Source organism: Bidens hawaiensis, unplaced genomic scaffold (genome assembly GCF_021521415.1).
Source record: "Bidens hawaiensis isolate Kalapana, Puna unplaced genomic scaffold, B.hawaiensis_p1.1 tig00006251_1, whole genome shotgun sequence".
Taxonomy (NCBI): domain Eukaryota; kingdom Viridiplantae; phylum Streptophyta; class Magnoliopsida; order Asterales; family Asteraceae; genus Bidens; species Bidens hawaiensis.
Window position 1 is genome coordinate 190,599 of NW_027491414.1, and position 71,377 is coordinate 261,975.

The 71,377-nt window shown below is 37.3% G+C and overlaps 5 protein-coding genes, 1 long non-coding RNA gene and 2 pseudogenes across 7 annotated transcripts; 4 read left to right on the forward strand and 4 right to left on the reverse strand.

Annotated features, from left to right (window-relative positions):
- Positions 1 to 3,710: 3,710 nt before the first annotated feature.
- LOC143631753 (uncharacterized) lies at positions 3,711 to 4,987 on the reverse strand. Its single transcript, XM_077100409.1, has 4 exons — positions 4,895 to 4,987; positions 4,559 to 4,808; positions 4,254 to 4,473; positions 3,711 to 4,179 (listed from the first exon to the last, which is right to left on the reverse strand). Exons 1-4 carry the CDS (start codon positions 4,985 to 4,987, stop codon positions 3,711 to 3,713), a joined length of 1,032 nt encoding a protein of 343 aa, XP_076956524.1.
- Positions 4,988 to 22,031: 17,044 nt separating this feature from the next.
- LOC143631754 (uncharacterized) lies at positions 22,032 to 26,426 on the forward strand (annotated as a pseudogene). The gene is made up of 19 exons (XR_013153427.1): positions 22,032 to 22,155; positions 22,328 to 22,388; positions 22,474 to 22,576; positions 22,647 to 22,754; positions 22,824 to 23,005; positions 23,099 to 23,294; positions 23,380 to 23,619; positions 23,721 to 23,867; positions 23,951 to 24,029; positions 24,149 to 24,262; positions 24,373 to 24,545; positions 24,627 to 24,745; positions 24,893 to 25,016; positions 25,096 to 25,161; positions 25,241 to 25,367; positions 25,448 to 25,562; positions 25,639 to 25,823; positions 25,909 to 26,021; positions 26,095 to 26,426. The product of XR_013153427.1 is annotated as an uncharacterized LOC143631754 (transcript).
- LOC143631763 (chlorophyll a-b binding protein CP26, chloroplastic-like) lies at positions 26,426 to 27,750 on the reverse strand. Its single transcript, XM_077100416.1, has 6 exons — positions 27,543 to 27,750; positions 27,354 to 27,438; positions 27,209 to 27,259; positions 27,002 to 27,122; positions 26,791 to 26,925; positions 26,426 to 26,709 (listed from the first exon to the last, which is right to left on the reverse strand). Exons 1-6 carry the CDS (start codon positions 27,748 to 27,750, stop codon positions 26,449 to 26,451), a joined length of 861 nt encoding a protein of 286 aa, XP_076956531.1. The 3' UTR covers positions 26,426 to 26,448.
- Positions 27,751 to 28,938: 1,188 nt separating this feature from the next.
- On the reverse strand, positions 28,939 to 30,866 carry LOC143631743 (chlorophyll a-b binding protein CP26, chloroplastic-like). Its single transcript, XM_077100403.1, has 6 exons — positions 30,659 to 30,866; positions 30,212 to 30,296; positions 30,069 to 30,119; positions 29,512 to 29,632; positions 29,291 to 29,425; positions 28,939 to 29,205 (listed from the first exon to the last, which is right to left on the reverse strand). Exons 1-6 carry the CDS (start codon positions 30,861 to 30,863, stop codon positions 28,945 to 28,947), a joined length of 858 nt encoding a protein of 285 aa, XP_076956518.1. The 5' UTR covers positions 30,864 to 30,866; the 3' UTR covers positions 28,939 to 28,944.
- A 2,012-nt stretch (positions 30,867 to 32,878) lies between these two features.
- On the forward strand, positions 32,879 to 34,133 carry LOC143631744 (uncharacterized). The gene is made up of 2 exons (XR_013153423.1): positions 32,879 to 33,004; positions 33,820 to 34,133. It is a non-coding gene; the product is annotated as an uncharacterized LOC143631744 (long non-coding RNA).
- A 2,799-nt stretch (positions 34,134 to 36,932) lies between these two features.
- On the forward strand, positions 36,933 to 40,337 carry LOC143631765 (putative fructokinase-5). Its single transcript, XM_077100417.1, has 5 exons — positions 36,933 to 37,142; positions 39,070 to 39,480; positions 39,567 to 39,701; positions 39,790 to 39,906; positions 39,988 to 40,337. Exons 1-5 carry the CDS (start codon positions 36,966 to 36,968, stop codon positions 40,117 to 40,119), a joined length of 972 nt encoding a protein of 323 aa, XP_076956532.1. The 5' UTR covers positions 36,933 to 36,965; the 3' UTR covers positions 40,120 to 40,337.
- Positions 40,338 to 41,839: 1,502 nt separating this feature from the next.
- On the forward strand, positions 41,840 to 43,984 carry LOC143631755 (uncharacterized). The gene is made up of 6 exons (XM_077100410.1): positions 41,840 to 42,189; positions 42,877 to 42,988; positions 43,077 to 43,170; positions 43,241 to 43,418; positions 43,494 to 43,563; positions 43,636 to 43,984. The coding sequence occupies exons 1-6, from the start codon at positions 41,840 to 41,842 to the stop codon at positions 43,942 to 43,944; spliced, it is 1,113 nt and encodes a 370-aa protein (XP_076956525.1). The 3' UTR covers positions 43,945 to 43,984.
- Positions 43,985 to 44,249: 265 nt separating this feature from the next.
- LOC143631764 (histone acetyltransferase HAC1-like) lies at positions 44,250 to 50,186 on the reverse strand (annotated as a pseudogene).
- Between the last annotated feature and the right edge of the window lie 21,191 nt (positions 50,187 to 71,377).

Here is a 71,377-nt window from a genome sequence, read left to right on the forward strand (position 1 = left end):
AGAGCGTTGATACACTTTGAGACATAAAGTTACTAATGTTTGTGCACGCGTAATGACAGATCTGGTTTTAATAAATTTATATCAAAACGTAGATAGAAATAAGAAAATATTTATACAAAATTAAGTTGTCGTGAAAAAAGCATAAAAAAATATATAATATTTAACCATTTGCTTTAGTCGTGCATTGCTTGAGCTCGGTATTGAATAAAATTTTTATTGAGGCGTACGTAGAAACATTAACGTTTGTATTCGAAATTTAGAGTAGCATTACTACATGAAAAAATAAATAAAAATATATTATCTTTAACCCAGATTAGTTTCGAATGAAATTTATACTGAAACGTAAATATAAATAGTCACGTCACAATTGTGTATACAGAATTTAAGAAACATAATATTTTTAAAAATTAAATATGTCAAATGTTAATTATATAAGTCTAATTTTGCAAATGCATTAAATATTAAAATTAGAAAATAATATTATAAATCAAACTTCAAAATAACTACCTAAAGTGATTTGTAGCAACATGATTGGCTTATTTTTCATGAATAGTAAATTTTGTGAGTTAATCACCATATGGTTTTAATATATGTATGTATATATATATATATATATATATATAAAATAGATCAAAATAATTCAATTATACCTTATTATTATATTAGCTAGGTAATTGTTGATGGACCATATTACTCTTTCTTGCTAATCAAGTGTTTCCCCTTAGGTGTATATAAATATATGGAGAAACTTATTAACATCAGATGAAAAACCTTAAACCTCACATAAGAATTTCGTGACTCCTTTTCTCCCCATATTTTCGCTTTCTCAAGAACCCTAATCTCATCACTAATATACATCCTAAAGGGGAACTCGAACAAGCTGACAATCATGTCATCTGGATCATTCTCATCAATTCGTGGCTTCTCTCTCTGCTGTAACAGGTATGTTTTAGTTATAGATTTATCATAATATTCATGTTTTTCATTACTAACGTGAAGAACTAATCAACATATACTTGTGTAGCTACTTTGTAGACAGAAACACAAATTTTGTCCTTTAAATATACATGATTTACGGATCAAGTCCTTTAAAATGTTTCACTACAGGCGGTGTCCTTTACATGCTATGTTTATTTGATTTTCGTCCTTTAAGTTAACTGCATCCAATTCCTCCGTTAAGTTTATGCACGTGGGTAACACGTAAGGGTTTTTTGGTCTTTTAACAAGTCACTTTTCCCTCCTCTCTCTCTTAAACCACGATACACCAGAAACCCTTTCATCCTATTTCTTATCATACATCCAAAATTAGGGCTCAATTCATATATCCAAAATTAGGGCTTGATGCAAAGATAAAAAATTAGGGCTTAATCAAGGATGATGTATTGTGCTTGTGGTAAGCAAGCTGTCGTTCGAACGTCATGGACCGACAGAAATCCTGGTCGGAGATTCTTTTCTTGTCCGGACATGGTAACACCTTAATTTTTTCAGATTTCTTTGATTAATGTAATTTTCATCTTCCTCCTATTTTCCAGTCATCAGATTGTCCGTTTCTTGGATGGCGTGATCCTCCAATGTGTGAAAGGGCAATGGAGATTATCCCTGGTTTGCTGAAGTCTAAGAACAAAGCTGAAGAAAATGTAGAGAAAAGTAAAGCAAAAGCAAGAAAAATGAAGATGTGTTTGGTCATGAGATGGATCCTTTTCAGTGAAATTGTAATTGCAATGAAAATGATATAGGGCCATGTTGTTTAGAATGTAGTTTGGATGAAAATGATATAAGGCCATGTTGTTTAGAATGTAGTTTGGATGAAAATGATATAAGGCCATGTTGTTTAGAATGTAGTTTGGATGAAAATGATATAGGGCCATGTTGTTTAGAATGTAGTTTGGATGAAAATGATACAGGGCCATGTTGTTTAGAATGAAAATGAAAATGATCTTCTTAGGTTGTAATATTGAATGTTTAGAATGCAGTTTGGCTGATCGTCTTAGGTTGTAATATTGAATGTTTATGTAATGTTGTTCTGTTGACTATAATCATCACAATGGAATGTATTTTGGTTGTTAGTTAGGAAATTTTTTGAATGTTAGCTTTGACTTTTGAATGGTGAAACACCATATTCATTTGATGTTAAAAAATAATCTGGTTATTTCCAAACCGGTTTCAAAACAACCCGTTTCGACCCGAACCCATATTGACTCAATACGCAGCCGTCCTGACCCAGCTCACCCGTCGTCGGTTTGGGTTCGTGGTTGATTAATCTGGAAAGTATGTAAACAGGTTATGATTAATAGTCGTGTTGGTGAAGTCGTGCGAACCTATCGACCCGGTTACATCTTCTCTAATGATCTTCAATATTCGAGACGAGTGATCAACGCTTAAAACATTTTAAGTCACGTTGTTCATGTTAATAGTAGGCGAGTTATTGTCGTTGCAGCCGAGTTGGAACCCGGGATACCCACAGTTTTCGGGATCTTCGTTTCTCTCGAAACGGATGTTGGATCCCGAAGATGGTCCCACACGAGAACGACGTGGCGCAGCTTTTATGGGATTCATATAGGCTGCTTATACCTTGTGGAAGTGCAGCCACAGCTAGCTTCTGTTACACATTTAGTGATTCAAGGAACTTTTGTATATTTGTTGTATTTTTGTGATTTGTTAATTTCAAATTTAATTATTTATGAACCTTGTGGAACTGCAACCACACAATTGAACTGCATTTTATATGATAATTAATTTTGTTTCATATTAAAATGACATTCATGCAGCCACATCTTTTAAGCAACATAGTTTGAATCATGGCAAACGAGACCACAGCAAAATAATGCACTAGCATTTGCTCAGGTATGCATATTATCAATCTTATTTGTTTAATGTCAGGCCTTAGTTAATGCCAGGCCTTATTTGTTTGGGCCAATTTTTTGTCGGTCCAGTGCTATAGTTTTTTGGCTCAGATGGGAAAACCAAAGACAAGAACCCGAAAAAACAAAAACGGAACGGTTTTTAAAAATTGAAAACCAAAGTTTCGGTTTTGGCCCAAAGGGGTACAAAACAGTGAAAAAAGGTGTACGAAAAGAGAGTGCAGCTATCAATCTAAACAAACATAAAGAAATAATAACAGTGCAGCTAACTTCATTCCAAATGCTCCGATTAACAGTGCAGCTAACTTCATTCCACAGTGCAGCTAACGGTGCAGCCAACTTCGGTTCTAACCAAGTAGTACCACGACCGGACCAAAAAAGTCAACGCTGACCAAATAAATCAACGCTGACCAAATAAGTCAACGCTGACCAAAAAAGTCAACTATAATCCAAATGCTCCGATTGACCAGCTGCATCAGAAATTAAATGGTTGTCCAAATAACAAAAATACCGTTGGTAGCCCAACATATCAACAACCAATAATTTACTAAATGCATTCAAATATATTAATAACCAACAATTTCAAGAACCATATATTGACAAAATAAACATCAACCATTCATTAATATTAAACAAATTATAATTGTTCCATTGACAACCTAAAAACAGTCAATACATATTACAAACCAAAAGACAACCCAAAATATTGTTCCATGGAATGAACAGTCAATACCCCAAAAACATTACATCCCAAAATATTAATTTTACACTGCAGAAGGGCATGATCTTATGTTGTGACCTTTTTGGTGGCATCCCCCACAAGCATTGGATCCTGGTGGCCTGGCCTTCCTAACTGTTTTTTGCTTTCTTAGAAGGACCTTGTACTTCAACTTCCACAGATTTTCCCGTTGCCTTCTTCCCCTTCTTACCTGTAGTAGCTTCTTCCTTTTCCACATGTGACTTTTTCCTAGATTTCTTTGGCCTCCCAATAGGCTTATGATACTTTGGTGCTGTGATTAGTGTTGGCACATGTGACTTGGGCCACATAGACAGTCCATTAATAGGATAAACTTTGTAACTGTAAACATCCTTCCACCTCTCCATTGTGTGTATTGGATTGACAAATGATTCTGGTTTGCCAACATTAGGGTCATGAGCAGCTTTCACCCAAATACTTGCCACAACATGCCTGCATGGTATCCCAGTGACTTCCCATCTCCTACATGCACAAGTATTTGTTCTCATGTTCACCACACATTGATCACCATTTGGTCCAGTCACCTGATAATGTTCCTCACCATTCCAATGCAGAGTGTACCTATCATTTGAATGCGTTAAAACAGTGTATATTCCAATTTTGTTTAAAAGACACGTGAAAGGATTAGAACTAACCTATTAGCTTCCTTCTTCACTGACTCCATAATGTTAGTAGCATATGGTGTTAGCAAGCCTGATGACTTATCAATTACCTTCAAAACATTCACTATTTTCCTCATAAGATACTCCCTTATGTATTCCAACAACGTGATCATTGGTTTGTCCCTTCCATCTACTAGCTTTGAATGGAAAACTTCACACATGTTATTGATCAAGACATCTGAGAGCGCTCTTCCTATTATAACAAAATAACTAATAGTATTATACACTTTAAATGAACACTCAAGCTAACATCTAAGAAAGGTAAAAGAAAATATTACCAGTAAAGTGTGATCTTGACCAATGCTCGGGTGGGATTTTAGACACCCAAAGATGTGCCCTTTTGCTTAACCTTTTTAATATATGCATTTCTCTTTCATAATGAGCAGCAGTTGTACATGTGGCTAGTTTCCAGATGGCATCCCTATAAATCTTGCCTTTGAATATTTGTTTCACATTTTCAGTAATGTGTCTAACACAATATCTATGCTCTGCACAAGGAAACACCCTTTCCACTGCTTGGATAAGGCCCTGTACATTCAAGGAACAATTACATCTTTGATATGACATGATAAGATAAATATCAAATTGTTGAATGAAAAGGAATGTATACTAACCTTTTGCCTATCACTCATAAAGGTAAATTTTGATCTACTATCCATGTCCAAGTCATCACCAAGACATTGCAAAAACCATTGCCAAGAGAGCATTGTTTAAGCTTCAACAACCGTATATGCTAAGGGGTAATATCCATTGTTTGGATCTAGACCAACTGTAGTGAGCAATTGACCAGGCCATTCAGTTTTGAGGAAAGCCCCATCCAGACCCAAAAGATCTCTCCCAATAGCTTTAAAACCTTTTTTCAAAGACCCCAAGCATACATAGATTCTTTTAAAAGTTCTTGTCTCAGATGTGGGGTCAGTGCATGTTTTTACTTCAAGGTGAACAGTTGTACCTGGATTAGTATTCTTCAACTCTTCAATGTAATCCCTAAGCAGCCCATATTGAGATCTGAAATTTCCATTGATATGTTCCTTGGCCATAGTCTTTGCCCTATATGCTTTCATGTCAGAAACACCAACCTCATACTTCTTCTGGAACTTTTCTTTGATGGCTTTAATTGGCATCTTGGGGTTATCTTGTAGTTCCTCAATTAAGTGATGAGATAGGAAGCTAGCTGTGCAAGCATAAATCTGCCTTGTTTGAAGGCATTTATGGTCCGTCACCAACTTTGTTATTTTCCAAGATCTTGTTTTGTTTTGGTAAGAAAGGAACATAACCCAAGGGCATTTATTCACAAGTGAGTCTTTCCTTTTTCCCCTACCCCCAACATGTTTCTCTGTTGATCCTTTATCTTTCTCACAACTACTAGATCCAACCCCCAAATTTTTTTTCAAATGGGACCCATCTTCCATATCACCTTCACACACTGCCCGAACCCTTAAAAGATCATCTTTTCGAATCCTAATTTGTCTTCTTGTTTCAATAGCATGTGATCTAATAATTTTCTTCACCTCTTCTTTTGTACCAAACACTTGACCCTTATAGAAAAGGGAATCTATGTCTCTCTCATTCGCTTCTTCTCCATAAAATTTATCATTATCCAACATTACTTCTTCCATTTCCATTTCCATTTCCAAACTGTCTAAACCACCAATGGTACCTTGGTGATCAACATCAATATCAGTATGCAATCTAAAATCCCTCATATCTGCTTCCACATCATTTGCTATGTCACCATCTTCTAACATGAAATCACTATCTTCCTCATCAGTATCATCACCCCCCTCATCATGAGAATCTTCCTCATCATCCCCACCCGACTCATCTCCCCCATAACAGTTATCAAATTCACTGCTATCATCTCCATTATTATCATATCCAGTCATCTCCACAAAATTAACAATAATAAGTCAGTAACTACCATAATTTAAGCTAAATAGGACTGGAACATTGATATTGTAAACCCTAGAAAGTTGAACTTACCATAGAATCCTTCAACTTCTGGTTGATGGAGAGCTTCACGGATGTAGAATCGAGGCTCCATGATTCTTTCAATCGTTCATCTAAAGGTGCTTGGTTAGGGCTTTAGGGTTCAAATTGGCAAATTTTGGATGTATGATATGAAAGGTGAAAGAAATAGGATGAAAAGGTTTCTGGTGTATCGTGGTTTAATAGAGAGGGAAGGGAAAAGACTCTTGTTAAAAGACCAAAAAACCCTCACGTGTTACTCACGTGCATAAACTTAACGAAGGAATTGGATGCAGTTAACTTAAAGGACGAACATCAAATAAACATAGCACGTAAAGGACACCGCCTGTAATGAAACATTTTAAAGGACTTGATCCGTAAATCATGTATGTTTAAAGAACAAAATTTGTATTTCTATCCTACTTTGTAACTAAATAAACAATTTGCAATATTGCTTACAATATTCTTCACATTTAATTTTAAATGGCTTATTTTGACTTGTACTCATTATTTGTCGAAATTTGTTCCAACTCAAACCACATGACTATTTTCTAAAGCGACACGTTTTTACATAGACTCTTCTGGCCCGTTACCCTACATGGCCCGACTGCCTGATTTGTTAGTTATAGTGTTGCATGAAAAATGTCTATAAGAAAACAACATTCTGGAATCACAAATTAATTTAATATAACTTGTAGTGATGCAAGCAAAGATGGTGATTCTACTATTCTGCACAGAAATGGTAATTGTTGCATCAATAAATGTCTGGTTCATGGCGGACAGTTGGAGAAAATTTACTCGAAGAAAATCCAACGGCCACCGAGAATCAGGGAAACTAGATTGCAGATTTGACTTGTGGATTTAGATCACTTCACCCTTGCTTTTGGACCCTCTGGAATGTTACTGTTGTGCTTTTTGTGGACCAACAAATAGCATTTGAACATACGTAACTATGTAAAGCAAAGTTATGTTTTTGTAATTTATATATAATAAAATAAATTATGTTTTTTAATTCGACCAAAATTTATATTATTTTATTATCTTTTAACGCAAGTGATTGGCTATATATAAGCCTTTTTAATTGGCTATAACAAATCGAAAATAACTATCAACTCAACTTTTTTTTGTTGTTGCATTATGTTCATTGTTAAATGTATAACAAACCTATCTTGAAGTACAGAAATACATAAATCATATAATATTTTATTTATTATAGTTAGTTATGTAATTAGGCAACCATAAATTTGTCCTTGTTTCTTCCTCCTTTTATAATGGCTCCGGTTATTCATACACCTTTGACTTATCCACACACCTTTTTAAATGGGGTTCCATACGATCGTATAACCCTTATACGATCGTATGTAGGGTGTGTGAGTTTTGAGAGGGTATACGAATATCATATCCTTTTATAATTGGTGAGCACCGGGTACAAGTGTTTTTATATATAGTCTATGCGATTATTTACTTTAAACTGATTTTGTAAAATTAAACTTTATCCGTAACATGTCACAAATGATAATCAAATCATTAGCATGTTAAATAGTAGCAAGCTGTTGATAACGTACGATGATAAAAATACAAAAGATTATTTAATTTTTAGTAAAAAATACCTTAGGACTAAGAATAGTATACGAGTATGCATCATATTATACTAGTCTAAATTATTAGAATTCTTAAAAAAGACTTGTATGTTATAAACTGTTAAATATTTATAGTATAGTAGTACCAGATTACATCAATTTTGTTGCAATTGTAATATATGAAGATATTTTTTCTATTGAATTTACTGAAATAATAACTTTTTCAGTTTTATAAAGAATATTTTTTCTATTAATAATTTTCTTATTAATACATTCAGTATAAACCAATTCTGATATATAATATAAAATTTATCTAATTTTAATATTCTTATTATTGTACATGTCTTGTTAAATCTATCTATTCTAATAAAGTAAAATAATTGTAAACACTTGTCATCTTTTGGTTAATTTTCATAATTTTTTTCCTTCAAAACTAAAATCTTAATTGGCACTAGATCAATAATTATTCACTTTTCTTTTACACCTATATTATATTTATACATTTTTATAAAAAAAAATATTAACATATTATTTTACTATATATTCCAAAATACTTAGTGAAATCCAAAAATCAACAACAACCCATGTTTGTCAAAAATTGAAAAGAATATAATTTCAAATGCTATCATTAACATATTTACAATGTATATTGTAGAAGATTGTAAAGAAAAACAAAACTCGAATATACTTTCATTTTCCAACGTAATTTTTTAATCATTAAATTATAAATATATGCTTAAAAGTCGATCCATTTTTTTAAAATCAATCCATTTATCTATTATTATTATTATTGTAAATTGTCATATAAATTTATAAATTATAAATATATGCTTATATCTATCCATTTACTTTTCGATAAATTTAGTAAACTATATATTGCTAAAATGTAAGGATAATACATATCAGACATAACAAAGTTTATCATATTTAATTTCTTAGTTTTTTTTTATCAAATGTTGTTTCGGGTTTTTTGTGGAATCTAAATTTGATTTTTATGGGTCAAAAGTTGGTAAATAGATTGTTTGGTACAAGTTAACTACATTTAGATCAAAATTTGTTACGGGTCAAAAATAAGTAATCTTAGTATTTTTAAAAGTTTGAGAATGCAAATAGATTTATCGTCAAATTTGTTACATGTTCAAAGTATTGACTTGAAAATGTCAAACGAATGAAAGTTAGAATTTTAAATATGATTCGGGTTTCAAATTTATTTCAAAGGCATTTTTATAAATAATCAAAAGGTTCGGGATTTGACAAATTGATTATTTTTCCCTCAACTATAAAAATTTAAGAAAAGATTGCGAGCACTTTCAACATGCTACCTCCGGACCTATCAATGCTTCTAACTTTTATCAAATTTAAAATATTTGTGTAAGCATTAACTTTTCCTTCAATGGTGATCAGAACGTTATATGAGAATCATGTCATGAAAACTATGCTCAAATTAAGCAAAATATTCACAAATTTGAATGGGTTAACATGTTATTTTTTATGTTGCCATTATGACAAAGTCGAAAAGCCCTATGAAACTTATCAAAATCCTTTTCATAGTGTAGCTCAGAAAAATATATTTCTTGAAGAGCATCTGTCGTTACAATTTAATGTTCTCATTTCCTTCGATATGTGGTAAATTGATAAATATATCAATAAAGGTAAAGCTACTTATGTATTTAGGCTGAGTGATTAAAATTGCTATTGTATGAGAAGTCTTATTTCCGAAATTGGTTGATAACCAAAATTCTTTCAATTATACATATGACACTGAGAATTAAATTTTCAATAGAAATAGTGTCTCGGGATATGTTTCTGCACATGCATTTTTTATTAAGTTCATTTAAAAAAAATTCCGATATAAATAAAATCAATTTATGTACAGATACTACAGATACAAACATAGACGTAATACCGTTTTTCATATATGTTATGTAATTATTTGCTTTACTTGTAATTTGATAATTTGAATCATCCTGTATGTGACACGAGCTCTAAAACTAGTAACTGTATACAACTAATTCTTTTTCACTTAATAAGTAACCAGTATGTGCGTGCGTAGGTTTAGGATCACATACAAATAGGATTTAATGAAGTAAAGAGAAAAAAATTCGTGGTGGCAAGAGACATAAACTCTATATTTTCTTATTATTTTTCATTATATTGTACTTTTTTCTGAATAATTTAAGAGCAAACATGGTTGATTGGTTGAACCTTTTAAATTCTTATTATATATAAAGTTCTTAAGCGGGATCTATCCCCATGTACTTTGCATGCAAGAGATCTAAACCCCATAGAGTCCATAATTAACATATTATCGTCATGTCAAAATATATTTAATTTCAACAGGTGTTTGCTTGGGTATATTTATCACATCATAAAGGTTTCAAAAGGTATTTAGAAAAAGAAAACTTTTTGGACTAAATTAGTGATATATTGTTTTAATTTTGAACTTGAAAAGTAGATAAACTCAACCCTAATCTTGAATTGTGATAATATAATTTTATATCTAAATTATAAAGTTTATAAAATTTTTATATAAATGGTAATTATATGTAATGGACTTTACCTTATTATGTAAAAAAGAAGTGCATTATCCAAAATGTACTACATTTACATGTGACTTCAATTCCTTAACCCTTTCTAACTAATTCATCTCTACCTCTCCATCCAAGTATCCAACACCTCGATCTTCAACCAACCGCGACTGTACCATCTACTCACTTTGTCATTCAAATCAGCCAGAAATCCAGAACCACTCTTCGAAGTCAAAGTTCAAACCACGACATATCTTGGGGAAGGGGTGCTCGTGGGCAGTGATTTTTTGTTGATGAAGCGGTACATAAGAAGATAATTTTTAAACAAATTTCATAGAATCACTTTTCATCTAATCTGGTAGGGTGGATACCCACATGTATAAAAATGAAACAAAATCTAAAATATGAGAGTTTACATGTATAGCATGCATGTATCACACCAGAGTATTTATAAAATAATGAAACCATCCTATAAATTTAATCCAATAAAAGGATGGTGGAATTATAGCCGTCCAATTTACAGTGATCATAGTGCTTCAACAAAATGAGTGGATGGATAAAGCGTTTCAAGTGTTGGGAGACACCAGCGGCCCATGTTCCCCCTAATCACCCACCTAATATCAATGTGTTAATTCACATGATTCACCTTTTATTTGGTTTTTCATTTCATTTATGGTAAGAAATTACAAGTATGTTGATTCCATTTTGAAAATTAATTAATAGGCTCAGCTAAACTAGATATTGTATGGGAAATTTAAAAAGAAAGAATATGTTTAGAGGCTTATTGAGATTATTTATTTTACCTTCTTATAACTTTTCATTAAGTTAATAAGTTAGAGCATTCTCATCCCACCCTCTATCTCAAAATAAAAAATTACACTAAAACTCACTTTATTTTCTCTCTCTATTTTAATTAAATAATACTTTTTATATCTTTTATCATTATCTTTTCTCTTTCCTTCACTCACAACCACTTTCAAAAAATATTAAAAAATTATAGGGAGTGAACAATGGTTTTTCAAATTTACAGAAAAATCACTACTTTTTCTAAAATATAAAAACTCTTCACTCACAACACCCTAAATCACTCTCTAAATTATAAAAACACCACTCCCATAAAATAGGGGGTTGGATGAGAATGCTCTAACATTGTAATTTATGAAGTTTTTCCTCTCACAATATAAACAATCACAAACACCTTATTACTTTTCAAAAAGTTAATAAGTTATAAGTTGATGAAAATAAGCAATCCCACACACCCCCTTAATAACCCTGGGTAATTTAAAAAGAAAGAGCATGCTTAATAGTATTAACATGTACAATTTTTTTACGGGAAACACACGCCACCTTAAATCTACTAACATGAACCATATATTTTTCACTTTGCATGTGGTCTTGAACATGTATCAATGTGGTAGGATAATCTAGGATTAAACACCATGTGCCACTAGGCCAGAAGATCATGGCCCATTGACTATTAATATGTTCAATAAGTATAAAAGTTACATCCCAAGTTTTTTGTTTCCGATAAAAATGATAACAGAATTATTATTTATCTTGTTCTTAAATTTTTTATTAAAGTGCAAGGGGTTAAGTGGAACTACTGTGAAGGGGTGTATCCCGGAGCGCCACACGGCCGGAGAACCCTTGGCCGTCGCGCGCCGCCGTGGACCTCCTGTGCAAATCGTTTTCGTTTTTAGTTGTTTCCTGGTTCGTTTTTAGCTCGAAATCGTTTATTTTAAGACATAATTGAGTGAATTAAGGTCCAAGAAAACTAATATAACTAAAATGCATGTCCATATACATAACCCCTTGATCAAGAACGAAATTTACTGGTTATAATATTGATTTAATCATTAAAGGCCCATTCGGTTTCTTAAACGAGTAAGTTACCATATTTAATTCAATTTAGTGTATCCTATATAAACATATCATATATTCTCTGCCATAAATCATCCCTAAACCCTAAATATTCATCTCCCAGCCGTCATCATCCTCTGGGCTTCATCGTCTTGCTCGGTTTTTGCTTATTTGTTGAAGATTCATTCATAAACGGTTGACTTTGCTTGCTTATGGACTTTTGACTCATCGTATATGTTGATTCTTTCACTTTCCGGGTAAGTTGTAAACTGTAAAATCATTCATATATATTACCTAGTCAATAACCTTCAATCAATTTCAATGGTTGAAGGGTCTTGACTGGTCAAATCGTTTAAAACTCGTTAAAGGGCAAAATAGTCAACTAGTTTGAATTTCCGTTTTCTCATACTTCTAGTCGGATTCAACGTTCGGTCCAGAATACTTTTATTCTCGTTACGTAATTTTAAGGCTACTGACCAAAACCTGACTTCCGACTTACTGTTCGGATTCTGGTCAATATCAGCTCGCTTAAATCTTAAAACTAACATAACTTGAATTCTAAACGTCTGTTTGGATTGATTCCAGCGGCAACAAGTTCGTTTTTACTTATATTATCATATCCTAAAATATCAGATTCTGAATTATTCATAACATTTGACGTGTAGTGGATGACTCGCTTATTCGTAGCTAGTTAATCGCATTTATTAATCGCTTGTCATTAATCTAAGGTGAGTTTGATTATTCCCCTTTTCATACACTGCTTTTAAACATTCTGGGGACATATGCGTACTTACTCATATTTTCTATCCTATATATACACAAACTCGCAATCATAATCATTGTGCGAATATCAGTTGAATGTTATTTGCTAATTGTTACATGTTTAATTGTTTACTTGACAACATTTGGAGAGGTCCAACATATCCCCTTTGTATAGGGCTGTGACATTTGAGCCAAAACAAGGTACACCTCAGTACGTATTTACCGATTAAGCAAATAAACGCCTTTTGCGTAACAAACGAACGATTAACCGAACGGGTCGGGTTATGACCCAGATATCTCGGGGGGCCATCTATAAGTGACATACGATCTATACAAGCTAAAATATCAGTAATATGGCCTTAGTTCTATAGCAAACAAGTTAAACAAAAACATGTTCGTTTAACTACCCGCTATAGATTTAAACGCGAAAGATAGTTACAAACCAAGCATTGTATCATCCGTTAAGCCGAAAAAGACTTACCAAACACTTATTTGAAATATTTTAAGCGATCCGTGAAAATTTTTTTGATTTTTACAAACATATAGTATGTTTTTATAATTTTACACAAAACTAGCCGAAAAACACTCGTTTTCGCGCTGTTTAACGCACCCGATAAGTTTTTCGCGCCAAAAACCGAACCCGAACTAAATTTGGACTGGGATTTTCGTTTTTGAGCCTTTAGAATCAGAAACTCGGGCCAAAATGGGCCCAAAATGGGTCCATAAGCCTTCCAATCGGACCAGCCACACCCCACCCCTATTTTTTTATAAAACTTATTCCACAAGCTTGTTTATTCATTCTAATTTATAAGAAGTTGAGGTCCAAGAAGCTCTAAACCTGATTTTTCATAATCCTTCAAACCCTAAGGTAAGGAGCTTAAATAAGTAACTTTTGTACTTGTTTAACCTTAATTAATACCATAAAAACATATCTTGATTACTAAAAATCATTCCTAACCATGTAAAAATCCCAAAAATGGTCCATAAACATGTTTTGATCATACACATGGTAAGGAACCTGTTTTGATAGTTTTTTTGGCCATAAACACGGATTAAAGGGTTGAAACGGCGTTTTTACGGTTCAAAAGTTTATTTTTGTGCACTAGCCGAAACCCTAAGTTAAAGGGCTGTTCTATTGATGAAACCTGCTTGGTTTGTGATATAGGACCTGTACCTAGCCTACATAGTAGCACAAGAGTTCGAAAAGTTGATTAGAAAGTCGGAAACAAGCCAAACCCGCTAAGGTAATGCCGAAACACTCTCTTACGGGCTGTTTAGGTTATGGTTGTGATGTGCATATTTTTAGGCCTTGAAAATTTTCAGGGACATCAGGGAACATGTCAATGAGTCCCTGTTTAAATTTGGTAATTTTTCGACCATCCAAGAATATTTGGCGAATTTAGTACCGAATTGGGACGTTTATTTGGGAAAAATAGCTAAAATACTTCAAAAATTATGAAATTTTTTTGGGAACTTATATTTGATTTATTTTGATCACATATAAATTTTGGGATCATTTGGAGAAGTCTAAATGTGTTTTTTGTATATGCGTTCGTGTGAATTTTTATAGCCAAATTTGGGCCGAGAATAATATCTCACGAGCTTTTTACATTATGAAATTGACACAGGTTGTTTTGGGAAATGATTTGAGTATTCAAGAAATTTTGTGGAATTTTTGAAAATTGTTTGGGGTAAACGGATGATTTTCAGGCGAAATATAGCTGATAAAATGAATTTTTATAAATTAATAAATCAGTAAATAATTCCAGAAATGTTTTTATGAAAATCTAAATATTTTAATTGATAAGTGGCTAAATTTTCATAATTTAATGATTAACGGTTAATTAATTATGCTAATTTGAATATTAAACAAATTCTGTTTTTATAAAAACCGGCAAGTTCGCGATTAATGAACCTGCGGGAATATCAAAACACCAAGAGTAATCAAAAATCATATTTTTGGACTAATTAAGTAAAAATGAACTTTTCTATGAGAAACCTGGACAATCCGGATGGATTTTGCGCGTTTCTTCTTAAATCAAACTGAATAAACGGAAACAGGCCCCGTGGCTAATCCAGGACCCCAGTATGTGATCCTTCTTTATAACTTAATCATTTTATTAACCAATACATTTACCCAAGCTTATTTTCCCATAACTGTTTTCTGAACGCGTAAACGAACAACTTGGCCCAGCTGGGAAAATGGGAATCTAAGCCAAGTTCAATTTTAAGTATTAGACATTGAACAACATCACAACCTAAGCCTATTGCCACTTTCTGGGCGTTCCAGCTATACCCAGATTAGTTATACAGCGCAGATTAGTATTGAGATTATAATAATATTAAAATATTAATATTATTATAATATTGATTATAGGAACTATTGATAGCGGACCGAACAAACCACGAGCTGATACAGTACTGATTATCTACTAAACCGTGAGTTTCATGACCCCACTTCTAAACTGTTTTACAACTTTTGGGGTGAAAATCATGTTTGATTATATATACATACCTGAAACATGTATTGATGTGAATTATCTAAGTGCTAACACACGAAAGTCCCCACGATCACAGTGATTAACTTCGAGCCGGTGGCTTGTGAATAGTACTATTGGTTTGACAAACCCAAACGGAGGCGGCATGTATTGCTGAGACTTTACCCCGTTTGCACAGACCATAATTATACAACACGCTATGTAGTGTTAGACATAGCTACTTGGGGCATATTGTGGGCGGAAAGGGGCCACAGTGGTTGATTAAGCGTGGGAAATGGATGCACGCAGCACATACAGTCAAGGCTTCACTGTAACTTAGCATAATTACATCATTTACATACATACATACTTATTTTATGATTACAAGTGTTAACTTGTGAATACTCATTATTGTTTTCTCTAAACTCGTGAAACTCACCAACTCTAGTAGTTGACCCGTTTTAAACTGCTTTTCAGGTGCACCTAAATCGGAATGATTTGGTGATCTGTTACTTGCCCAAAGGTGTGTGGTTGATGCTATGTGAATAGAAGCAAGGATACTAGTAGTAAGATTGTATAGTTAATGAACTAGTTTGGTTTGTAACACCTAGACTGTAAAACAATAATAGAACAATGAAAGGTAATATAATGTAAATTAGTTTGTAATGTTTCTTTATACACAATGTTGTTGAAACCAGAGGTGTCTGTTACATTCCCGTTTTACGCTTCCGCATTGTGCTAGTCGGGGTGTGACAAGGGTTCTCATTAGTATGATCATACGACCGTCTTAGTAACTGGAGTCCGATTCGCTTGGCAAAGGTAAAGCGAAAATTTTAGTCATTGTAATCAATGCCCGATTTGCTTGGCAACGATTCATTGGCACACTAGCACGATTTGGTTATGTTCATGGTTGATATATGTTTTGTTATGATTTGATTGATACTATCACATGGTTGGTTTGCGCATTTATTACTTATCATTTATCAATTATCTAATATATATATATATATATTATTTGTTGTCTCAAAATTGGTGATCATCTCACTCAACATGTGTTGTTGACAAACTCCATTTTCTACGTATATGCAGGTTGTTTGATTGAAGATAGAAGTTGGATATGTAGACAAGACCTTAGGATATAATCAAGATAATCATAATTTGAGCTTATATTTATATATTTAAATTGTTTGTTGTATTTAGATAATGTGTGTATTCTTGAATAAAATAATTAATTAGATATTGTCATTTATATTATGATAGTATATTTGAGCTGTGAGCAATCGGATCACGCCCCGGCATTTCCACCTTAGGTTGGGGTGTGACACATGGTGGAATTCATTGGTAAAGTGGTCAAGGTAATTTCTTGAAATCGTACTATACCCATGAAACAAAAATTGTTTCGTTGGTTAATGCATAATAGTTAGGGTTTAGAGAGTAACATATCGTAGCAAACATCTTGGTCGAAATCAACATCAGGGGGTCGAATATCCCACATTTCCATGATTGCTCAATAAATCGATACACTAGATCGCATGTGTGTTCTTCAAATCGTGGTGTTGTTCTTGAATTCTTCAATCGACAACAACTCTAGGGTTGAATTCGACGAATTCAAGAACAATTCCACGATTTGAAGAACACACATGTGATTTAGTGCATCGATTTCTTGACAAAACATGGAAATGCGGGATATTCGACCTCCTGATGTTGATTTCGACCTAGATGTTTGCTACAACATGTTAATCTCTAAACCCTAACTATTATGCATTAATCAAAGAAACGATTTTAGTTTTTTCAGTATAGTTCGGTTTTAGGGAATTACCCTGACCATTTTACCAATGAATTCCATCATGGACTGAAGTAGCAAAAAAAAAAAAACTTAATTAAATTAAACATAAAATTGACAAAATTTCAAACTTTGGACTGAAGTAGCAAAAGTATCAAACCACATGAACGAAAATGACCATTAACTAAAAATAAACAGGAGAAAGACAAAAACACCCCTTAAACTAACGGCATAGTTGGATGTCGTTAGACAGGGGGCGTAATTGGCTAATGTTTAAAACTCTATGGACTAAATTGACAAAATTTTAAACTTTGGACTGACGTGGCGAAAATAGCAAACCACAAGGACGAAAATGGTCATTAACTCTAAGTGTTATAGTTGATTCTTAAGACATCAAATTGTACTACTAAAAAATTTAGTATATAATGTACTGGAAAAAATATACTTATTTTCATGTGCGAGTACTTAATCATGATACTTATAGTTAAAATTTAGAAGGAATGCATGCATCTTAGGAGTTATTTTGATTATTTTCTAGATATTAGATTAGTTTTAGGGGAAACTAAATCTAGAATAACTCTATTTGATAGCATGAATTTATTAATTATCATAAGAGACATTATGTTTGACTCATCTCATTTATCATGCTCTAGGTTTCTTCTTTATTACTATTATTAGAAGGAGCAATATGATGGTCATGTCTTGACGGATATTAAAAAAATGAGAAGAGCTAAAAATTAACGAAACTTTTTTTTATGAAGCAAAACATATTGGGTTCGAGATTAGAGTGGATGATTTGAATGAGAGTAATTTCTAAGAAGAAAATTATAGTGAATAATGTAATGGATATTAAAGTAAGACAGATTAAATTTTATGATCATTAGATTAGTGAAGAATCATTAATGTGAGGATCATTATATTTTATTAAAGATGTGATATGTTTATTATTAACATCAAACTAATAGACTATATTAATTAAAAGTTCTACTTAAATAAAAAAATAAATCACCTTTGGGCAGAATTAAATTTTATTTAAGTATATGTGCAAAACAATTGTAACACATCACCTTTGAGCATTTAATTATACACGAGTTAGTTTTTACTTGATTTAAATATAACACGTCACATTTGGGCAAAAGCGATACATTTAAATCATGTTAGGCTAAACTAACACGGCTTGTATTAAGACTTGAATGATATGTTGGATGTAATGCATCACCTTTGGGCAGAAGTTTACATCAACAATTTATTCAAGTTTAAGCCTTTCTATGTTCTGTAAAATCTATTCATATTATTAAAGCAACATAATTTTTCCACACGTCATTCAATTAGACCATTCACATATGCTCCAAGTATACAAGTTTCCATTTTTACAATTTTACCTTCATAAATGATAAAATGAAAAATATATTGTTTGTGGGAATTGAACTCACTACCTTGCTTTTAAAATTTTTATGGCTTGTCAACTCAACTAAAATGAATTGATGTTAGTTTTCTCTTTTTCTTAATCGGTATAGATTCACAATATTCCATTTTATTACTTTTGAAATACAAATACAAATTTTTCTTACTAATCTCTGTATTTTATGAGATTATTTATATTTTATAAATTCATAAGACATTTTAATATGTATATTATTAACTTTTTTTATTTTAATTTTTAACCACCCGTGTATCACACGGGCTCTATCATAGTTAATTAATATATATTTATATTTTAAGTGTCTTACAAAATGTTAATTAATTAATAGCAAACCAACTATTACCGCGGTTAACACTTGAGATCTCGAAAATTATGAGTTCTCGGTTAACACTTGAGTTTTCATTTTTTTTATTAGGTTTTCGGTTTTTAATGAGATTTCGGTTTTAGGAGATCTTGGTTTGACCAAGATTTCGGTGGGCACTCAAATCCAAATTATTTTGGGTAATAATAATATTTTGGTTCAAATTCTTAGAGATTAATTTTATCTTCAAGATTTGTTTAATTTTGAAATTTATATTCTCAATAATTATTCAAAATTTAAAAATCTTTGAAGATTTGTTTAATTAATTATTTTAGGAAAAACACAATCATAATCTGAATTTTAACAAAAACATGTGAAATTTTCGAAAAACCCATGATGATCACGAAGAACACCACTGAAAAAACATAAAGTTTTTAACAGGTTTTTTATGTGAAATTGGTTATAAGATTTTTAAACAGTTTATATACAACCAGATTTCAATAAGTTCCAAATTTAATGATAATAAAAGGCAGAATTAGGGTTTATCAGATTTTAGTTCATGTCTTCAGCTTTAAATCCAAACATAAAGAACTGATTAATCAACATCGCTCTGATACCACATGTTGATCAGTTCTTCACGTTGGTAATGGAAAACATGAATATTATGAAAAACCTATAACTAAAACATACCTGTTACAGCAGAGAGAGAAGCCACGACTGATGAGAATGATCCAGACGACATGATTGTCAGCTTGGTCGAGTTCCCCTTTAGGATGTATATTAGTGATGTGGATTAGGGTTCTTGAGAAATCGAAAATATGGAGAGAAAAGGAGTCACGAAATTCTTATGTTAGGTTTAAGGTTTTTCATCTGATGTTAATAAGTTTATCCATATATTTATATACACCCAAGGGGAAACCCTTAATTAGCAAGAAAGGGTAATATGGTTCATCAACAATTACCTAGCTAATATAATAATAAGGTATAATTTAATTATTTTGATCTATTATTATATAAATAATAATGATGACCATATATAAATATACATATCCATATATTTATTCTTACAGTATAACTTTGTGTAATTGTAAAGCATCAATACAGGTTCAATATAAACGAACAAGAAAATAAATTATCATGAAAATGACTTGCTTAAGCTTTTTCCAGACATCAAGATGTGTAAAGTAAAGACCAAAATCAAAGTGATTACTTTGTTCCTCAAGCTTAAGCTTTACCGCGGATCTGGGACAATCGCAAACGACAAGACCTTTCTATCAAATGGGAAGCGAAAGTTTTTCTCCCAACTTAACATGTCATATTGCCATTTATAGATTTTCACCAAATTTGTGAAGTTTGATTGCCATCTAAGCAAGCTTGTCGAGTTCACTGGCAAGAGTAGCGAGCTATCTAGAACTCTAGCGGTACAAAACTTTTAAAAATAAGAGTAGTTGTACTTATGCATGTATGTAAATAAATTTAGTTTGTTTTCTCAATCTTACAAAGAGACCTAGGATAAGGTCGATGGAGGAAGATGAGCGGTATCAAGAACGAATTGAGCAACAAACGCGAGTTTCTGGAAGACAACGAGCTGTTACAAATGCATTCATAACACATTCACGAAGATTGATTTGAAGAACTCCAAAAAGTTGTCAGAACTTGCATGAGTTCATTTATAGTTAGGAGTAACGGTACAAGAACTTATTAAAAAAAAAGTCTAATAATCCAAATAATTGTTGGTATGCGTTTAATACTTATTGCTAATTATATGTCTAACTTCAATACAAGAAGATGAATGGGTGATTTGTTATAGAGAAACTCGTTCAAGGTTAGGGGAACAAAGAATTGTACTCACGGTCGCTGGTTCTGAGTCGGTTACACCCTAGTTATAGAGATGTACATAAACCGGCTTGGGACTGGTTCACTACAAACCGACCCGAACCGGTTTGACAACAAAAGCGGTTTCACTCAAACCGACCCAGCCCACTGATTTGACCGGTTCCCCCTTTTGAACTACTAAAATGGTTTTAAAACCAACCCGGTTTGAGGAAAAACCGGTTCAAAACCAAACCGAATCGACCTGGACCCGTTCGACCTGTTCTTGCTCCTAAATCAGTTTGAGTCAAACCTGTTTGCGCCATGATTTGACCAAAGCGGTTCAGTTTGGAAAAAAAAAAAGCCAGTTTTGAAAACCTCTACCGGATGGGTTTTGTGCCCAAGCCTAGGCCCAATCCATCTACTAGACCTAAGAAAACAAAATGCTAAACTTGTTATTATTTGGCGCAAGTTCGAAACTGAGCATCGTCTGCCATCGTACCAGGTTTCGGCTTCAACTCTTTCTTGTCCTTTCTTCATTGCCGCTTCAGTCCTCTTTAATTGGGTGTTTGAATATCATACTTTGATGTTTTTCTGTGTCCCTTGCTAGTTCTAGTATCTGAGATTGATGATAATTTCTGCTCGATCTTGTTCACTAGTTTCTAATTAATTCTTAACTCGGTTAAAAAAAACAGCACGGTGGATGTCGGTTATGTTCACTAGGGTAACGGCAATAGACCAAAAAATAAATTAGTAAACGCCTAGAATAGTATTGACAATCGTGTAACTTATGATAAAAAAACATATATAAAATGAAGTGTAGCCGGTTGTTAAAACCAGTGCGGTGTGGCTGCGCGTTGATGCAAATTTGGTTGGTATTGGGTTAAGGCACCGGGATTAAACAAAAAAATAAATCTGTCCACGCCAAAATACAAAGAATAACATATTTATAAAAAAACCCGTGTGCGTTACTGTGTCGAACTGACGCGAATACGGATAGTTTGACGGTACCGGCACTAAATCGTAAACATAAGTTAGTAAGCCTAAAAACATATTTTTTAAAAGAAAATAACATATTTTTATTAAAAAAAGGCATATTTATAACAAAACAAAAAGAAAACTGAATGACGCGGCAAATCACAGCCAGCCACGTGGTCCAATCAATCTTTGATAGAGCTTTCGTGGCACCTGCATCTCAACTTAAACTGTTATATAATTTGCCAGGTTTACTATAAACCAACTTACTGCAGACTAGCAATGGTTGAGAAGGAAACTAGTGATGATGGAATGAATATAGATGATCTTCACAGCAATCAAAAAGATATTAATGCAACAGAGGATGAAAACATGGGGTGCTCTCAAGAGAATCAAACAGAAGACAGTAATTCTGAGGAAGAAGAAGAATATGATGCTGCTTCTGATGATGATGAAGACGAAGACGAAGACGAAGAAGATAATGATGCATACACATTAAGAGTTGAAGGAGATATAAATCCATTGGCTCTAATAGAGGTTGATTCTAATGGAGTTCATCTTTTATCAGCATTTTGAAGGCATGAGATACGAAGATTTGGCTAAGAAAAAGCGTAAAGCAATCCTCGATTACAATGAAGGGTAATTATTAGCATTGCTATTATCATCAGCATTTTCTTGTTCACAATTTCTTTTTCTTTTAATCTAACTTTAAAGTTTGAGTCAGAATGCCACCAGAAAAGAAGTCGAGAACAGAAGATATCCATCGAGCAACATTTGATAAGATGCAAGAGGAAATGACACGTGGAACGAGAAGAAAGTCGAAGAAGGTATCACATTGTTTCCTATTATCTTTTTATCTGTTTTAGTCAACCTTTTGACTGATATAATTTATGGCAGAATAAGAAAAGAGGCAGGAGAAAAGGATCAAAGAGTAAAATTAGCCCCGAGATTACACGAAAATTAGGTGATGCTACACTATACTATGCACATGGCCAATATGAAAAGGTACTAGTTAATTGCTATGATATGTTTGATCTTTAATGCATTCATAATGTTTATTGTTTTGAACTTTAGGCCATACCTTTATTGAACGAAATCATTCGGATTTCACCAAATCTGCCTGAGGCTTACCATACACTTGGCATTACATACAATGCTATGAGAGATAAAAAGAAAGCTTTAGGGTGTTATATGGCTGCTGCACATGTGGCTCCTAAGGATGTATCTCTCTGGAAGCTTCTTGTTACATGGTCTTTGTAAGTTTTCCTTTTTTAAATAATAGCTTACTTATTGCAAGATAATAAATTATTAGTGAATTATGTGTCATCATTTATTTATATGCGGTGCAGGGAACAAGGAAATCGTGATCAAGCCGGTCATTGTTTTAATCGAGCAATAAAAGCAGATCCTGAAGATATGGAAGTCAGATATAATCAGGCCTTATTCTTTCTTGACCTTGGAGAACATCAAATGGCTGCTGAATCATATTACCGAATCTGGAGAAGTCGTCCTAAGAATCTTGAAGCACTCAAGAAAGCAGCAAGGGTTTGGGACCACCATTCTATAATTTTGTTTTATAGAGCTAATTGTGTACCAAAATGATTTTTTTAAACTTTTTGGTTATTTCTAGTTGTACCAAAAATGTGGTCAGCAAGAGCACGGTATCAACATCCTTGAAGATTATTTGGAAAAGACCCCAAAAGATGCTGATGTGGGTGTGATTGACTTATTGGCTTCGTTTCTTATGTCTGAAAGTGCACATGAAAAAGCTCTTCAACATATCCAGTCTGCTGTTAAAGAATTACCTGTTGAATTGTTAGTAAAAGCGGGAATATGTCATATTCATCTTGGAAATTTGGAAAAAGCCGAGGTTTTTTATAACGTTTTTACACGATTCCTTATTTATATCCCTTCTTTTTCTACATTGTTATTTGAAGCTAACATTTTTTTCTATTTTGAAATGACATGTAGGATTGTTTCGGTGTGCTCACACAAAAGAATGTAGATGATTGTGGTAACTTAGTTAATAAAGTTGCAGACTCGTTTATGAGTGTTAAGAATCATGAAGTTGCGTTGAAGTACTACCTGATGTTAGAAGGGAATTCTGGTGGCGACAAAGTAAGTACATAGCTCGTTTAACATAATGAAGTATTTTCTATTGCATTTAATTGTTCACATTTTTTTCTATTAATTCTCTAAAGGGCCTTCTAAATTTGAATATCGGGCGTTGTTACTATTTCTTACATGCAAGAACACAAGCAATTGACTACATGTACAAAGGTATGGTGCAAATTTAATTTCATCTATATGTATATGAACTTGAGCCTCTCTCTTTAAACTGATTTTAGTTGCATTAAAATTAAATTTATTAGCCACAAAGTCAATTTTTTTTTTGACAGCCTTACAGGAACTTGACTATGACATTGATGCTAGGTTAGATCTAGTGTCATATCTTTTAGAAGAAAATAAAGAAGATGAAGCCATCGCTCTACTTTTGCCTCCTCTTGATTCAGGTTTACCAGATTTTGCATTTAAGAATTATTTTTAAAATTTTTTTAACAGCTTGTTACTAGTCACAGAAGTTTATGATTTGTTCTTATCTTGTTAACTTTAACATTTTCAGAATCTAGAGTTGATCTACCCTCTGATAAGGGAAAACTATGGTGGATTGATGGAAGAATAAAGTTAAAGCTATGTAACATTTATAAATCCCAAGGTGTTACCGAGGCCTTTGTTGAGACAATATTTCCATTAGTTCGTGAAACATTGTCTCTTGAAACTACTCAGCGAAAAAAGGTTATTGTGCATATTTCTCTTCAAGAAAAAAGGTTTTGTCATTCATATTAAATTTTTATATGTTATTTGTCTTTGTTCAAGGCTAAAACAAAGAAAAGGTTAACAAGCAGTGAGCATCAAAAGAGACTTCAAGTGCTGGATGAAACTCAACGTGACAACTTATTTCAAGGATTCCGTCCCGTTGTTTCATCTTCAGATCTGTAAGTGTTCCTTGTATGTTTTTATTTATATATTTAAATTTGGGACATAAAATAAGGTAACATGATATAAATTACATGTGAAACACAATACCAGTACATATACTTTTTGCCTACTAAAAATAAGTTCATGAATTTAATGGTCAACAGGGCTAAAGCTGCACGAGCAAAGAAGGCGCTTCAGCAAAAAGAAGCAAAAAGAAAAGAAAAACAAGCTGCAGCATTGGCTGCTGGAATTTAGTTGCAAAGTGATGAATCGGATGATGAATCTTCGGTAAGTATAAATAAGTATATGCTTAGCATCGTAGTTGACCAGCTTTTCGTTTACTTAATTAAGTTGTTTCACATGAAAGGCATACAGAGAACCTCCCCTGCCTAATCTCCTAAAGGATGAGGATCAACTTACACTTATCGTAGATGTGAGTAATACTTATTTTATTTGCATGTGAAATTTTATCTTTTTTAAATGTGTTTTCTCAATTAATGTGTCATTTTCAGTTATGCAAAGGATTAGTATCGTTGAAAAAATATTCAGAAGCACTTGAAATTATCACACCGAGTCTCAAATTGACAAAATCCATTCTATCAACCGAGAAGCAAGAGGAGCTTCGAGTGCTTGGAGCAAGTAAGTCTCCAAGATCACAGAACAAAATGTCATAAATTTATTTTTTCAAAATTTATGAATATAATTGAATTTCTGTACAGAGATGGCATATAATATTGACGGTCCCACAAACAGATGGGATTGTGCTCGATACATCGTTAAACAAAATCCCTACAGCTTCGCAGCATGGAATTGCTACTATAAAATTATGTTAAGGTACATACTCTGTTTATTTTGTCACCCAACATTTTACATCTGTACGTTATTGTTGAAAATTTTAAACATTTGTTAGATCGAGGGTGGATAAGCATAAAAATTTCTTGCATGATAAGATTTTGAAACACGAAGATTGTGTCCCGGTTCTTTTAATTAAAGGCCATCAATGGACAATGGGTAGCCGGCATCAAGCAGCAGCGAGCTATTACTTGAAAGCCTATAAGTTAATGCCTGAAAACGCTTTGGTCAATCTATGTGTTGGTATAATTTTCTCTCAGCCAATTTTTTCCATATTATAAGTAGTTAATATTTGCTAATTTCTTTCTTTTTTTAAAAAAAAATTTAGGGACGGCCCTAATCAATCTAGCTCTTGGACTTCGACTTCATAACAAGCATCAATGTGTTTTGCAAGGTTTAGCTTTTCTCTACAACAATCTTCGTCTTTCAGAAAACAGCCAGGTTAATAAATTGTTTTTTACATTTTATTTTATAATTCAGAAAACAGCCAGGTGAATTAATGCTTATGCTACAGGAAGCTTTATACAACCTGGCCTGAGCCCATCATCATGTCGGTTTAGTTTCGGTTGCAGCTGCATATTATGAAAAAGTGCTTGCGGTTCATCAAAAAGATCACTCGATACGAAAGCTGCCAAATGACGGTCCAGAAACTACTAATGAGCTGAAACCTGGATATTGTGACCTTAAAAGAGAAGCGGCTTATAATTTACACCTAATTTATAGAAGTAGTGGATCTGTAGATCTTGCAAGACAGGTACTTAAAGATTATTGCAGTATTAAATAACATTATTAGCAATAATAATATTATGACTTTTGGAATGATTGAGTTGCTTCTCATGAAATCAAAAACAAAAGAGTACAAACGAGTTTACAGGGTTGGGGCCCGCTCGATATTTCCTGATATCACGGTTAACAGATTGTTTCCAAAGGGATCGCTTAAGTGAGAGGCGAGATTCTCGACCGGACCCTGTCCAGTCACGTATGCCTGGATGAAAAATGCAAACATGGAGAACATTGCTAGTCTGCCATTTTTGATCTCCTTAACTTTCAATAGAGCAAACTGGTCTGGGTCGTTAGCCAAACCCAACGGGTCAAACGGTCCGCCCGGGTGCAGCTTGTCTTCCAAATCCTGCATATATAAAACTAGTTAGTTAAACCGGTCCAATGCTGCATTAGGTGTTAGATTCAATGCATTTACATTATTACATACCAAGCCGTTGATGATTCTGTAGTATTCTGCACCACCAACAAGAACGACCTCAGCCACGACGGCTAGGACCAGATTAATGGGGATGTTCTTCCGGAAGTAGTTCAATGTGTTGCCATCGAGTAGTAGGGCCCCGGTCTGCAAATATCCAAATGAATTTATAAGATTTGAACCATAAAGTTTTGAGCTTTATTTTGATTCATGTGATCCAAACCTTGAACCAGACTGCTTCAGGGCCACAGTTAGCGCCGCATTTGTTAAAGGCTTCAGGAATAATGCAACCTGCTGCACCCAACATCGCCCATCGTGCATGAATCAGCTCGTAGGCTTGGTATCTGCGTACCAAATAAAACCAATTGATTACAACCGAGTTATATGGACCATCAGAATCAATTTACTCATGAGTTGAATGTAAACTTACTTGGCAAAGTTTTCTGGTTTCTTGCCAAGTCCGAAAGGATCATAACCGTAACTACATATATAATAATAATGCAAATCATATGTCAATTTAAGTTTAACTATATGTCGTGTATATAACTAACTATATGTATGCTGTTTTTATTTACTCTCCTGCGACTTCTCCGTTGAGGTACTCTGGGATCTCCGATCGGTCCAAAAGACCTTCGGGCAAGAAGATTCTCCTCTCAGGACCTGTAAAACAATTGCAGATTGTTAAACACAAGTTAAGCTAACGAACTGAAGCATTTAAGATGGCTTTATGAACTGTAAACTAGTAGTTGTAATATTATACTCACAGTACCACTTGGCTAGCTCATCCGAAGCCGGGGTAACGGCTGCTGGTTTAGCCTTGGGTGCTGCAGCCTTCTTCTTTTGGAAAAGAGCCACTGTCTTAAATGTGACAAGACTGGAAGCCGAAGGAGCCGCCCTGGTGGCACCGGATAAGTTGAGTTTGTTTCCAAGCATTTCGGACACGCCGAGGGAGGCTGCCGCTAAAGAAGCCATTTTTTGAGTGAATGTGTCGCTAATAGGTAGATGGTTTGTTATGTAATTGTAATGTATGATGTGTGATGAGGTTGAGAAAGAAGGGTGTGCTAAATGGAAGCATTGATGGATGTGGGTTGCCATGTGGGATGGGTGTGATTGGTGGCAGGAGGGAGATGGAATCTGATGCAGCTATCCTATTGGATAATAAGTCTGACATGGTGAATTATGATGTTTGTATTTGTGGGAATCACACCCTGCTAGCTGTAGTTGAAGTTGTGGAACAAGTCCGGATAACTTGACATCTCACCACCTCAAAGTAGTAAATGATACAAAACATTTAATCTTTTTTTATAATAACTGAACTCCTAATAACATAATTGTTTTATTCAGTCTATTAATCAACCCTCATAATCCTATTAATTTGATTGCCTTGAGTCCTATATAACCATGTGGATATTCAGGGACTATAGGCATGTACACCATGGCTACATGTTCGTATGTAAGGTCTATATGGCCATCTACCAAATCGATATGTACGTCAATATGCTAGATGGCCTGATGTGATAAGGGAAGAGATACATTAAGCAAACACCCCTAGGAAAGGTTGTATGTAATACCATCACCATTCATAAATGATCTAGGCTTAAAAGGAGAAGCCTGTAATGGTTTAAGACAGTCAAATATTCAATAGTATTACATGTTTTTCTTAAGGAGTCGAGGTTCTCTTTTATATTTCTCGGCTTGGATTATATATCCATATAATCCAATGAGGTTCGCTCTCGGCCATTCCACACACTACCTAGCATGTTTCTGTTTTACATCAATTTGATGTCCTAAATTATTTAAGCTTAATTACGTGCTCAAAAATATGATTGGCGTGCATGTTTGGTATGGTGTTTCTGCTTCTTAACTTTTGGTTTCTTCAGTAAACATGAATGATAACATCGTGAAATTAGATACATTTTATTGAACATCTTCACAGCACTTTTAAGTGAAAACTTATGGTGGTTAACAAATCAAAGTTCATGTCTATGTAAGCAAGCAAATCATAAAGTCAAAAAGGCTAGAGAATAACAATGATTTTCTTTCTAAAATATAGAATCTACTACTTCAACAATTATTGTTACAGCCCTCTGTTCACAGAACAACTGATCAATAACAAATATATATAAAATACAAGATAACCCAATGTTCATCATTTAGATATATTGTTTACAGGGTTGGGGCGCGCTCAATATTTCCAGAAATCACAGTTAGCAAGTTGTTTCCAAAGGGGTCGCTCAAGTGAGATGCAAGGTTTTCTACCGGGCCCTGTCCAGTCACGTATGCTTGGATGAAGAACGCAAACATGGAGAACATTGCTAGTCTACCGTTCTTGATCTCCTTAACCTTCAACAGTGCAAACTGGTCTGGATCGTTAGCCAAGCCCAATGGGTCGAACGGACCACCAGGGTGCAGCTTGTCCTCCAAATCCTGCACGCATAAAACTAGTTACTTAAACCAGTTCAATGTGTCATTAGGTATCACGTTCGATGCAAACGTGGAGAACATTACGTACCAAACCGTTGATGATTCTGTAGTATTCGGCACCACCAACAAGAACAACCTCAGTGACGACTGCCAGGACAAGGTTAATGGGGATGTTCTTTCCAAAGTAGTTCAATGTGTTGCCATCGAGTAGTAGAGCTCCGGTCTGCAAATACCCGAATGAATTTATAAGATTTGGACCATAAAGTTTTGGGCTTTATTTAGTTAGAGCATTATTTATATGTTACAAACCTTGAACCATACGGCTTCAGGGCCACAGTTAGCACCGTATTTGTTAAAGGCCTCAGGAATAATGCAGCCGGCTGCACCCAACATAGCCCATCGTGCGTGAATCAGCTCGTAGGCTTGGTATCTGTGCGTCATACAAATTTTGTAAGTAACTCAACTATTGCTCTTTAATCTCAAATTAGTTGATTAATTACATAAACATCGGTGTGTTTTCGAAAGATAATAAGCCATGAAGGATATGTGTAAGATGTAATTTGTCATGGTATATTGGAATTCAATGAATGATACCTTTTAAGTTGTATTAAACTGATTATGTTGTTTATCATTATTTACTTTGTTTTCTTTAAACCGACCCGTTCTAGATCCGGCACTGATAATCATTATGGGTCATTGGGGTTGACTTGGTCAACTGTATGTGTATGTGTATGTGTATGTGTATGTGTATGTGTATGTGTATGTGTATGTGTATGTGTATGTGTATGTGTATGTGTATGTGTATGTGTATGTGTATGTGTATGTGTATGTGTAAGTGTGTTTTCTTGAGTTGGAAATGAACTTACTTAGCGAAGTTTTCGGGTTTCTTTCCAAGACCAAAAGGGTCATAACCATAACTGTATTAAAAAAAAGTAAAAACAATGAAAATGGTCAGTTTACTTGACTATTGTGTGTAGATGCACGCATAGTTTGCATATCTTTGACTTACTCTCCGGCAACTTCTCCGTTAAGGTACTCTGGGATCTCCGATCGGTCCAAAAGACCTTCTGGCAAGAAGATTCTTCTCTCGGGACCTGAAAACGAGTGCAAATTGCTTTTAATCAAGGCCCAAGTTTGTATTGTGGCCCGGGGTGGCCTGTTTTTTGCTCTCTGTAAATTTAAGTGTTTTTGTCTAAAAATTTTGAGCCCGGCCACCCCGGTTTATGAAAATTTTCTATGCATATTAAGTCTAGCCACTTGGCGTTTCCGTCCAAACTTGGCGACTGGTAAATAAAAAAGATGGTTGTAAAACTTAGTGGTATTTAAAAGATTGTTGTTTAAATATTGACCTCATGACTCGGTTTATCTCTATATATTGAATGAAATACAAACAATATTATATCATCTTACATGGTATCAGACTAGTGGTGAGGGTGATAATAATATTAATACTTACCGTACCACTTGGCGAGCTCATCGGAAGCCGGAACCGCAACGGGTTTAGCCTTGGGTGGAGGGGCCTTCTTCTTTTGGAAAAGAGCAACTGTCTTAGAAGTTGCCGGACTAGAAACTGTCCTGGAAGCAGCTGTGGAGATGTTGAGTTTGCTGCCAAGCATTTCGGACACTCCAAGGGATGTTGAAGCTGCTGCTAAAGAGGCCATTGTTTCTTTCGGGTGATGATGGATGAGAAGTGAGAAGCAGAGGTTGAAGCTAAATGGAGGGTCTGGTGGATGTGGACTTGCCACCTAGGATGGCTGTGATTGGCGAGAAGAGGGAGATGAAATCTGATTCTGTTATCACATAGGATTATGATTTCATGACGTGGAGGATCGTGATTCTTGTGTGTCGGCCCACACTGGGTTGTGGATCACATTCGTGGATTATGATATTTATATTTGTGTGTAACAAAATAAGTTTTTTTATAAGTTTTTTATTAGTATAATATACGGTTATCCATTAACCATTAACTAAATTTACTAATATACCAAAAAGTACTCAATTGTAAATAGATTTTACTTAAATATAAGGTGTTAGTACTTTTAAAATAGTTAGTACTTTCTAATATGATGTAATGGTAAGAAAAATGAGTTTATTAATAGAGATCAGAGTTTGATTTTCACTGACAATACTTTAGGGAGGACGCGGGTGGCTCAATGAAAGAAGACCGGGATCTTTGTAATCTCCGGTTTGATCCTGATGGCGTCCAGGTTTTAGCACCAGTTGGCCTTCAGACGGGTGGGTTTTTCCCAGAACGGGTGATAACTTTGAGGCACTAAGGGCTCTGTATGGCTGGGTTAGACCAGTTGGCGGTGGCCTTTTGCCATTGTATCACCGCGTACGAAGTATTTAGACAATTCTCTGTTTACTATTGAATATGGTCAATAGAAAGCGTTCTTGCAAAATCCGAGACTGTCCTGAGGGCACTCAACATATAGCAGTTACGATTGAACGAAAGCTACAACTAGCGTGTAGTTGTTGTTAAGGACATAGTTACAATCAACGCAAGTTACCAGTGATGCTAAAGATACATTAAGTTCATATTGATTGACATTTCCACTTATATTCAACATACTTCTTATATTAGTTGTCACTAATGAAAAAGTTTCCACTGGCACGTCACTTTCAAGGCTTTTAATAGAATGTTATATGAGATAACGTCATCGATTATCACTAGAGATTGTCATGTGTATTTTGACAATATAGCTTGTAGATAGTGTGTAATTAGAGGTGCAATTGGGAGAGAATTCTCCACTTATACAACGTGAGTGTACTAAGATTATATCAGAAAATATCAATCTTAACTTGTAATTTACTTCATTGATTTAATTGATGAATGAGAATGAATTAAACTTCGTGAAAACCATCGTGTTCTTAGTCTATTTTCAAAATGACCATATAACCTTAACCATAATCTGCTATTGTTCTTCCGTTTCAATATCATTTGATATCATTCCAAACAACTATGGCTATATGTTAGTGTTCAAATCAAACTTTATCGATCCTAACATCTACGCGTTTAATTAAATAAGATTTTTACATATTTCCCCTTTCTAGCCTTTGAAATTACATATTTCCCTAAAATACAAGTTTTTAATGCAAAATATACAATGCTCTTTAAGCATGGTTTAGAGAAATATGTAATTTCAAAATTTAGGAAGGGGAATATAGATATATTCAAACCATTAATCTAGCAAATTACACCATAGTTTTATCAAAATTACACTCATATTAACATACGCTAAAACAACTCATTATAACTTCATCAAAATTACACTCATTTTTAACATATGCTAAAACTACTTATCCTATTTTCACCAGTCATATTTGTTCTATACTCATTAAAAACATATACGTGTATAACAAACTTGTATAGCTTAACACTATGTAACCTAAGTATTGTATCCAACCAAAGGAAGGAAGCATAATGATAAGATTTCAGTGGCTAGAATTAGCAAACAAAAGATATATTGGTGCACAAATTTAAAAATCCTATTGACAATTGTTCATTGTTTGTTTCAAAACAACATGTCGTGCCTCACTTTCCATAGTACCATTCAATCACCCAAATTAGTCTCTATTCCCGGTTATAACAACTCTAATCCCGCAACCAAACACTCCTTATCTTTACCTTCTGCTTCTTCTTCTTTCTGTAAATCCACAACTAAGGTTTGGGTTTATTATAACACTCGCCGGTTACAGGGAATCATCAAAGCTTCTTCAGAAACAATGACCACTACAGAGAAATTGGGAATCAAGATCGTCAAAAACCCTCCGGAATCAAACCTCACAGATCTTGGCCCAAGTAATTACTCTTTTACTTCACTTTCTTTCTTGATTTCACTTGCAATTGGAAACCCGGAATCGAAACTGACCCGAAACCGGAACCGGTTAATAACCATAGGTTACCCTAGCATAGGTTAATGAGGTCAGTTGCAATAAGGTTAATTTCAATAGGTTTATCGATCAAAATCAGGTGGTAACCGAAATTTAGAGGTGTAAACAAGCCAAGCCGAGCCCGAGCTCATATAGGCTCGTTTTGACTTACAAGGGCTCGAGCTCGGGTCGTTTCGAGTTTCTTTTTTGAAGCTCGAGCTTGGCTTGTAAGTTGTTTTTCAAGCTCGAGCTTGGCTCGGTTTATTTTTATTAGTTAATTTATATATGTTTTAATTATTTTTATGTATTTTGAGAAATACCTTAAACGAGCCTAAGCTCGGATCGAGCTTGGCTGTGCAGTGTGAAATTCATACACAAAAGTCCAAAATTGGTTGAGCTTAAAAATACACAACGCTCATTATGGTTCAACGAGCCTAAATGAGCTTCCCATACAAGGCTCGAGCTCCAGCTCGATAACTAAACAAGCTTTTTATCGATCCGAGCTCGAGTTATTCGTGAGTGGCTTGGCTCGTTTGCACCCTAGGCAAAATTAGTTATTGAGATTAACCGGTTTTTGACCATTCGACCAAAAACTAATTCGGTTAATAACTGATAGTTGCTAAACTGGTTGACTAGTATTTGCACCAATTGTCGTTTTCTGTTTGAAATTTGAAACCCTAGAACTCGAATTTGAACAGATTTGTTAAGGAAGACTGATATCGAAAGCGTGTGTGTGTATAATAGGTGCGGATGTGATCCGAGCAAATTTCCATGGACGTATTCAGCGAAAGAGACATGCTACCTTCTGAAAGGAAAGGCGAAGGTTTACCCCGAAGGCTCCGATGAGGCTGTGGAGATCGGCGCTGGTGACTTGGTGGTGTTCCCTAAGGGTATGAGTTGCACTTGGGATGTTTCAGAAACCGTCGACAAGCATTACAAGTTCGAGTGATCAGTCGGGTTCAGCTTTTTATGTGTTAAAACTGTTCGCTGAACTCGTTTAATCTTTGATTTAGTGTTGAATCTGGTTTCTAATATTATATGATCGGTATACCTAATCACTTTGGATGTTATCTTGCTAAATGGTCAAACTAATAATAATACTGTTGTGTCATGTGTGAAGTCTCTCTGAAAGCAACCTTTCTATCCCTTGGGATGGAGGTACGGTTTGCCTATATCCCACCCTTTCCGAACCTTGCTAACAATTTTGCTATTGATGGGATTTATACTAGGTATTGTTGTTGTTGTTGTGTCATGTGTGAAGTTAGTTGCCTGTCTTTAGTTTTTCCAGTGTACATAATTGTCGTCCAAGGTAATCATATAAATAGGAAAACATTTGTTCCACGAGAATCAAACCCATCAACTCTATACATTTATTGTCGTCTATATAACCTAGATTTAATTGTCATTTGATTTAACCTTAAGCTGTAATAGGGGTGAGCAGAAATCCGAAAAAACCGAACTGAAGTATTAACCGACGGTTAATTTTTTGTTTTTTTGAAAACCGAATTTTCGATTTAGGTTCGGTTTTTCATTTTAAAAAAACCGAAAAACCAAACTGAACCGATTAATGGTGATAAAGATAATGAAGACTAAGATTAAACTTTGAAGATGAGCAAGATGATGAATGAAGATTCGGAAGCATTTTAAAAAGCCGAAAAAAACCGAACCGAACCAATTAATTAAGAAGCCTGTTTCTACATTGGAGATAGCCTAAAAATAAAAAATAAAATAAAATAAAATCTACTCCTTCCTTCTAGGGGTGTTCTTCGGGTTTGTTTTTCGGGTTTCAGGTTTCAGGTTTTTCGGATCGGGTTTTAAAGTTTTAAATCTTAACCCGAAACCCAACCCAAATCTCTCACAGGTTTTTCGGGTTCGGGTAATGCGGGTTCGGGTTTTTTCGGGTTGGGCTAATCGGGATTTGAGTATCCTAGAAAATAATACAAAAAAATTTAAAAAACTTCAATCATAAAATTAAAACAACATATTCTTATTTGCTCGTCGCAAGTAATTAAATAATAAATCAACATAACTTGATAAAGTCATAAAACAACTCAAAAGAAAAGTAAAACCAAGTAACTAACTCGAACCATAATTGTCTTCAATCAGACGTGATTTGGTTGTTTAATTGCGGTTGCTATTAGTAATAAACAGAAAACATAAATTAACAATGAACAATCGATCCATAATAATTGGAATGAGAATAGTCGATTAGGTTCAAATTCTGATAACTTTAGTAACTAAGACTCATCCTATTATACCTAAAAATATAGTTAATTTCAAAACAAAAAGTTTATTCGAGTTTTTCAGGTTGACCCAAAATTTATAAATCAAACCCGAAAACCAACCCGCATTACTTCGGTTCAGGTTCGGGTTAGTCTTTTCTCGGGTTCGGGTTTTTCGGGTCGGGTTAGTTCGGGTTTTTCGGGTCGGGTTAGTTCGGGTTCGGGTGGAGGTTTTTTCGGGTTGGGTTTCGGGTAAAAATGTCAGCCCTACTTCCTTCACGTAATATTTTCCTATTTCTAACCTTATAATCTTATACCCGGTCATAGAGTTAGGTTATAACAGGAAATATAGTTTTTGTAGTAATGATAAGAAGTAATCTTATCCATTGATTTTGAATATGGAGGGTTGAGATTAGTTTAAGGGGAAATTCAGTGTGAAAGAAGGGAGGGGGGGGGGGTGGACATAAAAGGAATAACACATTTGTTGTCTTTCTCTCTCCACATGCAAAGCACATGCCAAATTCCTTCGTCATTTTAAAACGTCCATAACTTTTCTTTACTACGTTTTTATTGAAAAACAAATTCACCATAATAACGAGTGTCTTTTTAACTTTAATATGAGTACCATATTGTAACATAAAAATTAAAAAAAAAAATTAGTGGGTTTTTACAAATTGTGTTATACAATAGTATTTTTCATTGTGTTTTTTACATTGTCATACAATTGTGTTTTTTATTGTTTTTATCATAGTGTTTTTTTTTTCATAGTGTTTTTTTCCATTGTGTTTTTTCGGACTATTCCGGCGAGGTGGTGGCGGTGGGTGACGGGTGTGGTGGCGGTGGACGGTGGAGTGGTGGTGGATGTAGGAGATGAGTGAAGATGTAATTGGGTTTTCTGTAAGTGGGTTTTTGAAATTAATGTAAGTGGGTTTTGAGATTAAAGTAAGTGGGTTTTGATATAAAAATGTTAAGACAAAAATACCCTCCTTTCTAGCCTTCTTAGGAAAATCAAACTTCTAATTTGAACCTAACCCCCGGTAATATACATAATTACTAATTACCAACATTCATTAAAATGGATGTCTAAAAAAAGAAAGTTGGTGTGTTGCAAGTTGCAACCACATTGACGCATTCTCCTTTTAGGTGGGGGATTTGGATCCTAAAATTCACAAATTTTTAATTAAAGAGATTAAAAATAAGAACAGCAACAATTAATAATTATGAAAAGTAAAAAGTGAATAAACTTTGTTTGTAAGATAGAACAACCGTTGGTTGGATGTTTTTAGGATAATGTTGTTCCACAAAGCCAATCTGTTTGAACTTTAAACGGATATATAATAATAATCTTGTTTTATACCAATCCATTAAAAGTTATACTAAAATTCTATCGGTAATATATAAATGTATTTAAAATCTCATGTTCCCATAATTACAACCATAAAGCAAATATAGAGAAATGAATAAATAAATAAAGCATAAATAAAGAGTCAAATTTACGTTTCAATAATCATTCCGAAAATCCTTCAACAAACATGATTTCTCCATCTCACCCACATATATTCCCATTAAAACTCTAATTTCTCTCACTTCTTGTATATATATAATTATACACATTCAACATCACCATATTCATAATATTATTATTCATTCATCCTCCCATTGTGAAAAATGGCAGCTTCTTCAACCATAGTATGTTTTGGAGAGATGTTGATCGATTTCGTGCCCGACACCGCCAGGGTCTCCTTGGCTGAGTCTCAAGGATTCCTCAAAGCCCCGGGTGGTGCACCCGCTAACGTTGCGTGTTCCATAGCTAAACTCGGTGGATCGGCTGCCTTCATTGGCAAGGTAACGAGAGAGTTGATTATATATAGATGGTACATTATTTTTCTTGAATTTTATTTTCGTAATGATTTGTTATAGATCTTACGTTGAATTATTTTGATTTATTTTATGTTTAATCATTAATGTATGTGCATTGTGAATGTGGTCATTTAAATGAATCATAGTTGTTCTTGGATAATGTTTGTTATTTATTTATTTAATGGTTCGATTGTTTTATGGAATGATTATTCTTTTTTATCTTATGATTTGTTTTATCTAGTGTTGGTATTTATCTTTTATGCGTAATATACTGACCAAATTTATATATAAAAAATCCATAAAAAAAGGTATTCTTAGATCGAACCCTATAATTGTTAATAGACATTTAGGTCCTTTTCTAAGGAATTGGATTTTAAATCCCATGAATTGATATGTTCGTTTCATTAAATGAAAGAATGAGAATAGAAACTAAATCCCATCAAATCCCACATTTCATGGGATTTTAAAATCCCACCTATTTTAAAGGATTGTTATGGATTTTTTTATTAACAATAAACCCCCCCCCCCCAAAAAAAAAAATTCAAAAAAATTAATAAAAAATTCATAACTTAAAATACAAATAAAAAACGAAAAACGTAAAAAAAAAAAAAACTAAAACGTTTCCGCCTTTGCCCTTGTTCTTAAAAAAAACACAACCCCGAGAAATGAACCGAAACTGAAAGTCAACGAAAACGAAACACAAGCCAAAACTGAACCGAATTGATGGAAACTGAAAAAATCGATCAAAACGAAACAAAAAAACTGCACCGAATTGATGGAAACCAAAAAAATCGATCAAAACAAAACAAAAAACTGAAACCGAACAGAAATGAAACTAAAAAAACCGAACACAACGAAACAAAAGGCCAAAAACGAATCCATAACCAACCAAAAACAAACAAAAGAAACCGAAACCCGACCCGTCCAGTGCTCCGAAACCGACCAAAAAGAAACAAAGGAAACCGAAACTCAACCCGTCCAGTGCTCCGAAACCGACCAAAAAGAAACAAAGGAAACCAAAACCCAACCCGTCCAGTGTGAAAACTCGTGTCAGCTCGAAACCAATTCCAATTCTAATACATATTAACCAACTAAACACCTGATATGGATTCTCGAATATTCCATTCCAGTTCCAATTCTAAATCCTTTAAACAAAGTCTGTGAAACGAACGCGCCCTTACGGATCTATGTAATCTAGGGGTGTGCGTAGTACGGTTCGGTGTGGTTTTGGGCTAAAATCAAACCGAAAACCAAAATTTCGGTTTTTGGACTTTTGAAACCGTTTGGTTTGTTTTGGTTTCGATTCCGTTTCGGTTTTTCCGGTTTTGCCATTTGAGCTTGAAAATTTTAAGCCAAAAGAAAAGCTGGCCGAAAATAATGAATTTAGGTATAAATAAGTTTGATAATTGTTAACTAATAAAATATTATACATTTGGCCAAAAGTATATGAGTTACATAGTTATTAGTTACTTATAAATTACTTAAAATAAAAAATAAATAAAAATCTAGAAAATCGGTTCGGTTTTTTCGGTTTTTATTACATGAACCAAACCACTAGTACGGTTTTTACAAAAACATAAACCAAACCGTTGATTTTTATTTCCATTCTGTTTTTTTCAGTTTTGGATTTTTCGGTTTTGAATCTGTTTTTTCGATTTTTACGCACCCCTAATGTTTTCCTAGATGATTTATTCATCTTTTTATGGTTGTCGATCTAGTTTTACACCTAACAAAAACTTTTAAATTTTAGCATACAAATAAAAGATTTTTTCTTCTAAATTTGGCATTTTAATCAATTAATTAATTAATTTTATATCAAATTCCTAGCTTCATTGATGCATCTATGTTATATACAACATAAACTTATATTGTTCAATTTATGATTTATGTTCTAGTTGATTGATGTGAGTAGGTAGGGAAAGATGAATTCGGGTACATGTTGGCTGACATTCTAAAGAAGAACGGAGTGAATGCCGAAGGCGTGTTATTCGATGAGCATGCTAGGACGGCTCTAGCATTCGTGACACTGAAGAAAGATGGTGAAAGAGAATTTATGTTTTATAGGAATCCGAGTGCTGACATGCTTCTAAAAGAGTCTGAGCTCAATATGGACTTGATCAAGAAAGCCAAGATCTTTCACTATGGCTCAATCAGTCTCATCACTGAGCCATGTAGATCTGCTCACATGGCCGCCATGAAGGCCGCCAAGCAAGCTGGGGTCTTGCTATCTTATGACCCCAACGTTCGCCTTCCATTATGGCCTTCAGCAGAGGCCGCCAGGCAAGGCATCAAGAGCATTTGGAACGAAGCTGATTTCATCAAGGTATTGTATGCTAGCTGTTAAATATTACAATTTTGATGGGTTATTTTTTTTCAATGTGAAAAGGCAAAAATGCCCTTTTCATATAGGTGAGCGATGATGAGGTGGAATTCTTGACACAAAAGAGTCCTGATAATGAGGATGCGGTCAAGTCATTGTGGCATGATGGTTTGAAGCTTATGGTTGTTACCGATGGTGAGAAGGGTTGTCGTTATTACACAAAGGTATTGCTACCTTTTGATTTATAATATTTCACACGTAAATGACATTATATCTCAAATGTATGATGGAAACTTATCTTGATGAGTGTAGAACTTTAAGGGAAAGGTGCCCGGTTACTCAGTGAAGGCCATTGACACAACCGGAGCCGGAGACTCTTTTGTTGGCTCGCTGTTGGTTTCCATGTCGAAAGACTCTTCTATTTTTACGGTAAGCCTTCTTGTTACTTATATCCAAACATTTAAGACGCCGAAAGGTTCTTGTTTTTAATAATTTTTATTGTAAATATAGGATGAAGCGAAGTTAAAGCAGGCACTAGCCTTTTCTAATGCGTGTGGAGCTATATGCACAACAAAGAAAGGAGCCATCCCGGCACTACCATCTGTATGTGACGCCCAATCTCTCATGTCTGGTTCCAAGTAGATCGAAAATAGATCCATGGGTCATCTTTTGTTTTTGCGAGAATTTTGAAGCCAATTGTTTTATAAACATGTTTGAAACTTGTTTTTGCTTGGACGATTCAAACCGTAAAATAAGGATATCTTGATCACCTTGATTTTGATCAAAGATGTTTTTTGTGTTTGGATGTGTAATTGCTGGTGGCATATCAAAATGAGATTTGACAACAAAAATTTTAAAGATAGTTAAGACTTAAGAGCTAAGAATGAGCATTAAATCATCCCCTCACGGCCCACCCTGGCCCCAAAACCATCGGAACAAAACTGATACAACACCAATACACGTTTGCATAACTGAGTTGACTCTACCGAGTTTGAGTTTTCAGCTAGGTAGAGGAATTCAAGCATGAATCGAGTTGGCTTGTAGCACAAATTGGCATCGGTTCGTAAACAACACTAGTTTGTTACAAATGTACAATAGAAAAACGTACAAGTTAAACTAGACCAAAATCCTTCATTTGAAAAGCAGACAAAAATGCTGCATTTCACCCACTTTGTTTTAAAAAAATAAGGTTACGAGTCTTAAAAATGTTAAAACAAATAACAAAAAAAAGGTTAACTTTAGGTACGAGTCTTGGAATGTTACATGTTCCTCGCATTTGTCACAAAAACTCGTTTCATAAGGAGTAACCCGTGACAACTTTTACATGGGCGAGGCTTCTCAAGGGCCACCGGTGGCCCCGGCCCCTTCCGTTTTTTGCTCAGTAGTGTCAATCTACCCGTTTCTGGCCGAAAATTTTTATATGTAGTATAATTTTACCCGTTTTTGGCCTAAAATTTGAGCCCGGCCCCTTGCGCTTATGAAAAATTTTATACGTATTTTCATCCACTTCGACGTCTTCGTCCAAGCTTCGCCACTCCAAGCTTCGCCACTGGACTTGTAACAACAGAACCCATTTTGATCCGTTACTCAACCTGTCCATCTTGTCACCCATACATTAAATGAAAAAAAAATCTGTAAATTTCATACCTTTAGTTTTCTAAGCATCATCTTTGCAAGATAACTTTCTAATACATAGTTCTCCCGGGGCATCTTTCCATCAGGGTCAACTCCGAGAAAGCCAAAAAATTTTGGGGTTAAAGGTGAAAATTTTTTGGGCCTTAAATAAAATGAGTATTTTAGTGAGTTTAAACAATTTAATTTTTATATTGGCTTACTTGGTTATAATTTGGGTTGGGTAAAAAAATTTTGTATAAAAATAGGATTAATCATGTCTCAAATAAGACTAGAACTCATAACCTTTAGGTTGGGAGTAATACCCCTTTACCACTAAACCAAACTAGTGGGTTTGTAATTGAGTTTAAACACTAAATATGCATATTGTTTTAATAAAATACATATAATTTTAAAAATAATAATAATAATTTCAGGCCAATCGGGGTGTCGGGCCTGTGGCCGTCGACCACCCCGCCACCCCTTAGGGCCGGCCCTGCTTTCAATCACATATCAAACCGACTCCTCATCTATAACGTATCCAACCTTATTTTTAGACTCGAGCTCTGGCCATATTCATTTAATCCCAACTTGCTTTATCGAGTTGATCTCGAGTAGCTCACTGGCGGCTTAACTCATTGAGGAGTTATTAATCAAATTTGTTAACCCTGGGGGGGTGTAAACTAAAACATCATGTCACTAATTGGTACCAAAAAACCGTTGAAAAACTAAAGCCAAAAAGTAACGGAAAATGGCAGGAGCGTTAACGGCAACCGCAACCGTTATCCTCCAACGACCACCACTACTTAACGTCCGACGGAAATCCATCGGCGGCATCAATCTGACTAATAATTATTGTTTCAATTCAATCGCCTGTAGGAGCACAGCAAGCACCAGTGCTACCGGCGGTGAGATAACAGACGACCAAGTGTTGACTGTTGCGCCATTGGAGGTTAATACGATTAACGAAATATGTAGCAAGTGGGAGTGGAGAGGTTATAATATTAATTACTTGAAATTTCAAGGGCAAAATGGTCAGAAATTGAATCCTCCTTTGCTTCTTGTTCATGGTTTTGGTGCCTCTGTTGCTCACTGGCGCAGGTATTTTGGTCATTTCGCTTTTGGATTATTATTATGTTAACGTTTACATGTGTTAAAGTTAGTGAAAATTGAGTTTTTCACTAAATTTGGACAGAAAAGTGTATGTTATAATCATTAATATAATTATTATTTAGCATGTTTCCGATCTACTATGCAAGAGCTTCTTAATGAAACATATTTGTCCAAAACGGAGCTAAGATGAATCAGATATCAATGCTCAAAATTGCGCGTTTGAAACTTTGAAGAATAAGGTTTTGTGCCAAAAAAAAAAACTGCATGTGTATCTGCTTTTCCTTATTACAGATGTAGTCAGTGTTGTAGAACTTGCTAGACGCTAATTGGGCGGTGTGGTAAGGACTAATGATTAATTGGGATTAATCGGATTGGAATTTATATGTAGATTTTGAAATATATGAATGCATACCAAATTTTATATATGAACTTTTCAGTTTTGACCGAGTTTAACCAAATAGCGATTAATCGGCCACTAATCGGTGGGGTAGGGACTAGCGATTAGTCGGGGATTGATCAGAGCCTACGCGGGATTTTTACATCCATGTGGATGTAGTTACATTGAACATGTTCATGTAATGTACATATTACATGTGCATGCAACAGTTGTAATCTTTCCTTACTTATTGCTTTAGCAAATGCTTGAACTCATCTTAAAGTTTAAGCATCTATCAGGAATATCCCAACTTTGGCTCAGACCAATACAGTTTATGCCATTGATCTTCTTGGTTTCGGTGCCTCGGATAAACCTATTGGTTTTCCATACACCATGGAAGCATGGGCAGAGGTATCATTCTTTATTGGTTTACCTTTGTAAGCATGTTCAACTAACTTCCATTCAAGTTCATAAAATTCAGCCTTATGCACTATGACAGTTGATATTGGATTTCTTGGAAGAAATTGTTCAAAAGCCGACCGTGCTGATCGGGAACTCTGTTGGAAGTCTTGCATGTGTTATTGCTGCTGCAGGTCTGTTTTATGTTAAGTTTACACAAATCATGTTCTCTTTCATTCAATGAGTCTTTTTCACTGTAACTAGATGCTCAGAATTCACTGGTTAAAGGGCTTGTTCTGTTAAACTGTGCGGGTGGCATGAACAATAAGGCAATAGTCGACGATTGGCGAATTAAGCTTGTATTCCCTCTATTATGGCTGATTGATTTCTTGTTGAAGCAAAAAGCAATTGCATCTTTCATCTTTGAAAGAGTCAGACAAAGGTTCTCTGTTTTATTTTATATTTTATATTATTATATTTGCTACTTCACATATATTAACTTGTACAACTTAATCAGAGAGAGTCTTAGAAACGTCCTATTATCAGTGTATGGAAACAAGGAGTCTGTAGATGAAGATCTCATACAGGTATTATATTGCTAATCATTTATTATCTCCTTTATGTTTTTGTTTATGATAAAATGTTAAATTTTAAAACAGATAATCAGGGAACCAGCACTTGATGAAGGGGCACTGGATGCCTTCGTCTCCATTGTGACCGGGCCACCAGGCCCCAACCCGGTTCAGTTGATGCCAAAAATTAAACTTCCCATCTTAATCCTGTGGGGAGACGAAGACCCATTCACCCCTCTTGACGGGCCGGTTGGTAAATACTTTGCATCACTACCATCTAAAGTTCCAAATATTAGCCTTTCGGTTTTACCCGGTGTTGGACACTGCCCTCATGATGACAGGCCCAATTTGGTCCATGAAAAGCTGGTTCCATGGTTGACCACTCTTTCTTCATAAACATATTATTTTATGATTGTATAGATTCATCAGTCATATATTTCAATGTTATCATTACATGATGTAAAGTTACATTGGAAAACCGAAATCTATGGTACATTTTGACAACATTACATGATGCAAGAATCAAAGAATCAATGGTAGGTAAAACTGACCCGACCCACATGAAAGAACATGATCATGTGTTGAACATTAACCCTCATGTGGTGTCTTCTGTTGACTGTTGACCATTTCTTGGTTTGTCGTCCTCAGCACGCTTCAAAATTCTTCAAAAACACACTATGATACATCTTTTTAAATATTTACAACGCTATCATCCACTGCTGCCACCGACCTCCGCTGCACGCTGCCTCATCATCTCCATCACCGCCGCCCGCCGCCTGCTATCAGCCTGTTGTTGCAGCCTTCTCAAATGCTCCTTTAGATCTCTGTAAACATCATCCAAGCACTTTAAGTAACAACCACATTATCCAATAACTTTTCTTTTCTTTTCTTTTTATGAATGAAACAAATTACAAACCTGCAACGTGGTACATGACATTGAGACTCTTTACACGCTGCGCGCATGAAGTTGAAGTAAATACCACATTCTCTTGCAAAGCACACAACCACCAGACGCCCGTGTTTTGCAATTAATCCCATGTCTGAATAGTCCCTTCACTTTTCTACAATTTGGATACTGGCAATGTGGGGACCGACATTGAGACGCATGTACCAGCAAATCAAGCATTTTCCTAAGCTGCAATACCAACAAAATTATATATAGTTATAATCTTGAATCTTTCTAAACAAAACAAAAAATGAAATGAATACACACACAAATAGGGATGTATTCTTCTCAGAACCAGTTTATGTTAGAGAAATGTGAGAACCTCATAAATCACTTGTACATTGTGCATTAATGATTTAATGAGATAGTGGGTAGTGGTCACGTGTCTTCTGTATAACACTTACAACAAGGGATACAAGTGCATTATGCAGTTCTCACAGTTCTCAATGTATTTGTTGGTTCTGTATTGAGCACTCCCCTATACAAACACACACACACACACACATACATGTATATATGTATGCATGAGTGTATGTACATGTATATGCATGTGTGTATATGTGTGTATTTAGCATATACCTGTACAACACGTTGTTGGCGAGCTTCTTTATTTTGTGCATCGCGTTCAGCAATGGAGGGATGAGGTGTCAACTTATGAGGATGGTCAATACCTCCATCTTTGTGATAACATGAACTGCAGACATCATAGTCAGGACAAACATCACACCGCCAACCTTGTCCGGTTTCTATGTCATTATGGCATCTGTTGCATGTTGTAACAAATGCAGGTGCGGTTGGATTATGAAGATGGTATAATACCATCATTGATGAATGTTTTGCACGACGAAGCGTATCATATTGATAATGATTTCCTTGACAAAGACTAAGAAAAGCTTGTCGCGTGTCAAAAAATTCACTCTCGAGAATTTCGTCTTTGTCTTTTGTATCAACTGGCACATCATTGATTTCAACCTGCATGTTTTATCATTATTTTCAATCATAAATTAATAATTATGATCAAGTTATGATTATTGGAATGGAAACCTGAATTCTGAAGAACTTACAGGATAAAGAGGATGTTTTTCCCTGTGATTAATAGGATGTCTCTCTCTATCCTCAAGTGTTTGTTCAATTTCATAGCACCTGCAAGTCATAATTACAGCAAAACACATTACATTTATCTGAAAAAATGCGTATAAATCCAGAAAGCAAATATTATGTTGCTTAGTTGCTTACTTATCACAGATCTGAAACTTTTTGCACTGATGGCAAACCCAACGGTTTCCAGATACCATAAGAATACAGCAATGCGTGCACGCGTGTTGCAAGTGAACCATAATGAAATCTTCCTTCATTGGGGATATTGATTCACCAAGCTGTACCAAATAGTGTAAGTAAGAATATAAATACATTAGTGTGTTTAATAATAATGAAGAAAATTAATTACCTTTCGCATTAGTAACAGGTCTTTGGATGCATTGCCAGAAAGATCGGTTTGACCAGAAGCTTTCAAAGCTCTTTTTGTCATTGACTTTTTAACTAACCCTTTTTTATTTTTTCTTCCTTCTTCCTCTTGACAAATCTGATAGATCATATCTTCAGCGGCACCGGGCCAATAATCTCCATCAAAGTATGGTAATCGAGCTGCGGTTACTTTAGCTTTGCATTCACCAGAAGATGTGAAAAAATGATCGTATAGATTAGTGAGACCGACTACAATACTTTCCTTTGAAGCTTTTCTCAACATCGATAAATACCTAGTACGCATACATATGCATCAATAATAATGTGTTAATTACATAAATGAAATAATACCGACTCACCATTCTCTTAATTTATCAGATTTTGGTGTCTTTTGAATTTCAGGATGGCAATACAAGATATAATCTTCACCCTTTAATGGAGGACAAGCCCATATGTAGCAACTTGTGAAACCGCGTAATTTGCAATATTCTAAGTAACCTATCTGTGTACATAGAAAGAAAATGGGTTGGCATAAAAAGTAAGATTTAATTTAAAATGTGTATGCAATTAAATCAAAGAAAGAACTTGCCAGAATTTCATGATATACAAATGTACGGAGGGCTTCCCCTGTAACAGCCCTAATTTCGGGTCTAAAATACTTGACTGAATCCAAATATGAAAGATAAACACGTCGATGATTTGGCTGTTCACACTCGGCTCCAAATTCTTGAACATACATCCCAAAAAGACATACTTCAACACCTTCAATTTTTTGAAACAACAGAACTACCTAAAACAAGATTGGCATAAGAATGATGTCATAAAAAGAAATAATGATGCAATATTACTATTTTTAATACCTTAGACTTGTATCCAAACTCAAGAGGGTAATTTTCATCTTGAAAGATTTCAAGAAATCGTGGTTTCACTTCCAATTTCTTGTCAACAGATGATACAACTCTAACAACAAGTGATTCTGCTCCAGGAACCTGAAATAATCAAAATTTTTAAAAACAATAAGAATTCTGATCTATATGTAAAAATTTAAAAATTGGAAGTCTTATGATAATTGACATCACCTCATCATAACTTTTACCCTGGACCCTCGCACGCTCTAGTCTCTCCTGCTTTAATCTTCCAAACAACCTGCTTTCTATGTGATCACTTAGTATAGTCCTAGGTAAATCTTTTGCTCCAAGTACACCACTTTGAGGTAACGGCTTTCTCTCTCCTCTTTCAACTTCCTCTACATAACAATTTGGACACGTGTACTCGGCTTGCCCACCATCATTTCTTCTACCATTAAATAATGCACATATTTGATGCTGCCGTGCTTCACATCTGTCACACTGAACCCACTGCAAAAACCAACAACAAATAAAACAATTATTCAAACAGCATATTTGTATGTATGCATATATCATAGATTCATACCCATTCTGCGGTTTCCTCATCATTTTTCTTTTTCTCCAATCGAGCTTTCGAAATATTGGTTCCATCAACATTAATAGTATCGCCACGGGCTTCATTGTAGCAGGGTATACAGAAATAGTGCCGGGTGTCAACCGTCCCAACAGTGTAAAACATTGCATTTCTTTTTATTCGAGCACCACAAGGCGTGCAGTATGTAGGTGGTGGTTCAAAAGTGAGTTTTTCAACCGCACATAATTGACAAGAATTCTCACTCATTGAATGTTCTAGAGCTTGATTCTTTTCTACTTTCGCTTTGCTCTGTACAACAAATAACCGATTAATATAAGATGAGAACAAATAAAATATAAAAAGTGGCACGACTGCACGAGGGTATTTTAGTAATCTCACCTGGCCAACCCACTGCCTGAGAGCAGAGATATGCTCCTGAACCTGCTCGGGTGTAAATAATTCTATCATTGATACTCCCTTTATATTTGCCTTTCCAGATTTGGTTCCAGAAATTGTTTCAACAGGAAGTGCCGCGTTTCCTAAATTAGGTGGGCCCTGGCCTGGATCCGCCTCTATCTCAGTCTTAACAAACTCTTGTTTAGCTAAACCAGTGGTCTTATTAGGCACAGCTGGATCAACTTTGGACTTTTGGTTCCCAGAATCTTCCACATAATCTGTCTTGGGACTTGCAAGAACAGAGCTCGTAGGAATTTCCAATTTTACCCCAGGACCCATAGCCTCAGATTTGGTAGGAGGCACATTGGTATCATTAATTTGATCCTGAAGATGAGATGCATCGGGGACAGGAACTGGTATGACAGAATTTTGAATTTGATCTTGATTTTGATTTTCAGCAGCTAGTGATTGTGATGACGATGATTCTATTTTCATTCGTTTCAAAGAAGGATTTAAACCTTGAGAAGTTTCAACAATAGATGGACTCGTCTTCATGGTATGTTCACTAGAATCTGCACGTGAGGCCCCTTTCAGTTGCACAAATCGTTTTACTGGAACACAAACAGGACAATTAGGATCCCTGCAGTGCCTATGATGATGGATTAAAAGCTTTGTTCCTCGACAACGAGGAAATTGACATTCAGCCAGATCTGTACATGTTTTCATATGATCCAACAACTTTTGGGCAGTTATGCAATTGACTTCTGGACATTTTCCAGGTGGATGAACACACTTGCGAGCATGCTTCAAGAACAATAACCACCTCTGTTGTTTCTTGAAGTCACGGGTTGGATTAACAGATTTAGAAATAGCCCCAGAATTTGGTGGGTCTGCTGATTTATTGGCAGAACTTTGGTAAGTAATTGATCCTTCTGAAGATAGATAGTTCCTTTGAGCTAGAGCTTGATCTTGACCCGTTATTCTTTGACTAAATTCTTGTTTGACATTTTGCTCTGACATGTTACCTGGTACATGAGGCGCTTCTTGAGACCTTGAATGCCATTGGCCCTGCATTACAGACCCTGGTTGACCTCCTATCGAGCTAGTAAGACCATTTTGAGTGTCAACAAATTGATCTTCCATAAAGTTCTCTTGAAAGTGATTAAATGCATGTGAAGACTGGAACTGGTCAGAGACCTGTGGTTGACCACCAGGATCAGGTATCAACTGAGATTGACTGTAAGAAAAATGCTGATTCTGCTGATATTGCTGCTTCTGTTGACTTTGACCTAGACTTTGACTTTGATTTTGAAGAAGTTGCTGCTGTAGTGAATGCTGAGCTGATTGATCAGTTACCGGTTTCATGTTTGACATCTGCTGATTGTTGAGCAAATTTGACTGATTCACCATCATTGGAGCGCTTGTTTTATGTAACGCATGCAAGCTTACTGAATTCATGTTCTGATTATTCAACATTAAAGTAGCAGAATTTGCGGGAACATGAAAGCTTCCAGGTCGGGAAGAATCTGCAGTGTTACTTCCAAAGTTAGAAGCTGTCACATAGTTTTCTGAGGTTCCAGACCCATTCATAATTGGTAAATTATTTCCCATTATTCCTAGACCGTTGTTTATTGACCCATTTGAAAACCCGTTAGCTTTCTGATGGATACTAGACCTGATTCCCCCACCCATATGGCTCCCGAGGCTATGTAATATTCTGCTGTTTTGACTACCAACTTGTTGCTTTTGTTGCAGTGGTTGAGATACAGTTGACGAGTCAATAGTTGACATCCCAACAGCACTATGAGAATAATCCATACTCATGTAAGATTGATTACTCGTACTATAATTATTATTGTTATTACTATAATTATTATTATTATTGTTATTATTATTACTATTAATATTATTATTATTAAATCCAGGAGTAGGTATCATCTGACTGGCCATTCTTTGTGCACCCATTGATGAAATCAAACTGTTTCCAACTGAATTATTGGAGAAGCTTGCCGTTGACTGTTGATAAACATTAGGTAGAAAGTTTCCCGTGTTGACAGCGGGTGGTACCATGTTATCCATAGATGATGGAACAGTTAAACTTGAGTTCCCATTTTGAGGCATCCCAGGATTTGGAATCATGTGAACAGAAGTATTTCCTTGTTGCTGATATTGTTTATTGTGATTATTCAAAGGGAGGTGTTTGATTAAAATATGTAAGCGACTTTCCAATGTATCTGTATTCAAGTATTCCTCCTATATAACAAAAAAAATTAAGGGTATGCCAAGATTGATTTAAAATAAGATGAGTGAATTAATAAAAAATAACCTTGGTGGTTGCAGTTTTAAACAGGCCTTCTTCTAAGCGTCTAACAATGTCCATCATTTTCTTTGAAGGTATCTCCTGAGTTTGTTGTCGCTGCTTTAAAAAATTAAAGCTGCAAAAAAACATAATAAATATCATCAGGGTTTGAATGTCACATGTACATAAGCACACACATACACAAAAAAGAAAAACTTACATTCTGTCTTGTATAAAGCGCTGAGCTTTGAAAAGACTAGGATCCATCTGGAGTGTACTACGTTGACCTCCAGAGTTTTGCATTATGGTTTGCTGATGTGGCACGGTAGACATTGAAGTCACAGGTTGATTAGGTACCTGTCCAGAGAACTGTCCGGACATATGTGTTTGTAAATTCATCTTATCCAGTCAACTGCTTGATATCATATACCTTATACCACCAAACACCACTCAAAGTGTTCTATAAACACAAAATATCCGACTGTGATGCTTATCCTTTAGTCAAGCTGCTTCAGTTTTCCTGAGCACAATAAACTTACAGAATAGAAAAACTTCAGTAAAGGCAGAATACTACTCTACATCAAAGAACAAAGTGAGTCTTCTTAATATAATATATGTTTAAAGCTACCACGTTTAAAATTATTATTACAGAGGGTGATATAAGGACTAAAAAGTATAGGTGTCATGTCATGTATCCAAGGCCATAAAGCCTAACATTGTGAATCGATAAAAAAACTCATGCTTTATGCTCATGGAGCCCTACACATATTCCAACACTAAATGTACTTTATCATTATACCTGAATAATAAGTCATAGATAATAGCGTCATCAAACTCTTTAGCAAATCAACTATTAACATTGCTGGTGATATGGCTATCTTAAACCAACTCTGGTAACTTTTTTTTAGTTTGATCTTCCTGCACAATCTACTGAGATTTTTAAATTATAGATCCCTTTTACTAGCAAGAATTGTCTAATCATTAAAATCTGATGGTTCTGCTGAACTATCAAGCTCAGTAGAGTGTTAGTAAGTAATGAACAGAGCATTTTTCTTCTCATTATATTTAATCTAACTATATATCAAAACTCTTCCAACTTAAACAGCCATATGATTAGCTAACTAAGTGTTTTAGAAGTTATCTCAAAACTACACCCTTCTAGACTGCGATCTACAGTTCTCCCATGTTGTTGATGATCCGTCTTTGGTCTCATTGTATATACATATATACATACATATATCTACATTGTTTTTACATATACAAGCACACACATGTACAAATATATGCATCATTACATACATACATACACAGTAATATAGATCATTATGCCATGCACAAATACATAGATGTAGTCATGTAGATATAGATCATATGTCATGTACGCATACACTGATACACACATAAAAAGGGTGTATATAGATCAAATAAATAAAGAGCAACACAGATAACATACAACAAATCAGTCCAACATTAATCCACCATGAAAAAGAAATATAACCAATGAACTTCAAACGGAAGAAAACAACAGAAGTTATGATAAGAGCGATCTTGACGAGTCTATCAAAAACAGAGATACATCACATTTCACTGAATATTCAGCAGTAAGTGATATGGCGAAGGCCTACTAAACTCAATCGGTTGCTGCCGTTACTCTTCAGTTTTCGGTTGAGGCCTGTCTATCCTGTAGAGGTACTCAAACTGGATCCGTGATGGATTTCTTGGTTACTTCCAATTACGTAAATCAATAAATCTGATTACTAAGAAAAATGTGAACCGAATCTTAACTATAAATCATAATCAATCAATTAACGCAACGTTTACTGATACAATCCAAAATAAACTACATGAATCAAGCTCATCAGCTAACGATAAGCTGAATCAAGCTTGTTCGCATCAATCGATTTGAATAACACGAAAACCTAGCTAAATCAATTGAAATAATGAAACGTAAATTGATATAAAGTAATGAAGGATTGGATAGATCGCGGTGTGAATACCTTTAATTTGATATTAGATTTGAGCACGCGGTGGATGAATTCAACAGTAAGAAACCCTGATGACTTGAAGACGAGGGACAAAAGGGGTGAAATCTGTCGGGTATAAATACTACCCGATAACTTACCGGGTTTGGGTGTACAAAGCAGTTGGGTTTCTGGTTCGGGCACTTATTCCGTACGGGTTAGTCACGTTTTATTATTGGAAGTATTTGTCGGATCTTAAATGTAGCAGCAACTACCAAAATACAAGTGAAGCTTCTGTTTGATGTAACTATTTAAATAGAAGTGAGTTTGGGGACTTGGTGTAAGATTATTGTTTTTTTCTTTTTTTCAGTTTTTACTATTTTTGTTTATAATACATTTTTCTATGTTCTAGTTTTTAATATAGTGTTTTATACAATTTAGAATATATCATGTGTTTACTTGATTTATGTTTTGGTATAATTTTTATCACAAATTGAATCGTCTTTGTATGTCAAAATGCAAATAAAAAAATAAATAATATTTGATACAGTTTGTGATGCAACTTATATCATAATATAGATAAAAATAAATCGAATGATATATTCAATTTATATAAGGTGTTATATATGAAGTTATTAGAAAACAAAGTTACATTTTAAAATTTTAAAAATAGTAGAAAGATAAAAATGCTTTCTCTAAAGGATTAGGTTGTTTTGAGTAGTGATGAGATCGATACCGCATATCATACCGAATTTTAAGAAAAATAAATATCGGTTCGGTACGGTACCGAAAGCAAAAATTTGGTAAAATACCGGTATCATACCGAATCGGAACCGGCAGTCCCCATTTCAATACTGGTACTCGGTACCGTTTGCTCATACCTGGTACGTTCCTATTAGATTGGAGCTTTTAAATATGTGCATGTGTCTTGTAGTAGATTTTACTTGTACATCGAATATAACAAAAAGATGGTTTGTATAAATTTTATATTTGTGCACACGGTCGCTATTTTAAGAGGTTGGATCACTTTCTTATACGTACTACAACAAAAATACATTTTCACGGAATATTTCTAAAAGAGACCCCCCCCCCTCCTCGAAGTATAGCATAAAAAAACCCGTTATCTTCCTTCTCAACATGGCGAAATCTTAATTTTGTAATTTCGTATCAAAGTTGGAAAAGTAAAACTAAGGCTTAATTATTCTTTATATGATTCTAAAGAGTGTGCGACAAACATCATTTATATTTCAGAAACGTCAATGATTGTGTAATTTTCTAATATAACTTAAAGGTGATACAAGGTCTTAGATGCATCAAAATCTCACAAATGTGATGCAAGTTGTGGGTTGAAAATCAACCATTCTTCCTTTCTTTTATTTTTGATATATTTAGGTCTCTTGCTCTCTGATGCGGCTATGTTTCTGAAAATAGTTCATCTGGTCGCGCACAGTAATTCAACGACGCCGAAGAACGATAACTTTGTTTTCAGTAGGATCGGTTTTGTCGTTCAAAGTGTTACATGCCTCTCTATTGTAATTGGATCCTTTTATTATAATATAAAAATTATTATTATTATTAGAACATTATTTTATAGAACTATCAAGATTGTGGTATGCATGCAGTTAAAATTGCTTAAAATGTTGCAAGAACAACCCAACATAAAAAATTGTTGCATGTTTGGTCAGGACCCATTTGACCTGGAACCCGACTTAGATAATTCCATTTTAACTTACTTTTCAAAATTTTTGAAATGTTACTTTCAAACTTGACATGTTGCATGTTGATGTCTATATAGGAAATCAACATCAGTCGGCCGTTGGTCTTATTAGTAGCAATATCTCTATCTCCCGTGATTAAGGTAACTTCCCCTCACACTCTACAAACTCTATTTTGTGAATGGGACATTAATTGATCCGTGTGTCTTTTGTTTATATGAAATCAACATTAAACCAATGAAGTGTAAAAAGGCCTTGAAGCAACATGATATGATCATATTGTTGTAGCAACTAGAATCTTTCTTATTAAAGAAAATTCTAAGTTGTCAATCGAAATAAAAAAGAAAGAGTGTGGATAAATGGAAGGTTGAGAAACAGAATAAAGAATGTTAATATCGAATTCCAATACGTAATGTCTACGTGTCATCTTTCAAAGATATGATGCTATGCATCTTAAACTGCCCCAAGCATAACTATCTGGCATTCATATACAGCCCAATTTAAGTCACACTATGCCAAGAGCTTAAAAGAGCCCGAGAAGTTCACAAGTGAGCGGGCCTTCTCTACCATGGACCACTCGCACCCCTTTTTCATAGGACCGAACCAATGGTGGTCCGGACCCATGAAGGTTACATTTTATCTCAAAATTGTAATGGTTTCCTTAAATTTAGACCAATAAGGCAATAATGTTTATACAAATTCAACAAATCCACACTATCAAATGGCAAAATGGCCATTAGAAATACACCCAATTTGCTTTCAACAATTCAAACTTCAATAAAAATTTCAAAGATATGATGCTATGCATTTTATTTCAATAAAACACTTGAGCCAATAACACGTAAATCCATCATCAGTTACCTTGTCGGAGTCTCAAGGTAAATTCTTTCAGAGACAAAACAACAGCTTTTAGCCTCTCTTTAGCTTCAGGGTCGATCAAATTACCATCAGTATCAAACTTTGCAGGAGGCTGGAACGCATTTATGTAAAATTCGGGCTTGTTTATGAAATGAAGATCAACAAAAACTCCAATTTAACGAAGATGATAATGTGACCGCGCTCCACCAAATCCCCCTCCAGCACTTATGATGGCAGCAGGCTTAGTTGCCCACACATTTGGTGGCCTTGATGCCTGAAGAAACACTAATCGACCCCGGGCAGATTACGGATAATCTGGGGGTTAAATAGATGTTTCCTACGAGGGTTAGTTCCGGCAAAGATGGTTGTTCTGATGACCTGCAAAACAGACACCGTGAGCTCGTCACTGAGAAGGGGGGGTACCTCCTTGTGACCACCCTCCGGCGTGAGAATCAGACTAGATTGCTCTTGAATATAAGTTTATATTAAGAGAAATGACTAGAGAGAAGATATGATATTAAGATATGATACCGTTCCAAGGTGTTGGAGTATTTATAGCCGAAGGTAGGTTTCCAAGCAGGTACAGCCGGCTGAATAGTATTCTTGTTCTACCAACTGTGGGCTACGCACGTGCCATGCTGATGGTTGGTGGATAGACAGCGGCTGATAGTGACCAGGCCGGCTGTGTACTATTCCTTTTCCACCAACTGCAGGCTATGTACGTGCCCCGACAGGGGTTGGTGAGTAGGCAGCGGCTGATAGTGACTTTAAGTACTAGAGCGTGCTGCCCGTCGTACTGTTGTCAGTGAGCTGTCGCAGCTTTGGTCAGTTCTTTTGTCCATACCTTGGCAGGTACAGTACTAAAGATCCTCCAGTATCGTACGGACTGGCTCATTTGGGCGGGAGAATTCCCGGCTTTGGGCGGGAGTATTCCCGGCTTGCTCATTTCCTCTTCAGGTGACATTACTGAATTATTTGAGAGTTAGTGCCTTGTGCGTGTAGCCTTGCTGCGCGGGTAGCCTTCCCTGATGGCTAGTATCCGTAGCTGCGGGAACAGGCGGAGTACGTCACCATTGGGAGGCTTTTCCTGCGGGAACAGCTTGCGTACTGCGCGTAAGAACGTTGCGTCTCTGAGCATGGTTGGTCCTGCGGATCCAGTTGGTCTTTGCGCAGACGTCCCTCAGGAGTCTTGCGAGTTCAACTGCGCAGACGTCTCTTCGAGATGAGTCTTGCGGGTCCAACTGCGCAGACGTCCCTGTTTAAGGTGAGTCTTGCGGGTCCAACCGCGCAGACGTCCCTGTTTAAGGTGAGTCTTGCGGGTCCAACTGGGCTCTGCTGGGACCTACCTCTTCAAGTCCCCCCAGTCCAATGTTCTTCTCATGAATTGTTAATAAGTGAGGTGAACTTTTGGACTTAAGCAAGGGGTTTTGAAAAGGTTTTAGTTTTAAGGTTTTCCATGGGGATTCTTCCCGCGGAAGTCCTAATGTCACGTGCATAAATTCCCGACTTTTCTGCTTGATCTTTGGGTATGATGCGGGTAGGTCTGTAACCTCCTCGCAAGTCAGGAGCGTTGAGTTCCACTTGTGTAGATTCTCCATGAGGTTTTGGTAGTTTTGAACATAGTGATCAATTATGTTAAACAACCAATTCCATCTTGGAGCTTCAAACAATCTAGTTCTCAACGTTCCCGCTATGCGGGGATGTTATTTCCGTTTCCGCAAGCATGGCCCAGAAGATCCTTCTTGGTTTCAATTCCCTGCGGAGTGCTAAGTATGTGAAGGGTTTTGCCTTGATACTGTACCCGCACTGGTCTTATAGTTACTTTACTTCCAAGGTATTCCTGGCGTCAATTCCCTGCAGGTGCTAAGTATGTGAAGGGTTTTGCCTTGACACTGTACCCGCACCCGTCTTATAGTTACTTGGTTGCCGAGGTATTCTTGGCTTCAATTCCCTGCAGGTGTTAAGTATGTGAAGGGTTTTGCCTTGACACTGTACCCGCACATATCTTATAGTTACTTGGTTGCCAAGGTAAGGGGTATAGTCCCGCTTACTTTTGAATCTTTGTGACGCGTTATAAACGTTACATGACTTGCGCATGCATATTTTAGTTTATTTTAGCAATTTTCCCAGTGTTTTGAATAAGTTAACCGTTCGACGCGCGGTTGTCAATAGGTTAGTGTTCAGTTTCCTCTATCATGATTGTGCGGGTAGGACCGTCACTTTCATTTAGTGGGATGACCAATCTTCACCTATAACTGACCTGCGTGGAGGTTTGTCGTTTTTTGTGTTTATGCGGGTTTTGCCGCCGTCCACACGCAACGACTTCTTTCCATATTTATGCGGTGAATACCGGCATACCGTCCGGAAAGTTTATAAATGTAAAGCGATCAACACAATGTGATAAAGGAGAATCATTTCCATTAGAAGTGGCCCAGGTCGTTTCTTTATAAGTTTGGAATTGATCTACATGTAACATTTGCGTAATTGAGCTCCATTCCATGTTCTTGGGATGGGGGTGCCATCGAGCCGGTATGCGCCCTTTCCCAAAACTTCTTTGATAATGTATGGCCCTTCCCGGACGGGGGCCAGCTTTCCTGGGCGTTCTTGGTTCGAAGCCTCGTTGTTACGCAGTATGTAGTCTCCGACATTGAAGTTGCAGAGTTTTACCCGCGTGTTGTAGTACTTTTGTATTTGTCGTTTGTAGTTCTCTTCACGCACTGCGGCTAAGTTTCTGCGTTCTTCGGTTAGCATAAGGTCTAACCGTCTTTCCGCATCATTGTCCTCTGGATGAATCAAGACCCTTGGTGAGGGTAGACCAATTTCAACCGGGACCATGGCTTCAGTGCTATAAGTGAGGCTGAACGGAGTTTCTCCCGTACTTGCCTTTTTCATCGTTCTGTGTGCCCAAAGGATGTGTGGAAGTTCGTCCACCCAGCCGGATCTGTGTTCCAATAGTCTTTTCTTTATGCCATCGACGATGCTCCTATTTGCTCTTTCCACCTCACCATTACCCTGTGGGTGCGCCACTGAGGTAAAGGTGTGGGTGATTTGAAGTTCTTTCAGCCACTGTTGTAGCTTCTTGTCGGCAAAGTTGGTGCCGTTATCGCTCACCAAACTCTGTGGAAGCCCGAAACGACAAATAATAAATTCCCAAATAAATTTTTTGATATGTTTTGCGGTTGTTTGGGCTAAGGGTTTTGCTTCCATCCACTTGGTGAAGTAGTCGATGGCAACCACTAGAAACTGGACGTTCCCTGCTGCTGTGGGAAATGGGCCTGTCACATCGATGGCCCACTTCTGAAATGGCCATGAAGAAGTGACTGGAACAAGTTCATTCTTCGGGCGATGCGTGTTGGGTGCGTAGAGTTGGCAAGACCTACACTTTCTGATGTATGCCAGTGCATCCGTATGCATCCCCGGCCAAAAGTATCCCGCGTTGTTTAGCTTAGCTACAACTGCGCGTGGACCTGCGTGTATCCCACAGATGCCTTCGTGTACTTCCCTTATGAGGTAGTCGGCATCTTGGTCGTCGACGCATCTGAGGAGTGGACCAAGAAAATTACGTCTGTAAAGGATGTCATCGATGAGTTGATAGTTCAGTGCTTTACAGCGTAGTTTTCTTGCCTGTTTTTTCGACTCTGGTAGTATACCCGCCGCAAGGTAATTTATTATTGGTGTCATCCATGTTTCCGTGCCGGTTTGGATGACACAGACTTCCTTGTGTGGGACTGATGGTGCTCCAAGGAGTTCAATGTGGATGTCCTTTCCCAAGTGGGTGAAAGCCAATGACACAAGCTTGCTTAACGCATCCGCAGATTTGTTTTCGCTACGCTTGACGTGTATGACTTTACAATCGTTAAAATCGCGCATGAGGGTTTTTGCTGGAGCGAGGTACAGGGCCATTGTGTCGTTTACAGCCGTGTACGTCCCGTTTATCTGATTGGCTACTAACATGGAATCCACGTGGGCTTCCAAGTTCTTCACTCCCATCTTACGCGCAATCCTCAGCCCGGCCAAGAATGCTTCATACTCCGCTTCGTTATTTGTACTTGGAAAATCCAGTCGAATAGCGTAAGTGTATTCTTGGCCCGCTGGGTTGGTTAGTTTTAACCCTGCGCCTGAGCCCTCGTTGCTGGCTGCTCCATCAGTGTAGAGTCGCCAGACGTCATCGATGTCCTGTGCTGGAGAGGGTTGAGCCTCGTCCTGGCACTCTTTCTCCCGCGAGGCGGGGACTTCAGCAATAAAGTCGGCCAAGACCTGGCCTTTTATGGCTGGCCTCGGCTTATACTTTATCGCGTATTCTCCCAATTCTATTGCTCATTTGGCTAGGCGTCCCGACAGTTCGGGTTTGCCTAAAACGTTTGCAAGTTTGAAGTTGGTGAGAATGGTGATTGGGTGACCTTGGAAATATCGTCTTAGCCTGCGTGAAGCCTGTACAAGTGCTAAGACTAATTTTTTCAGGGTAGAGTACCGGGTTTCGACGTCTGTTAGGAGACGGCTAACATAGTAGATTGGCATCTGGATGCATTTTTGCTCGACTAGCAGGACGGCCCCGGTTGCTCTATCTGTGGCGAAGAGGTATAGGATTAATTCCTCTCCCGCTTCTGGTGCTGTGAGCGTTGAGAGTTCGATCAAACGTGACCGAATTTCCTGAAAAGCTGCTTCCGCTTCTGGTGTCCAGCGGAAGTGCGTTTTCTTTAAACAGTTTCTCAGCGTTGACACGAATGGGAACGACCTATCCGCATGGTTTGCCAAAAAGCGGTTAAGTGCGACCAGGCGTCCATTCAGTGTATGAGCTTGCTTGATGGTAGTAGGTGATTCCATTTTGATAATGGCTTCGACCTTTTCAGGGTTCGCTCTGAAGCCATCTTTAGTAACAATGACTCCTAAGAACTTCCCTTCTTCCATCCCAAAGGAACACTTGCTCGGGTTGAGCTTCATGTTTATCTTTCTGAGTGTGTTGAATGTTTCTTCGATGTCTTTCAACATTGTTTCTGGGTCAAGGCTTTTGATGACCAGGTCATCCATGTAGACTTCCAAGTTCCTCCCAATTTGGGTATGAAACTCTTTGTCCATCAGGCGTTGGTATGTGGACCCGGCATTCTTAAGTCCGAATGACATCATTTGATAACAAAATGTGCCATCGGGCGTCCGAAATGCGGTTTTGTCCTGATCGTCAACGGCCATGTGGATTTGATGGTACCCTTTATACGCATAAAGGAAGCATTTAAGGCGAAACGGTGCTAGCGAATCTACCTTAAGATCAATTTCGGGTAACGGGTAACAATCTTTGGGGCATGCTTTGTTCAAGTCTTTGAAATCTATGCACATGCGCCATTGTTTGTTAGACTTCGGTACCATGACGGGATTTGCAACCCATGTTTGATATCTGCTGACGCGTACGATGCCCGCGTCAAGGAGTTCCTTGACTTGGGTTCTACACGCGTTAGCTTGTTCCGCCCCCATTGCTCTGCGCTTTTGTATGACCGGCGTAAAAGCCGGGCCACACTTGAGCTTATGCTCTGCCATACTTCAAGGTACCCCAGTCATGTCAGCAGGTTTCCATGCGAAGATGTCAGCGTTTTTCTGTAGTAAGCGTTTGAGTAAGGTGCGCGTAGGATCAGTGACTGTTGGGCCAATGGTAACCGCCTAGTCGGGGTATCTGCCATTGAAGGCCCATTCTTCTGGTTCGGTGATGGTCGGTTTAGCCATCTTTGGTTTGGGTGTCGATGAGACAGATGCGATGCATACCTGGGGAATACCGGTGACCATCGCTACGCCCTCAGCTGTTGGCCATCCCATCATGCCGTGGACTGAAGATACCACGGCATTGAATCTTGCCATCCCGTCTCTCCCGAAGAGAATTTCGTATGTGTGGTGTGGCTTCCTCATTACGACAAAGTCCACGTCCTCTGTGCGGGAGTGTTTCCCGTCTGTGAGAATGACGGGGAAAGATAGGATACCCGGGGGGGTGTTTGTGCTGCCGTCAAACCCTTCCATCGAGGCGTAGACCGTTTCCAGGCGTTCTTTGTCTTCGTCGTCTAGCTTGTCGAAGAACTGCCTGTACATAACTGTTGACGAGGCGCCGTTGTCAACAAGAGTGCGTGAAGTGATGTAGTGCCCCAGCTGGCTTTTGATGACGATAGGGCCTTCTTTGCTGGGTCCTCCTGGCACTCGCGGGAAGCGCACCTCAGCTTCCTTCCATGCGCATGGTTCTGTCGTCCGTCTTTTTCTTCCTCTGATGTTACTATGAACCATGTGGATGCTGATGTCAACGGGCTTTCGTCCGTTGCTTTTGTATCGGTTGTCATTCTTCCTTCCATTCTTGATTGATGCCACAAGGTGTGTAAGTTTTCCATCATTGACTAATGATTCAACAATATCCCTCAAGGATGTACACTTCTCAGTGGTGTGACCCTTTGTCCCGTGGAAGTCACAGTATTTGCTCTGATCCACGTCAGGTCGGTGCCGGACCGTTGGAGCTTTTGGTCATGGGAGTTTCTCAGTGGCAAATATCTCCGTGACGCTTTTGGTGAGCGGCGTCCACCGGGGGTGTCGGCTTGATGGGTGCGTGTTATCCCTTCCGCCTACTAAAGAGCGAGAGCTGGATGAGGTGTTAAAGTTTACCCTTGATTGCCAAATGCCTAGCTTCCTCTTTTTGTTTTGCCGGGCGGTCCGGACGTTGTTTTCTCTAGTCCTCTGCGCGTAGAGGTTTGTACTCTGGGGCGGATCCTCACCCAGTTGCTTCTCTGTTTCGGCAAAGCGCTTGGCCGCCGTCATGATGGCATCTCACGTGGATGGCATGCCATCTTTACCAGTCAACGTGCGGATAAGCTCTGGGTATTCGGCGCCCTGGATGAAAGCGGCGCGAACAAGATCTTCGCTTATAACGCCCAGACTCAGCTTTTTCGAGTTGAAGCGAGTGATGAAGTCTAGTAAAGATTCATCCTCCTCTCTAACTCAGTTGAGGATCGTCCACTGCTCTTCAGTATATTTCCGTTGTTGACTGAAGTGTTGGCTGAACTTGTGTTGGAAGTCCGCCCAATCGTAGATGTGGTGGACCGGTAGACATTCAAACCACGCTCTAGCTGTAACACCCCGACCGATGGCGGATTATACATCGGGGCGCTACGAATTGTTTCATTACTCGCGACACTATTTGGGTGTCAATATTTAATAAATACATTTCATTGCGCATGCGCATAACACACCAGAAAGTAACATAAATCACATATCATAACTCATAATATTCAAATACATAAATTTGTCTTGTTATATTTTAAACTAGGTCCAAAGTAAAAGAAAACATCCTACGTGTCCTCGAGTTTCCAAAAGCAGCTACAGCAAACCTGAACATGTGTTAAAATAAAACGTCAACACTTGCGTGTCGGTGAGAAATCAAGTTTAATAGATATAAATGGATAATAACAAAGCACTGCGCGCAACATGTGTATAACTGGTGTTCAACATAGTGTGTAAACAGATTTTGATCAAGCCTAAATAGATCATAGCTCATAGTTCATAGCGTGCTCCAAATCGAGCAAAAACAAATAATCATTCGTGTATGTGCAAACAAACCAAGAAAAATCGTAACAATAGGTCTCCCGTGTTCATCTAATGGATCCATGAAAACTTCGGAATAGGCCGATCAAAGCGGTTAATGATCAACACATACAAATATACAACACTAGTAAACGTCCATAACACATGGGTTTTGCGCTCATAATTTCATAAACAAGTTTAAGACTCAAGTTGTACGAACACATGAACATCCCAAAACGTTAAAAATAAAAGGGGATTAGGTACGAGATTACTCACTTGTAAATGGTGTGTTGAAAGATAATGCAAGAACCAACTTTTAAACAAGCGAAAGTTAACCTATAAATAAGAGGTTATTGGTTTAACGATTGGTTTTTATGTCTTGAATATATGTAAGTCACTTAAACAAATTATTTAAAAAAAAATTATATATTATATATTTACCGAGATTTCTGGGCAGAAAAGAAGAGAAGACGGATAGCAAAGAGGGGAGTGGAGGCGTCGCTGAGGATCTTCGGCTGAGAGTAAGGGAGAAAGATTTTGGGGAGTGTTTTAAGTGTTTGAGTGTAGTGTTTAATTATCCAAGAAATTAGTTTTATTTATAGGAAAACCCTAGGGAACACATCCCTTGAATTGGGGAAAAAGATCTTATCAAATCAAAGCAAAAGATATCAAAAGCAAGAGATATGGTGGCAGCTGCAGGGGATGGGGAAGGCTGACAGGTTACTGTTCAAAGCATGGGAGGGGTCAGTCAAAGTACTGTTCAAGACATGGAAAATAAGATTTTAAAAGATTATGCCAGTTACTTTTTCTAACAACCAAGAGGGTTGGTAAGCAAGCTGCGCCGAAAGTGACTTTTCGGACAGATGTCAAATCTGGCCTACTGTGCCCATACCTTGGCAGGTATAGCACAGAAGATAAGATATTTCAAAAGCATACAGGCTGGCTTAAACTGGAGAAAAGACTTAAGTGTCTAGCGCGAGAATGCTTGAGTGCGCGAGGGCGAAGGCAGACAGAAAAAAATCCTTAGCGCGCCGCGGGAAGAACTACAATCCTTAGCGCGCCGCGGGAAGAACTACAATCCTTTGCGCGCCGCGGGAACAGTTCGCCTCGCGTATCGCAGGAACAGCTGGTCTTCACGCAGGCTTCCTTGTAAGGAGTCTGGCGCGTGGAGCTGCGCAGACATCCTTAGGCGGGAAGAACCAAAGGACAAGCAAAGAGTTAAGAGAAAAAGGGGCGGGATGGCGACAAGAGAGAAAAAGGGGCGGGACGGCGGAAAGGAATTATTATTATTATTATTATATTTGATAAATTTATAAAGATTATAATCAAATTTTAAATCTTAAAATCGGATCCGAAAACGGGTACCTGGGTCGGGTCGGATTTGGGCAGATGTCACAGTCTCCCCTACTTTAAGAAATTTCGTCCCGAAATTTATCTCGAAGTAGGATGCGCAGAGAAAAGGTGCGGGTATTTGATCTTCATTTGATCTTCCCTTTCCCAAGTGAACTCGGCTCCGCGCTTGGACTCCCAGCGAACTTTGACAACAGGGATGCGACTGCGCTTGGTTTGCTTCACCTCGCGATCCATAATCTCAACAGGCTTCTCAACGAAATGCATAGACTCATCAACTTGAACTTCATCAAGTGGTATGTGGAGGTCCTCGTCAGCTAAACATTTCTTGAGATTGGATACATGGAACGTTGGATGCACATTGCAGAGCGCGGGCGGCAGGTCCAGCTTGTAGGCAACCTTTCCCACTCTCGCAAGAATCTTGAACGGACCAACATAACGAGATGCAAGCTTACCTTTCTTCCCAAAGCGGACAACACCCTTCCAGAGCGACACTTTGAGGAGAACAAGATCACCAACTAGAAATTCGAGAGGCTTCCGCCTGCGATCTGCGTAACTCTTCTGTCGGCTTCTGGCAGTCAGCAGATGATCACGGATCTTGGCGATTTTATCGGTTGTCTCTTGAACTAGTTCGGGTCCTGTGATTTGAACTTCACCCACTTCGTTCCAACAAATCGGTGAGCGGCACTTTCGACCGTAAAGTGCTTCAAATGGGGCCATACCGATGCTGGAATGATAGCTGTTATTATAAGAGAACTCGATCAGAGGTAGGTGTGAATCCCAATTACCTCCAAAATCAAGAACACAAGATCGAAGCATATCCTCAAGGGTTTGGATAGTTCGCTCAGACTGTCCGTCAGTCTGAGGATGATATGCAGTACTCATGTCCAAACGAGTTCCTAACGCAGATTGGAGAGATTTCCAAAAGCGAGATATAAAACGGCCATCGCGATCGGATATGATGCTCAAGGGAGTACTATGACGGCAGACAATTTCCTTGACATATAGATGCGCAAGTTGTTCAACACGGTAGGTTTCACGAATGGGCAGAAAGTGGGCAGACTTGGTCAATCGATCCACTATTACCCAAATGCTATCATGTTTGCTTGCGGTCGAGGGTAACTTGGTGATAAAGTCCATTGCTATACTTTCCCATTTTCACGTAGGAATTTCTGGTTGTTCGAGCAAACCAGATGGGCGTTGATGTTCAGCTTTTACCTTAGAACAAGTTAGGCATTTAGCTACGAACACAGCAATATCCTTTTTCATACCGGGCCACCAATAAGTAAGGCGCAAATCTTTGTACATTTTGTCAGCGCCAGGATGAATGGAATATCGAGTTTTGTGCGCTTCACTCAGTATGTCAGTGCGAAGAATCTCATCATTGGGAATCCAGATGCGATTGAGATAACAGAGAGTTCCATTCAGGTTAGGGACTAGATGCGCTTCCGCACCACACGCTAACTCGGCGCGTAGGTTGCCTTTGCTGATCGATGCGCGCTGCGCGTCGCGAATGCGCGATTCAAGATTGCTTTGGATCGGCGCGAAGTGAAGCTGCGTGCGCGGCAAAATACAGTTGAGTTGACTGGGTTTGCGGCTGAGCGCATCGGCTACCACATTAGCCTTTCCAGGGTGATATCGGATCTCACAATCGTAATCGCTGATGAGTTCGTTCCATCGGCGTTGTCTCATGTTAAGTTCCTTTTGATCAAAAATGTGCTGAAGGCTTTTATGGTCGGTGTAAATGATGCACTTAGTACCATAGAGGTAGTGTCTCCAGATTTTTAAGGCAAATACAACTGCGCCAAGTTCGAGGTCGTGAGTCGTATAATTCTTTTCATGAATTTTGAGTTGCCTTGACGCGTAAGCGATAACCTTGCCTCGTTGCATAAGTACACAACCGAGACCTTGGTTGGAGGCATCACAATAAACGACAAGGCCGTCAGTACCCTCTGGTAAGGTTAGAACAGGAGCTTCGCACAACTTTCGCTTGAGCGTTTGAAAGGCTTCTTCTTGCTTCGAGCCCCAAATATACGGTTTGCCTTTGTGCGTTAATACTGTTAAAGGCAAGGCGATTTTTGAGAAGTTCGAAATGAATCGCCGGTAGTAACCAGCTAAGCCCAAAAAGGAACGGATTTCGGTAGGAGTGGTCGGTGTAATCCAGAGCTTGATTGCTTCAATTTTGGATGGGTCGACATGAATACCCATCTTGTTTACAACATGACCAAGAAACTGTACTTCGTCAGACCAAAACTCACACTTGGAGAGTTTGGCATAGAGTTGTTCGGTTCGAAGCTTTTGCAACACCAACAGAAGATGTTGTTCATGCTCGGCCTTGGTTTTGGAATATACCAGAACGTCATCGATAAACACGATCACGAATTGGTCCAAGAAAGGCCTACACACCCGGTTCATTAGATCCATGAAGACAGCGGGTGCGTTGGTTAAACCGAAGGGCATGACCAAGAATTCAAAATGACCGTAGCGGGTTCGAAAGGCAGTTTTGGGAATATCTACTTCGCGGATACGCAACTGGTGATAGCCAGAACGGAGATCGATTTTGGAGAAACAAGAGGCACCTTGGAGTTGGTCAAAGAGGTCGTCAATACGCGGTAAGGGGTACCGGTTCTTAATGGTGAGCTTGTTCAGCTCGCGGTAATCGATACACATGCGAAACGAACCGTCTTTCTTTTTAACGAACAAAACCGGAGCACCCCACGGCGAAGAGCTAGGGCGAATGAATCCTTTATCGGTCAACTCTTGAAGTTGACTTGCTAATTCTTGCATTTCAGCGGGTGCAAGTCGATAAGGAGATTTGGCTACGGGGGATGCACCAGGAACAAGATCAACACGAAACTCGACTTCCCGAGCGGGAGGTAAACCAGAAAGATCTTCGGGAAAGACTTCAGGAAAGTCACGCACGATGGGGATTTCATGAAGCTTCTTCTTTCCTTCATCGGGTTTGACCACATGAGCTAAGAACGCGACACATTTCTTTCGTAAAACTCTTCGGGCTTCAGTGCATGACATAAGTTTAAGACCGTTAGATGGTTTCTCGCCGTAGATATGAAGATCTTGACCATTTTCCCGAGGAATGCGAATCAATTTCTTGGCGCAGATTACTTTGGTGCGATTTCGCGAGAGCCAGTCCATACCAATAATAACATCAAAACTTCCAAGAGGCATGGGAATGAGGTCGATTAGAAAATCGTGTTCATTAAGGTTAAGCGTGCAATCTTTGATCACGGAGTTTATTATAATTGTTTCACCGTTAGCCATTTCAACTGTAAAGTTTCCGTTTAAGTTTATTCGCGGTCGCGCAAGTTTTTGTTCAAATGCGCGAGAAATAAAACTCCTATCGGCGCCAGTATCAAAAAGTATAGATACATATTGTCCGTTAAGTAAAAATGTACCATTAACCACGTCATTATTCGCTTGCGCTTGGTGCGCGGTTATATTAAAAGCTCGTCCGCGCGCCACTTGGTTTGAAATTTGGTTAACCGGATTAGCTTGCGTAATTTGTACTTGCAATCTCGGGCACGCGTTCCGGAAATGACTGGGGTCACCGCAGTTATAGCACGACCTGGGTCGTGGATTTTTGTATTTTGATTGTGGGTTTTGCGGGTAGGTTGGTGGTGTTTGCGCGGTTGGGTTGGCGGGAAGGACTCTACAGTACTCAGCAGTGTGACCAATACGGCCACATCGGTTGCATTGTCGACACGGGGATTGAGTTGGGTGATGAAGTTTACAGGTTGGGCAAAAGGGTTGGTTTCCTGTGTAAGGTTTCTTAGTTGACGGGGCAGGGAGCGCGGAATTGGTTAAGGCATAGTTATGGACTACAGGGGGTGTTGGGTAGGTTGACAGTGGGTTAGGAGCGTGTACTGGAGGTTGGTAGGCCGGTTGCTGGACAATGAGCGGGTTGGTAAGCGCGTAGGCTTGATGATTGGGTTTGTGCCTGCGTTTGTGGTTGTTACGGTTTGAGGGTTCTGGCTTGGTTTCTGTTGGTTCTGGGACAGTCTTGGTGAGTTTGGTCTTCTCGGCTTCCCGCAGGAACAGGGTTCCTGCCCTGACATGGTTGTCGCTGAGCACAGCGGCCAACTCGATGGCGTCAGAGAGGGTTACTGGGTTCCTGGCCCATACAGAATCTTGAATTTACATGGGGAGACCCCCAAGATACTTTTCGATGGCGCGGCGGGAAGGGGTAACTAGGTGCGGGACAAGCAAACTTAGTTCGTGAAAGCGCGTAGCGTACTCGCGCCCTTCGCCACTGTACTGTTTCAAGTTCAAAAATTCCTCCTCAAGGCGCTTTGCTTCGTTGGGAGGGCAGAATTCTCGAGTCAAAAGATCCTTGAATTCTTCCCAGAGCATGCTAGAAGCAGCCTCTGCGCCACGCGCGTGAGCTACTCCGTTCCACCATGTAAGCGCCCTTGATTCCAGGACACTTGAGGCGTATAAGGTTCGTCGGTTTGGAGGGCAATGGGTATGGAGGAAGGTGTTCTCAATTTTCTCGAGCCATTGGAGCATTACGGTGGCTCCTTCGAGTCCTGTGAGTTTCGGAGGGTTACCCGCATTAAAGGACTTAATACTGTATCCGGAGGGGTTGGTATTATTTTGATTTAAGGCTTGGGCTATTGCGGCGGCCATTTCCTGGGAACGACGCTGCATACGTCTGCGCGAGGCTTCTCTCCTTTGATGACGGCGAGCTGATAGCGGAGGCATTCTATAAAAGTTTTTGTTAATATCTTGGTATGGGAAATCGTTTTAGCGCAAAGTATATCATTGTAAAGCTTGTTTCGCGGAGTTAAATGCTATCAAATTTTGAAGTAAAATATGAATTTAAATGCAAACTTAATACAGGTAATGAATTCGAATTGAAAATCGACAATTCATGCATCACCATGACTTTTCAAATCTTCAATTTAAAATATACGAGTAAATGAGTATTGGAGGTTGACAATTCATGTATCACCATGACTTTTCAAATCTTCAATTTAAAATATACGAGTAAATGAGTATTGGAGGTTGACAATTCATGTATCACCATGACTTTTCAAATATTCAATTTTAGAACATAAAGTTAATGGGGATTGAAAATCAACTATTCATGTATCACCATGACTTTTCGGATTTTCAATGTTAAGTCCCAACAACAAACGAATATGTAAGTAAAGAAACGAACTGAAATTTAACAATAAAAATCGAAAGATCGCGGATAAAACATGAAATCATGTGCTGCGTATGCGCAAGCATATTTTATAAATATCGAGTAATTAACAATTAGCGCGCAATCATGAGATTTTTCTCATGCGCGAGAATGGACTCTTAGGTATTCTAGGTCGTTACGTCTAACCACCTAATCCTAAAGTCACGGAGCTCTGATACCAATCTGTAACACCCCGACCGATGGCGGATTATACATCGGGGCGCTACGAATTGTTTCATTACTCGCGACACTATTTGGGTGTCAATATTTAATAAATACATTTCATTGCGCATGCGCATAACACACCAGAAAGTAACATAAATCACATATCATAACTCATAATATTCAAATACATAAATTTGTCTTGTTATATTTTAAACTAGGTCCAAAGTAAAAGAAAACATCCTACGTGTCCTCGAGTTTCCAAAAGCAGCTACAGCAAACCTGAACATGTGTTAAAATAAAACGTCAACACTTGCGTGTCGGTGAGAAATCAAGTTTAATAGATATAAATGGATAATAACAAAGCACTGCGCGCAACATGTGTATAACTGGTGTTCAACATAGTGTGTAAACAGATTTTGATCAAGCCTAAATAGATCATAGCTCATAGTTCATAGCGTGCTCCAAATCGAGCAAAAACAAATAATCATTCGTGTATGTGCAAACAAACCAAGAAAAATCGTAACAATAGGTCTCCCGTGTTCATCTAATGGATCCATGAAAACTTCGGAATAGGCCGATCAAAGCGGTTAATGATCAACACATACAAATATACAACACTAGTAAACGTCCATAACACATGGGTTTTGCGCTCATAATTTCATAAACAAGTTTAAGACTCAAGTTGTACGAACACATGAACATCCCAAAACGTTAAAAATAAAAGGGGATTAGGTACGAGATTACTCACTTGTAAATGGTGTGTTGAAAGATAATGCAAGAACCAACTTTTAAACAAGCGAAAGTTAACCTATAAATAAGAGGTTATTGGTTTAACGATTGGTTTTTATGTCTTGAATATATGTAAGTCACTTAAACAAATTATTTAAAAAAAAATTATATATTATATATTTACCGAGATTTCTGGGCAGAAAAGAAGAGAAGACGGATAGCAAAGAGGGGAGTGGAGGCGTCGCTGAGGATCTTCGGCTGAGAGTAAGGGAGAAAGATTTTGGGGAGTGTTTTAAGTGTTTGAGTGTAGTGTTTAATTATCCAAGAAATTAGTTTTATTTATAGGAAAACCCTAGGGAACACATCCCTTGAATTGGGGAAAAAGATCTTATCAAATCAAAGCAAAAGATATCAAAAGCAAGAGATATGGTGGCAGCTGCAGGGGATGGGGAAGGCTGACAGGTTACTGTTCAAAGCATGGGAGGGGTCAGTCAAAGTACTGTTCAAGACATGGAAAAGAAGATTTTAAAAGATTATGCCAGTTACTTTTTCTAACAACCAAGAGGGTTGGTAAGCAAGCTGCGCCGAAAGTGACTTTTCGGACAGATGTCAGATCTGGCCTACTGTGCCCATACCTTGGCAGGTATAGCACAGAAGATAAGATATTTCAAAAGCATACAGGCTGGCTTAAACTGGAGAAAAGACTTAAGTGTCTAGCGCGAGAAGGCTTGAGTGCGCGAGGGCGAAGGCAGACAGAAAAAAATCCTTAGCGCGCCGCGGGAAGAACTACAATCCTTTGCGCGCCGCGGGAACAGTTCGCCTCGCGTATCGCAGGAACAGCTGGTCTTCACGCAGGCTTCCTTGTAAGGAGTCTGGCGCGTGGAGCTGCGCAGACATCCTTAGACGGGAAGAACCAAAGGACAAGCAAAGAGTTAAGAGAAAAAGGGGCGGGACGGCGACAAGAGAGAAAAAGGGGCGGGACGGCGGAAAGGAATTATTATTATTATTATTATTATTATTATTATTATTATTATTATTATTATTATTATATTTGATAAATTTATAAAGATTATAATCAAATTTTAAATCTTAAAATCGGATCCGAAAACGGGTACCTGGGTCGGGTCGGATTTGGGCAGATGTCACACTAGCCGCTCCAACCAGCGTCATCTGGAACATATAACACCACGTGGGTTCCGTCCAGTTGCTGACGGTTGCCCCCGCTATGAATCTGTTCAGGTGATCGTCTGGGTCGGATATACCATCATAAGTGCCGATGTTGGGCATCTGCTTGGCACTCTTCGGGGCGATTGCTTCCACAATGTCCCTTGCAAATTTGGACGTTCCTGCATTTGCAGCAGTTGGTCTGAAGGTTTTGGAGAAGTCACGTGGGTTTCCCCCCGCGTTCCTTTGTTTGAAGGTTTTTCCAAAATTCCTTGTTGGTTGGAAGTCCGTTTCGTTACGCTTCCCTTTCGCCCTATGGCGAGGGTTTGCGTCACTGTCGGATTCCTCCCGATCATCGTCCGAGGACTCGCACTCATTGCTCATGTTGAGCTGTTGTCGAGTGCTTCCTAATTCGTCAGCTTGTTGGATGGAACGTAAGCGTTCGTCCAACTCAGCTTGGAATTCTTTCTGACGTGCTTCCGCCCACGCTTTAACTTGATCAAGTGTTTGGCGGGGGAACCTCGTCTGTCGTCTTTCCGCCTGGGTATCAATGAATCCCAGGGGATGATTTACTGCACTTGCCCCGGCTCGGTTAACCGGGGTAGTGTTCGTAAA

Excerpts from the sequence above, each read along its gene's own strand:
- LOC143631753 (XM_077100409.1), bottom strand. The coding sequence starts at position 4,987 with ATGCTCTCTTGGCAATGGTTTTTGCAATGTCTTGGTGATGACTTGGAC. Across the intron at positions 4,474-4,558 it reads GTCAAGATCACACTTTACTG|GAAGAGCGCTCTCAGATGTC; the intron begins GTAATATTTTCT and ends TTGTTATAATAG. Across the intron at positions 4,180-4,253 it reads GTGAAGAAGGAAGCTAATAG|GTACACTCTGCATTGGAATG; the intron begins GTTAGTTCTAAT and ends TTCAAATGATAG.
- LOC143631763 (XM_077100416.1), bottom strand. The coding sequence starts at position 27,750 with ATGGCTTCTTTAGCGGCAGCCTCCCTCGGCGTGTCCGAAATGCTTGGA. Across the intron at positions 26,926-27,001 it reads CTGAAGCAGTCTGGTTCAAG|ACCGGGGCCCTACTACTCGA; the intron begins GTTTGGATCACA and ends GGATATTTGCAG. Across the intron at positions 26,710-26,790 it reads ACAGAATCATCAACGGCTTG|GATTTGGAAGACAAGCTGCA; the intron begins GTATGTAATAAT and ends TTATATATGCAG.
- LOC143631743 (XM_077100403.1), bottom strand. The coding sequence starts at position 30,863 with ATGGCCTCTTTAGCAGCAGCTTCAACATCCCTTGGAGTGTCCGAAATG. Across the intron at positions 29,633-30,068 it reads AAACCCGAAAACTTCGCTAA|ATACCAAGCCTACGAGCTGA; the intron begins GTAAGTTCATTT and ends TATGACGCACAG. Across the intron at positions 29,426-29,511 it reads CTGAAGCCGTATGGTTCAAG|ACCGGAGCTCTACTACTCGA; the intron begins GTTTGTAACATA and ends GGGTATTTGCAG.
- LOC143631765 (XM_077100417.1), top strand. The coding sequence starts at position 36,966 with ATGGCAGCTTCTTCAACCATAGTATGTTTTGGAGAGATGTTGATCGAT. Across the intron at positions 37,143-39,069 it reads CGGCTGCCTTCATTGGCAAG|GTAGGGAAAGATGAATTCGG; the intron begins GTAACGAGAGAG and ends TGATGTGAGTAG. Across the intron at positions 39,481-39,566 it reads ACGAAGCTGATTTCATCAAG|GTGAGCGATGATGAGGTGGA; the intron begins GTATTGTATGCT and ends CTTTTCATATAG.
- LOC143631755 (XM_077100410.1), top strand. The coding sequence starts at position 41,840 with ATGGCAGGAGCGTTAACGGCAACCGCAACCGTTATCCTCCAACGACCA. Across the intron at positions 42,989-43,076 it reads CCATGGAAGCATGGGCAGAG|TTGATATTGGATTTCTTGGA; the intron begins GTATCATTCTTT and ends GCACTATGACAG. Across the intron at positions 43,171-43,240 it reads ATGTGTTATTGCTGCTGCAG|ATGCTCAGAATTCACTGGTT; the intron begins GTCTGTTTTATG and ends CACTGTAACTAG.